This window comes from Phocoena sinus, chromosome 4 (assembly GCF_008692025.1).
Source record: "Phocoena sinus isolate mPhoSin1 chromosome 4, mPhoSin1.pri, whole genome shotgun sequence".
NCBI lineage: Eukaryota > Metazoa > Chordata > Mammalia > Artiodactyla > Phocoenidae > Phocoena > Phocoena sinus.
The window spans coordinates 28,821,556-28,893,644 of record NC_045766.1 but is presented as its reverse complement, the minus strand read 5'-3'; the positions used below and the strand labels follow the sequence as shown (position 1 = coordinate 28,893,644).

The window sequence follows — 72,089 nt, the reverse complement described above, 5'->3', positions numbered from 1 at the left end:
CTGGATGGATGTAGCCCCATCTGGAAGCTCACTGTGGTGTTGCCATTGGAGTGAAGCTCACTTCCTGGGAGAGCTTGAAAGTTGCTCCAGGGGTTGGGAGATAATCTGAACCCACTGACTACTGCTTATCTGGGAATTTCTGTAAGCAGGAGGCCTGCAGGGGTCATCCACTGCAGCAAGGTGAGAAGGGATGGGGGTCGTTTGCTTGGGAAGGGGAAGGGGGCCACCCCATCTGCAGCTCTCCATGCCCTTAAGAAAAATGGAAGATGAATTCACAGAGTACTGGATCTTCATGTAAAAGAGCATGAGGGAGAGAGCTGAGAGCGTAGGCTATGGGGTTGTCCAGGCAGCATCTGGTCCAAGTGGGTATACAGGGTTTGGGGACTGTATTAGTTTGTTAGGGCTGCCATAACAAAATACCACAGACTGGGAGGCTTAAACAACAGAAATTATTTTCTCACAGTTATGAAGGCTAGAAATCCAAGATCAAGGTGTTGGCAGGTTTGGTTTCTTCTGAGGTTTCTCTCCTTGGCTTGAAGACGGTTGTCTTCTCACTGTGTCCTCACATGGTCTTTCCTCTGTGTGTGCAGCCCTGGTGTCTCTTGTATGTCTAAATTACCTCTTCCTAAAGGGACACCCAGTCAGATTGGATTAGGGTCCAACCTAACAGCTTCCTTTTAACTTTTTTTTTTTTTTTTTTGTAACTTAAAACCTTTTTAAAGACCCTATTTACAAATACAGTCACATGCTGAGGTACTGGAGTTTTGGGCTTCAATCCATAAAATCTGGGGGGACACAATTCAGGGACCTAGTCTTTTAGTGGGGCTGGAGGGAGACAGAGCTGCCACTTTCTGAGATGGTTCTCAGCAATGGAGGAAGTCATGGGGAAGCTGAGTACCATTCCAAGAAAACCATCCCACCTGTGGGGAGACCCACCCCCCCCATCAGCAGAGGCTACCAGTAGCAGGTAGAACTAAGCTGAGCCAGAGAAAGACCAGAGAGGCCTCCTAAACACCCATAAGTTGCCAATAATGTAAGACAGTCTTTGCTTCTCTTCTTCCTCCTACCCCCCAACTCAATCCAAAATGCCTGATCCGGGAAAGGAACCAAACTCCCACTTCCTCCATCCAATGAAAGAGCTTGTTCCCAACTCCAAGTCCCTTGAGGCAATGCCAGGTCTGGAGAGAAGAGAGGAGATGAGATTTAAATTGAATATGAAGTGGGGATTTAAAACAAATTAAAATGAAATTTAACTGAAAGTGGCAAGAAAGTTATAGGACCTGCCTAAGCAGTTGTATAGGAGGAGAAAGGAGATTCTTCAGAGCTCAGTTGAATATAGTGCTTGAAAAAAATAAAGCTATCTCAATTTAAACTCCACTGAGTTGATATTTCTCAACAAACTCGCCATCTATCTGTCTATACAAGTAAAGGAGCATGTCTTGGAAAACACAACAAACTGTTTTCAGTAGTTATCTCTGGGAAAGGGGAATTAGAGATGGGAGTTGGTGTGGGAAGAAAACGTACCGTTCACTTTATACCCTTTTGAACTTTAAAAAAAAATACCATGTGCAAGTGTTACTTAAAAAACAAACAATTTAAAACTAATTAGAATCATATGACACTAATAGAGCAAAGACTGAGTTAAGAAATCGTCCACAAAGACACATGTCAAATCCAAATATATTAAAGGAGTTTTTCACCAGTGGGAAAAAATAATTATTGTAAGTTAAACCAGGGAAACTGTAATGGAAAGAAGGTGAGGTTTGCTGGATGTGAGGAGAAAAGCTTTCCTAAGAATTTGGAGAAAGATCTATAGAAGATGGAGTAAGAGAGCCTTGGACCAGAGCTCCAGTGTTAGAAAACAATGTTAACCGCTGATGCTGTCGCTTGAAGGGAGATAAATGTTGTGACAGATGCCTGCAAAGAATTTGGCAAGGAATGGGGTTCCATTTGGTATAATGCGCTTCAAGGTTAAGCTCCTTTGTGTCATGTAGACATGGCATGTTTTTGGCTCAGTGCTGAACCTTGGGGCTTGGGATTGATATAATTGTGGAAGACATTAAGTCAAGCGGCAATGCACAATGATTTGGCCAGTAACATTTGAAATAATATCTCACACATATGTTCAAGCAATAGAAATCACTGCCGAAATACCAGGAAAGGATTCCAGCAAAATAGGAAGGAAACAGAAAGGGGTCACTTATGTTAACACACCATAAGTTTACGCACGGATCATTATTTCCCCTTATATGATTAATTCTATTCTCAATGTGTTGAGCACATAAAAATTGAGAAATCATCACAAAAATTGTGAAATCATCCACATTCTGTGTGCACGGACAGTGGCTTAAGAGTGGGATCATAATCCCGTCATCCTCCTGGAACTGAATTAAGCCTGGATAGGAGTTCTGATGACATGAGGTGCAAAACTGGACATCAGAATGGATGCAACAAATGTGGCTAGTCCACACTGCCTGCCACAGTTCTTTCCCCTCATAGTCAGAGATGAAAGGGGAAAAACTATAAAATAGTAAGATAAATAGTAAAAAATGCGGGTTTCGAAACTGAGCTATTTGTAATGAGGTGGATAGACCTAGAGTCTGTCATACAGAGTGAAGTAAGTCAGAAAGAGAGAGACAAATACTGTATGCTAACACATATATATGGAATTTAAGAAAAAAAAAAACTGTCATGAAGAACCTAGGGGTAAGACAGGAATAAAGACTGTGTCCTACTAGATCTACTAGAGAACGGACTTGAGGATATGCGGAGGGGGAAGGGTGAGCTGTGACAAAGCGAGAGAGAGGCATGGACATATATACACTACCAAATGTAAGGTAGATAGCTAGTGGGAAGCAGCCGCATAGCACAGGGAGATCAGCTCGGTGCTTAGTAACCGCCTGGAGGGGTGGGATAGGGAGGGTGGGAGGGAGGGAGACACAAGAGGGAAGAGATATGGGAACATATGTATATGTATAACCGATTCACTTTGTTATAAAGCAGAAACTAACGCACCATTGTAAAGCAATTATACTCCAATAAAGATGTTAAAAAAAAAATGCAGGTTTCTGCCTTGTTTTAGAAGGAGGCTTTGCCATTGAGGAGCACATTCCAACGACTCTATTGGATCTTAAAAAAATGCAGCTATTGGCTTATCTTGATGCTTGTTACTCATTCAAGCCACCAATCTGATGGGGGTCAGACCAGTTACGTTGCCTAAGAAGTGTCTCCCCAAGGGGGGGCTCGCATACTAACTCCTCTTGGCTCATATATACACTATTTCCATTGGATTTTAAAATGGAAGGTTTTTGTTTGTTTACTTAAAGCCTGGATTATGTGAGATGGCAGGAAGCTACTGTTTCACTAAACTTATCATTTCAGCTTTTTGGTGAGGCTTGCAGTTCTGAAAAGTATTTGTTTCTGAAGAATCATCAATAGAAAGGCTAGAGCGTCCACTGTAGGAAGGTGGAGAAGAGGCAGGCAGGAAAGAGGGAAGAAGCAGGGTCCCCAGCCTGCCCTGATGGGATGTAGGCTCATTTGACCATTCTGAGGTCAAGCATTTTAAAAACAACATAAAACTATGGAGGGTAGATGAAGTAGATACTGGCTAGTTTTTGTCTACACACCATTCTTTTTCTCATTTATGGGCAATGTATTCCCAGTTTCCTTCTGGGAAACCTTCCTCTTCTGCTGTCAGTTAAGGTGCTTTGACTGAGCCTGCGCCCTCTTCAGCTCCAGGAGTGGGCACCCGACATGGGTCTAAGTCAGTTAATAAATTCTCCTGGGTCACAGTGATTGCTTCAGACTCCAGGAAGAGGTACGGGGCTCAAGTGGAGCCAGTCATAGTGAAGTTCTGGTCCTGAACAGAGCTGACTGGTAAGGAGCGGTGCTCTCTCTCCTGAGGGATGTGAATGAGGAGGGATGCGGTAGGCAGAAACTGTTTTGGACATCTTGCCACGCTGTGGGTGGTGGCGGTGAGGCCTGTTTAGAACGTAGCAGCACAGTGGAAGCATGGAGAGAAGTGGGTCCTGATGAAAACTTTTGCATTTTTAAACTTAGTTATGCCTGAACCGAAAACTGCAAATTGATATTTTCAGTAATGTGACTTAACATATTCCACCTTCTTTACCCAAACATTTATTTTGCTCCAGGCATTTTTTTTTTTTTTTTTTTTTGCGGTCCGCGGGCCTCTCACTGTTGTGGTCTCTCCCGTTGCGGAGCACAGGCTCCGGACACGTAGGCTCAGTGGCCATGGCTCACGGGCCCAGGTGCTCCGCGGCATGTGGGATCTTCCCCGGGCCGGGGCACGAACCCGTGGCCCCCGCATCGGCAGGAGGACTCTCAACCACTGCGCCACCAGGGAAGCCCTGCTCCAGGCATTTTGAGTGAGGGCTTCTGTCACATGCAATAGAAGGATCCCTACCGGTTACCGTAAAGTGTTATGAGCTAATGATAAAAATCTGAGATGTAGGAAGAAATTAAAAGGAAAACCAGAATCTAAATATGACAATTAAATCCCAGTAAAGACAAAAGATTGGGAGCTGAAATTATGGATAAATAGGTGATTTAAAATAAAGATACAAAGAATCAAAGTTTAAAAATATAACAGAAGAAGAAGATATGCACATAAAAGACTAAAACTCATGATATAAAGGTTTAGAATATTAAAGTAGAGGGGATTAAGGATTAAGAAAAGGAATTGGAAACAGTAAAGATAAAAATGAAGATTAAAAACCTCAGAAGAATAAAAATAGTTATGAAGAAATATTTTTGTGAGAAAACAAAAACCAAAACCTTAAAGATTGGAGAGAGTGATAGGAAAAAAAAAAAAAAAACCCAGTCCAAAGTAAATCAGTGAGAATTCACACAAAGTTCAAGGTGGTGACTGAAAAAATTCTGTTGATGAGATGTCATTCAGTGGGGCAAAGAGCCAGGAAGGCAGAAAGCCCATAGCTTGAGTGGTATCTGTAAATACACAGGGTTTGTCTGCTTAATACTGACACATGGCAGAGCAGTGGGGAAAAAAAAAAAAGCCTTCTCATCCCTGGAAAACTTGAAAAGCTAGTGACACTCACCTCCCTCCACCACCACGCACGACAGGTCTAGTTCTTTATTGTCTGAAAATTTGGAACCTTATGTGTACAGCCAATAGAACCTAGTTATCGTCCATTAGACAACTGGCAGGAAAAGCAGGGAGTCACTCGATACATTTTTTGAAATGATTTTCTTTTAAAGCAGAAATACTTGGAGAATAGGCCGGAAATAAAGTAGCCCAGCTATAATTAAAAATGAGATTACTCAAAATGAACATTTCATACCCATCAAAAGTCTGAAAATATTAAGTATTATTGAAAACGAGGGGAAGTAAAAACTCATACACTGCTGGTGGCAATATAAACTGGTATACCACACAAGAGCAATTGGACTATATCTAGTATAATCAGAGACCCCTACATGCTTAATATATGCCTTAGAGAATGCTTACAAATATACATAATTAGACATACCACAATTACTTGTAACAGCTAAAATGTATATGAAACAGATTAATAGAGGAATGAATAAAAATTGTGGTATACTGAATATATAGAGCAGTTAAAATGAATAAACTATTGTAATTATCAATGTAAGTACAGAAAACATAATGCTAAATGAAAAAATAAGTTGCAGATTCATAGGATAGGCTACTGTTTACGTAAATTTTTTAAAACACCCCACACTACTATTTTTACTTTGGGACAAATACACATGTAGTGAAAGTATAAACATATGGAAAGAAACAATAGACACCATATTCAGAGCAGAGGAATAAGGAAGGATGAAAGATTTGGGAAGATTACAAAAGGAGTTTCAAATATAACTATAATGTTCTTTTACTTAAAACAAACCTGGTGAGGATGGGATAGAAGTGAGAGAGGAGAGAACAGCACTTGCTGAAAGCATTGCTGTAGGAGTAGAGTGGCTGCTCCAGTTTTTGGTTGGCAGCGTCTTTGCATTTTGGAGCCAGGGCAGACAGTGGGGAGGGGCAAAGCATCTTTCTACCTTCTTTTCAGCCATCGGGTTTTCTGCAGCCCAGTGCCAACACATTCATGGGTCACCAATTTTATTTCTCAATCCAATTCTGAGGGCTCTGCAAGTAGTTGCCATTCTCCCAGATTTTGCCAATTAATTGTCAGTTTTAGTTTTCTCTGCTGTGAGTTTCCAACATTTTCTGGGGTCTTTTAAAGTATCTGTCTGTATTAGTCTGAGTAGGCTAGACTATGCTGTAGTACTAAATAAACACCCAAATCTCAGTGGCTCAATTCAGTGAAGGTTTCTTTAAAGCTCCTGCAATGTCAACGCAGATATTCTTGGTTAGGAGGCTTTCCTGGGTGGTTCTCCTTCAAGCAGTGTATACTAATTTACCTAGACTATGCCACCTTCTTAGCCACAGGGATGGAGGAAAAAGATGGTGGCAAATTGTGAAGGATGTTTAATGGCCAATTCTGCAAGTGGTGTACTTCACTTTTGGCCAGTACCATCAGTCAGAATTCAGTCACATAGTCCCATCTAGATGCAAGGGGATCCAGGGAATGCAGCCTTCCTCCGTGCCTGGGAGGAAAATAAAATAGTTTGGCGAATTCATAGCATGGTCCGGCCACCACATTTCATTAAGAACATAAGACCCTGAGACATAATTTAAAACCACCATGTTTTTTTTTAACTTTTCCTTTTAATTATTTAGTTATTATTAATCATGTGATAAGCACCTACAAACTCACCACCTAAAAGAAGCACAAGGACCTTGACAATAACGTACAACTAACTATATGGTCTTCTTTCCTGCATCCCCTGACTCTATTCACAAGACAACCAGCATCCTGAAACTGCATGGATCATCCCATTTTTTTCCTTTTTTCAAAAAAATTAACCTTTTGAGATAATTCTAGATTCATATGCAGTTGTAAGAAATAACACAGAGTGATGCTGTGTGACCTTTACCCAGATTCTCCCAATGGCAACTTCTTGAAAAATTGTACTGCAGTATCATAGCCAGGATATCAACATTGATATAGTCAAGATACAGAACATTTCCGCCATCACAAGGATCAATTATACGGCCCTTTAACAGTCATATCAACTCCCCTCTGGCCCTCAACCTCTCCTTAGTCCCTGGTAACCACTAAATTGTTCTCCACTCCCACAATTTTGTCAATTCAAGCATGTTATATAAATGAAACCATTTCCTTTTGGGAAAATCAGCATAATTCTTTGGAGATTCATCCAGATTGTTGCACGTACCAACAGTCTATTCCTTTTTCTCTCTCAGTAGTATTCCATGGATGTACTGCAGTTTGTTTAGCCATTTACTCATTGAATAACTGGATTGTTCTTTTTCTTTCTTTCTCTCTCTCTCTCTCTCTCTCGCTCTCTCTCTCTCTGGCTGCATTGTGACTTCATTGCTGTGCGTGGGCTTTCTGCGGTGAGTGGGGGCTACTCTTTGTTGTGGTGCACGGGCTTCTCACTGCGGTGGCTTCTCTTGTTGCAGAGCATGGGCTTTAAGCAAGCAGGCTTCAGTAGTTGTGGCACATGGGCTTCATTAGTTGTGGTTCACGGGCTCTAGAGTGCAGACTCAGTAGTTGTGGTGCATGGGCTTAATTGCTCCGCGGCATGTGGGATCCTCCTGGACCAGGGCTCAAACCGGTGTCCCCTGCAATGGCAGGCGGATTCTTAACAACTGCGCCACCAGGGAAGTCCTGGATTGGTTTTCCTTTGAGCTATACAAATTAAGTTGCTATTAATATTCACATAAACATTTGTGTGTGTGAACACAAATCTTCATTTCTCTGGAATAAATGCCCAGGATTACAATTGGTGAGTTGCATGCTTCAGCTTTTCTAGTTCTCTCAACTTTCCATATAAACTTTAGAATAAACTTGTCTATATCTGCCAAAAATCTTGCTGGGATTTTGATAGTAACTGCATTAAACCTGTGTATCAATTTGGGGAGAATGTTGACTCTTCCAATCCAAGAACTTGGTGTGGCTCTTCTTTTATTTAGATCTTATTTGATTTATTTAATTAGTGTTTTGTAGTTTTCAGCATACAAGTCCAGTACATATTTTGTTAGATTTACACTTACTTTATTTTTTGTGCAATTTTTAATGATGTATTTTAAATTTGAGTGTCCACATTGTTTAAGTATATAGAAATATAATTGATATTTCTATGTTTATCTTATATTTTGCAAACTTACTGAATTTGCTTATTTCTAGGAGTTTTTTTGAAATTCTTTGAGATCCTCTATGTAGATAATCATGTCCTCTGCAATAGGGACACTTTTATATCTTTCTTTCTTATCTGTATGCTTTTATTTCATTTTCTTGCATTATTGCACTGGCTAGACCTTCAAGTACTATCTGGAATAAGAGTGGTGAGAACAGATACCCTTTCCTTGTTCCTAATCTTAAGAGAAAAGCATTAATCTTTCACCATTAAGCATAATATTAGCTGTCAGGTTTTGTTTGTTTGTTTTTGGTTTTATTTCATTTTGCAGATATTCTTTATCAAGTTGAGGAAGTACTCCTCTATTCCTATTTTTCTGAGAGTTCTTGAAATAAATGAGTGTTGAATTTTGTCAAATGCTTTTTTTGCATCCATTGATACAATCCTGGGATTTTTCTTTTGGGAGTTTGTTAAGCTCCACTTGGGCATGGTATGTAAATCTTTTTATATCCTACTGAATTCTATTTGCTAATTTTTTTTTTTTTTTTTTTTGTGCCACGCGGGCCTCTCACTGCTGTGGCCTCTCCCGTTGCAGAGCACAGGCTCTGGATGCGCAGGCTCAGCGGCCATGGCTCACAGACCCAGCTGCTCCATGGCATGTGGGATCTTCCCGGACCGGGGCACGAACCCGTGTCCCCTGCATTGGCAGGCAGACTCTCAACCACTGTGCCACCAGGGAAGCCCTTATTTGCTAATTTTTTATTAAGGATTTTTGCATCTATATTCTTGAGGGATACTGACCTATAGGTTTCTTTCTTCATACTGTCTTTAGTTTCAGTATCAGGGTAATACTGGCTTCATAAATGAACTGGGAATATCTGCTCTTCTTCTATGCCTTTTGTTGGAAGAGGTTTTTAGAATTGGTATTAAATTCTGTTAATTTTTTTCCATTGTTTTAGATTGGGTAATTTCTACTTATTCTATTCTATTGTTTACTTGTCTGTCTACTCTGCTGTTGATCCTATCCACTGAGGTTTTTATTTAGTCAAACATTTTTGTTTGAATTCTAAAATTACCCTTGGTTCTTCTTTTTAATCTTCTGTACCTTTGTGGATACTTTCTATTTTTTGCTGGGACTTTCTATTTTTCATTTGTTTCAAGTGTGCTCCTAATCACTCACTGAAGCATTTTTTTTTATCATGGCTGCTTTACTATCTTTACCAGATAATACATTTCTTTCATCTCTGTCTTTTCAACTATTGTCTTTTTCATTTAGTTCTAGATCTCAGTTTTTGGTATGCTGAGTAATTTTCTTTTTTTTTTATTGTTTTGATGATTTTATTGCTGAGTAATTTTCAAATGAAACCTGGACATTTTGGGTATTACATTATGAGATTCTGTTTAAACCTCCTGTTTTATTTGGCTTCCTCTGACACCTCTCCGGCAGGGTAAGGGAGGGCACTGTCTCATTACTGCCAGGTAGATGTAGAAGTCCAGGTTCCTTACTTGGCCTTTGTTGATACCCAAGGGTGGGGTCCCTAGTTTATGCTGGATAGCATTGGGAGTTCTGGCTGCTCACTAGATCTCCACTGAAACTTCCCAGGCAGAGAGGGGCATGAACACCTCATTACTGCTCCTCATGTGGCCTCCACTGACACAATGGAGTGTCAGGAGTGGCCTCCTTTCTGCTGGGTGGTAGAGGACCTTCCCAAGGCTTCACACATCCCCACTGTGGAGAGAGAAGGGCACCTCTGATAGTGCCTGGCTGGAGGGGAAATCCAGCTTCCCATATTGTCTTCACTGAACCCACTGGGTGACCTCATTACCTCATGGTGGAGATGAAAGTTCTGGTTCCATACTCTGCTGTCTTTGACACCATCCTTGTGGGTATTATGGAGTTCCTTATTACAGCATGATGGGGGTGGGTAGGGTGGGGATGGGGCTGGGTGTGGGGGGTGGAAGTCTAGACTCCCTCCTCAGTCTTTGCTGGCATGGGTTGGGCCACAGTTTTTACACAGTGTTTTGCTGGAATACAGCAGTTATTGCCTACAAGTTTTCTGTCTTGCTAAGCTGCCCCTTTCCTGGTTCCTTGTCTAGGGAGAGTAGGCTTTAGTTGGGCCTTTTATACTCTGTGTCCATTGGTGTTTCTATGTTGATAGCTTCTCCAGCTTTAAGTCTGGTCCATAGAAAGCAAAAAGAAAACCCATGGAATTCACCAGCATATCCGACCTTGAGTCCCAACATCCTTAAATGGTCTGCCTTCTCTCTACCTTTTGGGTCTTCTGATGTTTGCATGTAAGTATGTATGTGTTTAAAACTGAGCTATAATTGACATATATTAATTTCAGGTGTACAACATAATGACTTCATATTTGGATATACTGTGAAAGGATCACCACCATAAGTCTAGTTAACATGCATCATCACACACAGTGACAAAAGAATTCTTTTCTTGTGTTGAGGATTTTTAAGATCTACTCTCTAACCAGCTTGCAAATATGCAATACAGTATTATTAACTATATTCACTATGCTGTACATCACACTGTACAAGTAGACCTCAGCAACCTGTACCTGAACTTTCAGGGTGAGAAGATCTTTGAGAACAAAGACCAAGCTGCTCTGGTATCCCAACATCCTCCCCAAGAGTGAAAGTACTGTACCTGGCGGAGGAGCGGTGATGGCATCAGATGGCCGTGTCTCAGCTCGAGGGGGGAGAAACGGTGAAAAGATGGCAAGCAGGCACCGGGTGAACTGATGAACTGCAATTTCAACGCCGAGGAGGCCGGGTGCGGGCTTCCGAGTGCACCAGAAGCGCTTCCATCCAATCCAGGCCAAGAAGGTGCACAGGCGGCTGGTGGGAGCGAGTCGGGAGTACTACTCCCTGTGCAAGCAGTTGGCGTGCTCAGACTCCTCTGAGCAGATGCGGTTGAGGCGGAGGAAGTACGGACGGCCTTCCAGGAACCACAGCCGCAAAACAGTACCGGGCCGCTAGATCCTCGCCGCCCGCCTCGCCGCCGGGCTGCTGCCGCGGCTGGCAACCCGGAACCGGAACCCCTGACACGCATGCGCACAGTGCACAGCGCGAGGAAGCGCGAGCGGCAGTCTGCGTGGGCCTGGGAAAGCTACGACGGCCTTGCGTCTTTGTCCCTGTCAGTTCCAGCAGCTGGACACGCCCAGATGTGTCCCTGCCCCAGGGGTCCCCAGCCCTGGCTGACCCGGCCGCAGCCGCTCTGGAGCCTGGCGCCAGCCAGAGACCGGCAGTGGATTGGCCCTGCCCGGACCCTCCTGGAGAGCTTAACCACTGCACCCGAGGAGGCCGTGCCCGGTACAGGTAACCTTGTCCGTCATTGAGTTTGGAGTCATTGGCGTTGAGGACGTGAATCCCTTCCTGGCTGCAGACGCAGCGTGCTTGGCCCCTGGGCTGCACTCAGAGAGGCCCTGTTAGACTGAAACTGTTGGCTCCTTGGCCACAGGCGGGCGTGTGTGGCCAAATTGGAGACGGGACTGCCGCGGGGCCTTGCCTCTTCGCGACCCTACTCCTCCTTGTAGGCTTTTCTGCTTCAGCGTACTTCAAGGACTAGGGTGAGTGGTGGCCCGGCCATGGGCCCCGCCCCTCCCTACAGGCGCCACCACCCCGCACCGGGCTGCTGCCCACTCCGTGGGCCCCATCTGGCAGCTGGATACCCATCGGGTACCCGGCAGCCAGCAGAGGAGAAGGAAAGGCGACCTTGCCCAGCATCCCCATTATTGACTGCCTGACTGCTTGTGTAAGTAGATATGATTGAGCAGTGAAGAGAAGATCCTTTGCCAGCCTCTGTGGGTTAAGCAGGTGGACACCATTGAGTGCTGGCATACTGGCAGTGGTCACCAATACACCAGACATATTCAGGAGGGGGGGAGTGGATGAAATGGGTGAGGGGGTCAAAAGGTACAGACTTCTAGTTACAAAATAAATGACACGGGGATGTAATATAGAGCATGATGTTAGTCTTATATTGATATATCCTGTGTTTGTAGTTATACTTAGAGGGAAGATTTGGTAAAAATACATCTATCTTCCTGGAAGTGAAAGCTGCTTTTCTTTTTATATAGATTATTTTTATCTCTACTTATTTAACTTATTTTTAACTTTATGTGTATATATACTGTGGTTTGTTCATCCAGTCACCTGTGGATGGATATTTATGATGTTTCCAGGTTTTTACTAATGTGAATAAGCTGGTGTGAACAGTCTTTTACATGCATCGTGTCTTACATGTGCTAGAGTTTCTCTTAAAATATACCTAGGAGTGGATTGTTAGGCTATAGATTATGTAAATCGTAAACTATAGAAGATAATACTAAATTATTTTTTAAAGTGGTTGCACTAATTTATGTTACTACAAGTAATGTGTTAGAGATACTACAGATCCTTACTGAGCAGCAGCCTGAAAACTTTCCCCAGGCAGTAAGCTGGGGTAAGTAATTATGGGGCTCCCCTCAAATTTTCCCCTCTCAGGCATCACTCACTGTCCGTTGTTGCCTAATGACCAATATGTAAAAGTTACTGTTCTGTATTTTTGGATTTTTTTTTTTTTTTGGTTGTTTTTGGCAGGTGAGTCAATCTGGTCCCAGATTCTCCATCTTGTTTGGAAGTAGATGTCTTTTAAAACCATTTTAGCCCCTACTTTTTCTGTAGTAATTGTCTCAGTTTTTATTTATAAAATCATTTGTGTCGTCTCTTTACTTGATTAATTTTGCTAAAGTTTTATTTTGTTAGTTTTTCCAAATAGCCATTTTTTTCTTTGTAGTCTTCTCTATTTTATGCTTTCTTTTATCCCTTATCTTGTATTTTCTTTAGTTTTTATCCTGTTATTTTTCTAACCTCTTAATTTTGGCAATTAATTTGTTAATTTTGGGGCTTTCATTTTTTTCCCTTAATATTCATGTTTAAGGCTATAAATTTCCCTCAGATCACTACTTTTGTTATGTCACATGAATTTTGATATATAGTTTAAAACCCTTTAAATCAGTTCTAGATATTTTAAAATTTCATTATGACCTCGTTGTAACTCATGAGTTATTTATCAGGGTTTAAAATAGAATTTCAAATAAGTGGGGATCAAGAATTTATATTTGTTTTATTAATGTCTAACTTAGTTGCATACTTATTTTTATAAAATTATTGAGGCTTTCTTTATGACCTAATTCATGGTAAATTTCATTAGTAGTCATATATACTTGAGAACAATATTTTGATTGTAATTGGTGGATGCAGAATTCAATGTATGTTCATTAACTTAAGTTTCTTAGTTCTGTCCTTCAGATCTTGTATATCTTGGCTGATTTTTTAAAATTAATTTTTATTTTTTAAAATTTATTTTTATTTTTTGTCTGTGTTGGGTCTTCATTGCTGCATGCGGGCTTTCTCTAGTTGTGGTGAGCAGGGGCTACTCTTTGTTGTGGTGCGCAGGCTTTTCATTGTGGTGGCTTCTCTTGTTGCAGAGCATGGGCTCTAGGCGTGCAGGCTTCAGTAGTTGTGGTGTGTGGGCTCAGTGGTTGTGGCTTGCAGGCTCCAGAGCACAGGTTCAGTAGTTGTAGTGCATGGGCTTAGTTGCTCTGTGACATGTGGGATCTTCCCAGACCAGGGATTGAACCTGTGTCCCCTGCATTGGCAGGCGGATTCTTAACCACTGCACGACCAGGGAAGTCCCTGCTGATTTTTTTTTTGTCTATTTGACTTCTCAAGAATTGAGAGAGGTGTGCTGAAATCTCTCACTATGATGGTGGATTTATTACTGTGTCCCTGCAGTTCCAATAAAATTAACTTCATATGCTTTAAGGCAATTTTATTAGTAACTGTGTATTTAAAATTACTTCATCTTTTTGGAGAATTGAATTAAGTAGTAAATTGAATTATCTCTCCCTAATAATACATTTTACTTTAATATTTATTTTATCTATTATTAGTATAGCTACAGAAACTTTCTTTTAGTTGTATTTACTTCATATTTCATTTTCTATCCTTTTACTTTTAACCTTTGTGTTTTCTTATGGTTTAGGTATATCTTTTATAAACAGCATATTTTAGATTTTATAAAATCCAAACTGTGACTTTTATCTTTTAAAGTTTTAGTTCATATTTATTTATGCTAATTGCTAATATACTTGGACCAGTTTTAAATATCTTAACTTATTATTTCTGTTTTTTTCTCCCATTTCTATTTCTTTCCCCCATTTCATTTCCTTCCCTCCTTTAAATTGATAGCAGCTGTATCTGCTCAAAATACTGATCTGGGAGTTGTTTGTTACTGATCCACAATGAGGTAAGGACCTCATGCCAGAACTTAAAGCACTGCTCCCTTCATTGAGAAAGTATGTAAAAATCATATCAGCAGTGTGGGTGGTGACGTGGTTGATATACACCCTGGTGCAAAATCCTTCTCTTGTCAAGAACTGATAAATTGTTCACAGACCAGCTCGGTGGACTACACTTTGAGAAATACTATTTAGCGTGTTTTCACATCTCTTGTGAGATCCCAACGTTCAACATACTGATAATATCTCAGCTTTTAAATAAGGGTTGTTATGAATATGTTTCTTTTTTTACTTTGATAATAGAGTTCTTTCTTGTCCTCTCTTTAAAATAGCAACCAACTTTAAGATAACCAATATATTGGGTCTCTTTTATTCATATAACACAGCATCTCTTGTATTTGTTCTCTTATTTAAGAATATCCCTACCCTATTTTCAACATGGATCTTTGCATGGCAAACCTCCTGAGGCCTTATATGCCTGACAGTATGTTTATCAAGCCTTTACATTTGACTGATATTGGGCTGGATATAAAATTCTAATTTCTAAGTTCTTTTCCTTCAATATTTTGGAAATTCTATTCCCATAGTCTTGCAGTCAGTGTTGCTTTTTTTTTTTTTTTTTTGGCGGTACGCGGGCCTCTCACTGCTGTGGCCTCTCCCGTTGCGGAGCACAGGCTCCGGATGCGCATGCTCAGTGGCCATGGCTCACGGGCCCAGCCTCTCTGTGGCATGTGGGATCTTCCTGAACCGGGTCATGAACCTGTGTCCCCTGCATCGGCAGGTGGACTCTCAACCACTGCGCCACCAGGGAAGCCCAGTGTTGCTTTTCTTATTCCTTTGATTGATGTGGATATGCTTTTTCTTTTTGTTAGCTTTTAGAATTTTCTCTTTATCTTTCTTATTCGTAAATTTTAGTATAATGTGTAGATTTTTCTTTCTCCTCTTTGGTACTCTATAGGTTTTTTCAGTCTTAGTCCTGTTATCTTTTTAAAAATCTGGGATGTGTATCTACATTATTTCTTCAAATATTTACTCCTCTTTTAAAATTTTCTTTTCCTTCTGTGATTTATATTATTTGGATTTTAGCACTTCTGTTTCTATTTATACCTATTGACTTTTCTTTTATATTTCTCATTTCTTTGCCTTTTCTTTCTTTTCTCAGAAAATTGTCCTTTTTAAAATATATCTTACCTTTCTGTTCTTTGTTTCAACTATTATAATCATTAAAGTATCTGCTTGACTCTTTATAATGTATTTTTTCTTTTATCATATTGATACATTCTTCCCTTTTTAAAAATATATTTCATTAAGGTGATTTAAAATTATTAGTTTAAACATTTTGCTTCTGATGGAATCTAAAATACAGATAGTTGTACTCCTCAAATATCTTATCCTCTTGGTTTGTGGGCTTGTTTTTCCTGGAGGTGTGTTTGACTCTGTCAAGCCATACACATATGGGAAGGCCAGACCCCTGTCTTTGTCATTACAACCAGCTCAGGGGGTGAAAGTGGCGTGTATGCACGAGTCCTAGTGTGGAGAGGTCCAGGCAGTGAGGTCCAGTCACTCCTCACTCTAAAAAAAGAAAGCAGGGCTTTGCTTGCCCCTCAGCTTTAGAGATCTTCCTTAAACATAACAACTTGCGAAACTCATTACCTTGTTTTTCTACACCATGACACAGTGGCTTCTGCCATTGATTTTCTTTTTTTTTTGAGCTCACTCATACCAAGTCTGAGTTGCTGTAGGTGTGGGGTATACTTTGTCCCAACAGTACCTTTTCTTTTTTTTTTTTTGGTTTTGTTTTGTTTTGACTATGTGCCAAGCATTGCATTAAGTGCTTTATTTTTTTTTTTAACTTTTTATTTTATATTGGAGTATAGCTGATTAACAATGTTGTGATAGTTTCAGGTGCACAGCAAAGGGACTCAGTCATACATATATGTGTATCCTTTCTCCCCCAAACTCCCCTCCCATCTAGGCTGCCACATAACATTGAACAGAGTTCCCTGTGCTATACAGTAGGTCCTTGTTGGTTATCCATTTTAAATACAGCAGTGTGTACATGTCAATTCCAAACTCCCTAACCATCCCATCCCCCTATCCTTCCCCTTGGTAACCATAAGTTCATTTGCTAAGTCCAACAGTACCTTTTCCACTTTATACTGGGCTGCCTCTTGTGCAGGTTGAAGCCACTCTTTCTCTCTTATAATAATTCAGAACAACCTTCTGTCTTTATTTCAAGGATTTCTCATATCTTTCTCAGTGTCTTTGGTTGATCTTGGGTGTGAGAGCCAGTAATAGTGCCTGTTCACCTTCCTAGTAGGATCTGGAAATGGATCCACCACCCTTTGCTACTGTTTTTAGGGACTAGCATTTTTTTTTTTTCAGCACAAATTAACATATAGTTTTGTCTCATGGTTTTATTTTTACAAAGAGTGTTTAGCATGGAAATATAAATGTAGAGTATAAAATACTATCCTGAAGCTCTTAGTGTTCCATTTCCAGTCTTTAGCCATACACAATCACATTTTTTTATGCTGCAAGTTTTTTTCACCTTATTATTTTGAGTATACTTCTTTTGGTTTGCTCTTTTTGTTTATTTTAATGGTTCCAGTGTTTATTCTTAATACATTGCCTAATATTCTAAAAAATTACATACCAAAATTTATTAAAGCTCTCTTATGTTTAGGTTATTTTTACTTCTCACTACTAGAGATGATTATAACATCTTTAAAAATACATATTTTTCTTTTGATTTATTGGTTTAGATTTATTTTAAGAATGAGGTTACAGGGTCCATGGATGTAAAAACTTTATGGCTCTTGATAAGTATTGCCAAATTGCCCTTCAAAGAATTATGTTATTCTTTGAATGGTTTTCCATACACTTATTCTGATGTATACTTAATTGTATATGCACAAACTTGTATATCACTTAAGACAATTCCTCTTCTGTCTTTTTACACTACTCTGATTACATTTTTTAAGGATACATTAAATTTAAATGGCGATGGACCATCTTCCCTTTTTTAAAACCACTATTACTTCCAAATAGCCCTGTAAAATCCTGTTAATTCTAATTCTAATTTAAGTAATTAGGAATATAAATATAAATTGAGACAGTGGGTGACATTTACTCCCTCAGATTCTACCGGTATAGAGAGTATGTATTATTTATATAGTTTGAAGTCTTAGGTGTCCCAGAAAGGTACAAAATATTTTTTGAAATCAGTGTGACCTTCAGAAGTTGTCTGAAAGTGTGACTCTCCCCTTCTGTTTGGAGCCACGTTAGTCCTGGGGTTTTGTTATGTAAGAAAGGGATGGGGATTGAAAAGAACAGCTGTTAGCTTCTTGCCAACCCTAATGCCTGGTATTCAAACTAGATTTAATTTGATCTAGAAAAATTGCAAAAAGGTAACATTGTGTACATATTGAAGGTCTGCTATTCATACCTGCTGTTATCTTTAACGAAGACTCAGAATATATTGCTGACATTTTTATTTTCAGTATAATTTATAAGATTCCTGAAATAATTATGGTCAATATGTGCTAAACACTGTTTTAGATACTATATGTTTAATCCTCTCTTTAATTTTTGCTGCATAACAATGTCAGAATCTTGGGGATTTACAATAATACACATTCATTTTCTCCTTCACAGGTCTGTGGGTTGTCTGTGGCTCAGCTGGGTTCCAGGATTGGCCATCCTTGGCTCCAGGCTGTGGGTTGGATTCCCGTCTGCTTCACCAGTGCCAGCAGCTCTCTGGGGCATGCTCTTCTTATTGCAGACCACAGAAATGTAAGTTGGCAGGCCAAATCACACAACCATATTTAAAACTTCTGCTTGCATCACATCTGCTAAAATTCCATCATCCCACGCAAATCACGTGGCCAAGACCAACTGCAGTAGGCTGGGGTATATACTCTGCCCCCACTGGGAGACACTGAAAAGTCACATGGCAAAGACTGTGGATGTGTAACTTTATTAGGGAGTGAGTGAGGAAGTGAGAATAATAATCCTATATATCGTAATCCTCAAAGCAACAGTGTAGATGATCTATTATTAACTCACCATCATCCCCATCCCTTATATTATATTAAAGGTGCTGATTGCACTGCATTTCATGGGGGATGCCTAGTGTATTAGTCAGCTTCGGTTGCCATAACAAAATACCATAGACTGGGTGGCGTAAACAACAGACATTTATTCCTCACAGTTCTGGAGGCTGGGAACCTGAGATGAGGGTGCCAGCACGGTGGGGTTCTGGTGAGAGCTCTCTGCCTGGCTCGCTGCCTTCTCACAGTGCCCTTATGTGGTGGGTAGCGAGAGGGAACAAGCTCTCTGGTGTCTCCTTATAGGACCACCAATTCCATCACGGGGGGCCCACCCTAATGACCTCACTTAAACCTAATTATATGCTAAAGGCACTGTCTCTAAATACCATCACATTGGGGGTTAGGCTGTCAACATGTGAATTGGGGGACGAACACAATTCAGTCCATAGTACCTAAGAGCAACATTTCCCAGAACCCCTAGCCAGCGGAGTTCCGGCTCAGATTCTGTTGATGAGAAACATTTACTTGACATATGAAAAATGGAAAATTAGGAGAAGGCATTATTTTCTGCCAGCAGGTAGGCAGGTAAAGGGCAAATGGCAGTCATGAAGTTTACTTTGAGTTCTGGGCATGTTTTTGAATCACTTGCTTTGGTGCTGGGGGCAGCTGAGAAGAATCGTTAGCAGAGGTTTTCCATGATTCTTAAGCCTTCTCATCTCTGAAAGCCAGTGATGCTTTCCCTGACTTTTGCTCCCTCAGACCTTTCCATGACTTTGTAAGTACTTATAATATTTTATTGAAGTTAAGATCCTATCAGTTGTGTCACTATGAAAGAAAATAGAGCTACCAAGTAGATTAAAAAATGTTAATCCCTAGGATTTTTATTCCGTACTTTTAAAAAGCGCTCTTTTAGACTTACTTAGACAGGTCTCAAAGATATGTGTGATAAAAAATATATCACAATTGTACATATATAAAAATGCAAATATGAGCACAGTAAATTTGCTGTTATTCCTGAAATAACCTCATATTCAGAATTTTGCTCCTGTGAATAATTTTCCTCCACTTAGAGGCCTCAGTGTCTGTGTTTTTCCACTCAACAGGAGGCATCAGGAGCATTGGTAACAGATCATTTCTGTAGAGTGTTCCGTCATTATCTCCTGTCTTTTTTCTTACAAGCTGCGAACAACTGTTCTGCCAGTTTGGTTGGAGTTATCTTGATTTTATGTCAACTCGTATTCCATTCTCAAGGAGTACTCACACGGTCTGTGGGTTCAATATGTGAGGATTTGCAATGGTTCAGTTAGGCCACCGGGAATGACCATGAGATTCTGCACTTCTCAATGGGCTTATCCTTTACCCATCTTAATACACATTTCTGCATGTATCAAGAGCTAACCTAACTGGTGGGTTGTGTAGGGTTCCTGGATATCTATTCTGAGGACTTTTGAGTTAGCTCAGTGGCAACCCATCTATGTTTTTTGAGCACATACTATAACATTTGGGGGGAAGATCTCATTTTTATATATCATTTTGCAGTTTAAAATTAAATATAAAACCCATGGAATGTACAACAGCAAGAGTGAACCTTATCGTAAATCAGGACTGAGTGACAGGGATGTGTCAGTGTTGGTTCACTGATTGTAATAAATGTACACCGTGATGGAAGATGTCACTGAGGGAGGCTTTGCACATGTGGAGGCTGGAGTTACATGGGAACTGTCTGTGCTTTCTGCTCAGTTTTGCTGTGCACCTAAAACTGCTGTAAAGAATAAATAAAGTCTATTGAAAAGTAAATATAACAACAACAGTTACTGGCAATTACTCATAGCTTTGCCGGTTTCGGCTGCTTTTTATAACCTGTGTCATGATCTCGATCTCTTTAGCACTTTTATCAGTGATGATATCATCACTAGAGTTTCTTTAGCATTTTTTATTTGACTGATAAACAAATAGTTTTATTAATTTCCTCAACTGAATCACATGTTGCTGGAAATTAAGTAACTTCAGTTCACAGTCAGCCAAGAGTTTCTGACAAATTGATACGTAGGGCCTTAAGGATAATCCTGGGTGGTACGTGAATTATTCACATAAGCCTCTCTTTCTTCTCTTCTGGATGATTTGGCCATTTCTCCTGCCTTCATTTCCCTTTTAGTTTGGGTTCCCCTAAAAGCAGAGCCTGAGACAAGGATGTGGGTACATAGAGAACATATTTAGAAAGTGATCTCTGGAGGCAGGTGGCCTTCTAGGGGCATTAATGTCACCCCTGGGGGCATTTACTGTCCCTTGCCCCCCAATTTCCAGGCTTCTCTACGGTAGAAAGCAGAAACACCCTTATTGTTTTGAATAAAGGGAAAGAATGATGATAAAGACAGAGTGATGGCTACTGGGAGGTGCTAAGCGGGTTTTGTTTTTTCCATGATACTTGCTAGGCCAAAGTGCATAAACTTGAGACTTAGCATGATCTTATGACATTTATTCTCCCAGCCTGTTTGCATTTCTGCTTCTTTAACAGCTGCTGGGGATGGATGCTGCTTGTCTATCCCAAGTGTGTCTACTCCGCGTTCTCTAGTTCACTCCAAACCCGTATCAGCCCACCGTAAATTAATAATTTGGCAGTCTCATTGTAGAAGTCAATCCTAGTGAGTCTGGTTGACATGCGTTCATTTAGCAGAGGCTGTTCACTCCTCATCACACTTCTGCACGTCAGATTCTGAACTGTGGTCCCTCCACTTAGGCATTGCCATCCTAGGAGGCCCTGCTGAAGCAGCCTGCCAGCGTTGGTCTTATCTTTTACCATGTCATAGATGTGGTAGGTGCTATGGGGAATAAAAAAGAAGTTTATGCAGTAGTAGCTGATTTCCAGGAGTATAGATGCATGCTCAGGAGTAACCCTACACAAGGGGTAGTTTATCAAAGTCAGTGACTCAAACTCTGGGAAAAAATGCAAGGGAGGAGGCTCCCATAGACTGGAACCTTCTGGAAAGGCCCCATGAAGGGGCTGGTCTGAGCAGTGAATTTGAATTGGGTGAGTAATGTTGATAAAGACTCCTAGGACACGTTCTTTTTAGATTCTGGTCCTCCAGAGCAAATGCCATGTTAAAACTCGATCTTATTCCTCTCTGGTCACCAAATTGTCTAGTAAATTAGCTGAAGTCTGTAGACACTAAGAGCAGGCAACTTGATTGTGGGATTGAGGTTTTAATGTAGGTCCAAATGCTATGTTTGCTGAGGAGGTTGGTGACTGACATTTAGCAATGTCCTTGGAGAGGCTTGGTGGCTTACTTGTGTATGGGAAGTTCAGTTTCTGAGTGCCTGGAAGCTCTGGATAAGAGCCATAGATGCAGTGGGACCCATAAAGGGGAGAACCTGTTAGCTTGCTCTTTGAGACAGCCAGATGTACTACGGTCCACACACTTGGGTCCAAGCCGTCGTGTCACCTGGGCCGGATTGCTGGGGGAATTGCTGTCCCTGGCCTGGTGGGTGACACTGACCAGCTCCTGGGTGGACCTGCACCTTCTGGAGCCATGCTCCCTTCTTCTTCATCACTACGGAAGAGCTGTAGCCATTGCTTTTCCATGGGCTATGGTAGGATGGAGGCAGGGGTCTAAGGTGGCTGGGAGGAACATTAAACCTTCCTTTTGTTTACTCATTCCTTGTGAGCCTATGGTGTCTGTAAAGTCTCACTTGTTAGGAAACGGTTCGCTTTCAGTTCCAGAGGACTTGAATGAAGTACCACAAGAACTTATGGTCACTTTTGGAAGGCACTGTGTTTGGGGCTCAGACGTGGGTTCAAACCTTGATGCTGCCCCTCCAGTGAAAACCACGGGTGATTCTCTTAGATTCTTTGAGTCTTGGTTTCCTCCTTTATATGGTGGTTAATTATACCTAGCTCATAGCATTGTTGGGAGATTAAATAAAATGCTGTAAGTACCTGGCATGGAGCTCCAGAAGTGTCAGCTCCCTTCTACTACAGCCTAATATGTCAGTTGTGATACCTGACGCTAAAGCCTTAAAAGTCCAATTTAAATTTAATGAAAAAGTAAGATATTTATGCATTATTTTAAAAAGATACACTGTGAGGAAAATCTTTAGATTTAAGCTGAGGAACTTTGAAGGTGGAATTATAGTCTTATTTCCTAAATGCAGTTGTTTTCAGTGACTGTTTTATTCACTTTATATGGAAAAAATATGTCATATAGAAGAGATAGCCTTGGTGTATGGGCATCTGATGAAGTGCAGCTAATTAAACACATAATTTGGTACAGACTGTGTACCCAACATATTTTGGCACATAAAATATTTGCTCTGATAGACAGAAGCTGTTACTCTGAACTGGGTCTGAGTTGTTATTGGGACTGAGTGTTTTTAATCTAGCAAACGATAATGACTTCATTACTTCTGACTTTGTGTGTCTGGTTTCAGCCTGGAATGAGATTTTATTGCTGTGCTTTCAGCTTTTGGTAAGATTGCTTGATACACTGTCTCTGCCAAGTTCCTGTTTTTGAACAGAACATTAAATACTTTTAATCTTTTTTAAAATTTTAATTTATTTTTTATTGATGTACAGTTGATATACAATATGATGTAAGTTACAGGTATACAATATAGTAATTCACAATTTTTTGATTAAACTCCATTTATAGTTATAAAATATTGGCTATGTTCCCTGTGTTCTACAATATATCCTTGTAGCTTATTTTATTTTTTTAATTTTTTATTAATATTTTGAATTTTATTTTATTTATTTGTTTATACAGCAGGTTCTTATTAGTCATCCATTTTACACACATCAGTGTATACATATCAATCCCAATCTCCCAATTCATCACACCAACACCCCCACGCCACTTTCCCCCGTTGGTGTCCATATGTTTGTTCTCTACGTCTGTGTCTCAATTTCTGCCCTGCAAACCGGTTCATCTGTACCATTTTTCTAGGTTCCACATATATGCATTAATATGATATTTGTTTTTCTCTTTCTGACTTACTTCACTCTGTATGACAGTCTCTAGATTCATCCATGTCTCTACAAATGACCCAATTTCATTCCTTTTTATGGCTGAGTAATATTCCATTGTATATATGTGCCACATCTTCTTTATCCATTCATCTATCGATGGACTTTTAGATTGCTTCCATGACCTGGCTATTGTAAATAGTGCTGCAGTGAACATTGATTGCGGTGCATGTGTCTTTTTGAATTATGGTTTTCTCTGGGTATATGCCCAGTAGTGGGGTTGCTGGGTTGTATGGTAGTTCTATTTTTAGTTTTTTGAGGAACCTCCATACTGTTCTCCATAGTGGCTGTATCAATTTACATTCCCACCAGCAGTGCAAGAAGGTTCCCTTTTCTCCACACCCTCTCCAGCATTTGCTGTTTGTAGACTTTCTGATGATGCCCATTCTAATTGATGTGAGGTGATACCTCGTTGTAGTTTTGATTTGCATTTCTCTGATATTTAGTGATGTTGAGCAGCTTTTCATGTGCTTCTTGGCCACCTGTATGTCTTCTTTGGAGAAATGTCTATTTAGGTCTTCTGTCCATTTGTGGATTGGGTTGTTTGTTGTTTTAATATTGAGCTGCATGAACTGTTTATATATTTTGGAGATTAATTCTTTGTCCATTGATTTGTTTGCAAATATTTTCTCCCATTCTGAGAGTTGTCTTTTTGTCTTGTTTGTAGTTTCCTTTGCTTTGCAAAAGTTTTCAAGTTTCATTAGGTCCCATTTGTTTATTTTTGTTTTTATTTCCGTTACTCTAGGAGGTGGATCAAAAAAGATCTTGCTGTGATTTATGTCAAAGAGTGTTCTGCCTGTGTTTTCCTCTAAGAGTTTTATAGTGTCTGGTCTTACATTTAGGTCTCTAATCCATTTTTAGTTTATTTTTGTGTATGGTGTTAGGGAGTGTTCTAATTTCATTCTTTTACATGTAGCTGTCCAGTTTTCCCAGCACCACTTATTGAAGAGACTGTCTTTTCTCCATTGTATATCCTTGCCTCCTTTGTCATAGATTAATTGACCATAGGTGCGTTGGTTTATCTCTGGGCTTTCTATCCTGTTCCATTGATCTATATTTCTGGTTTTGTGCCAGTACCATATTGTCTTGATTACTGTAGCTTTGTAGTATACTCTGAAGTCAGGGAGTCTGATTCCTCCAGCTCCGTTTTTTTCCCTCAAGACTGCTTTGGCTATTTGGGGTCTTGTGTCTCCATACAAATTTTAAGATTTTTTGTTCTAGTTCTGTAAAAAAAAAATGCCACTGGTAATTTGATAGGGATTGCATTGAATCTGTAGATTGCTTTGAGTAGTATAGTCCTTTTCACAGTATTGATTCTTTCAATCAAAGAACATGGTTATATCTCTCCATCTGTTGTTGGTATCATCTTTAATTTCTTTCATCAGTGTCTTACAGTTTTCTGCACAGAGGTCTTTTGTCTCCCTAGGTAGGTTTATTCCTAGGTATTTTATTCTTTTTTTTTTTTTTTTCTTGTGGTACATGGGCCTCTCACTGTTATGGCCTCTCCCGTTGCGGAGTACAGGCTCCGGACATGCAGGCTCAGCGGCCATGGCTCACTCTGTGGCATGTGGGATCTTCCCAGACCGGGGCACGAACCTGTGTCCCCTGCATTGGCAGGCAGACTCTCAACCACTGCGCCACCAGGGAAGCCCGGTATTTTATTCTTTTTGTTGCAGTGGTGAATGGGATTGTTTCCCTAATTTCTCCTTCTGATCTTTCATTGTTAGTGTATAGGAGTGCAAGAGATTTCTGTGCATTAATTTTGTATCCTGCAGTTTTACCAAATGCATTGATTAGCTCTAGTAGTTTTCTGGTGGCATCTATAGGATTCTCTACGTATAGTATCATGTTATCTGCAAACAGTGACAGTTTTACTTCTTCTTTTCCAATTTGTATTCCTTTAATTTCTTTTTCTTCTCTGTTTGCCGTGGCTAGGACTTCCAAAGCTATGTTGAATAATAGTGGTGAGAGTGAACATCCTTGTCTTGTTCCTGATTTTAGAGGAAATGCCTTCAGTTTTTCACCATTGAGAACAATGTTTGCTGTGGGTTTGTCATATGTGGCCTTTATTATGTTGAGGTAGGTTCCCTCTGTACCCACTTTCTGGAGAGCTTTTATCATAAATGGATGTTGAATTTTGACAAAAGCTTTTTCTGCATCTATTGAGATGATCATATGGTTTTTATTCTTCAGTCTGTTAATATGGTGTATCACATTGATTTGCGTATATTAAAGAATCCTTGCATCCCTGGGATAAATACCACTTGTTCATAGTGTATGATCCTTTTAATGTGTTGTTGGATTCTGTTTGCTAGTATTTTGTTGAGGATCTTTGCATCTATATTCATCAGTGATATTGATCTGTAATTTTCTTTTTTTGTAGTATCTTTGTCTGGTTTTGGTGTCAGGGTGATGGTGGCCTCATAGAATGAGTTTGGGAGTGTTCCTTCCTCTACAGTTTTTTGGAAGAGTGTGAGAAGGATAGGTGTTAGCTCTTCTTTAAACGTTTGATAGAATTCACCTGTGAAGCCATCTGGTCCTGGGCTTTTGTTTGTTGGAAGATTTTTAATCACAGTTTCAATTTCAGTGCTTGTGATTGGTCTGTTTATATTTTCTATTTCTTCCTGGTTCAGTCTCAGAACATTGTGCTTTTCTAAGCATTTGTCCATTTCCTCCAGGTTGTCCATTTTATTGACATAGAATTGCTTGTAGTAGTCTCTTAGGATGCTTTGTATTTCTGTGGTGTCTGTTGTAACCTCTCCTTTTTCATTTCTAGTTTTATTGATTTGAGTCCTCTCTGTCTTTTTCTTGATGAGTCTGGCTAATGGTTTATCAATTTTGTTTATCTTCTCAAAGAACTATCTTTTATTTTTATTGATCTTTGCTATTGTTTTCTTTGTTTCTATTTCATTTATTTCTGCTCTGATCTTTATGATTTCTTTCCTTCTGCTAACTTTGGGTTTTGTTTGTTCTTCTTTCTCTAGTTCCTTTAGGTGTAAGGTTAGATTGTTTATCTGAGATTTTTGTTGTTTTTTTGAGGTAGGCTTGTATAGCTGTAAACTTCCCTCTTAGAACTGCTTTTGCTGCATCCCATAGGTTGTGGATTGTCATGTTTTCATTGTCCTTTGTCTCTAGGTATTTTTTGGTTTCCTCTTTGATTTCTTCAGTGATCTCTTGGTTATTTAGTATCGTATTGTTTAGCCTCCATGTGTTAGTGTTTTTTACGTTTTTTTCCCCTGTAATTGATTTCTAATCTCATAGTGCTGTGGTCAGAAAAGATGCTTGATATGATTTCAATATTCTTAAGTTTACTGAGGCTTGATTTGTGACCTAAGATGTGATCTATCCTGGAGAATGTCCTGTGTGCACTTGAGAAGAAAGTGTAATCTGCTGTTTTTGGGTGGAATGTCCTGTAAATATCAATTAAATCTGTCTGGTCTGTTGTGTCATTTAAAGGTTGTGTTCCCTTATTAATTTTCTGTTTGGATGATCTGTCCATTTTTGTAAGTGAGATGTTAAATTCCCCCACTATTATTGTGTTACTGTTGATTTCCTCTTTTATAGCTCTTAGCAGTTGCCTTATGTATTGAGGCACTCTTATGTTGGGTGCATATATATTAATAATTGTTATATCTTATTCTTGGATTGATCCCTTGGTCATTATGTAGTGTCCTTCCTTGTCTCTTGTAACATTGTTTATTTTAAAGTCTATTTTATCTGACATGAGTATTGCTACTCCAGCTTTCTTTTGACTTCCATTTGCATGGCATACCTTTTTCCAACCCCTCACTTTCAGTCTGTACGTGTCCCTAGGTCTGAAGTGGGTCTGTTGTAGACAGCATAAATATGGGTCTTGTTTTTGTATCCATTCAGTGAGCCTGTGTCTTTTGGTTGGAGCATTTAATGCATTCACGTTTAAGCTAATTATCGATATGTGTGTTCCTATGATCATTTTCTTAATTGTTTTGGGTTTGTTTTTGTAGGTCCTTTTCTTCTCTTGTGTTTCCCACTTAGAGAAGTTCCTTTAGCATTTGTTGTAGAGCTGGTTTGGTGGTGCTGAATTCTCTTAGCTTTTCCTTGTCTGTAAAGCTTTTGATTTTCCATCGAATCTGGATGGGATCCTTGCTGGGTAGAGTAATCTTGGTTGTAGGTTCTTCCCTTTCATCACTTTAAGTATATCATGCTACTCCCTTCTGGCTTGTACAGTTTCTGCTGAGATGTCAGCTGTTAGCCTCCTTGGAGTTCCCTTGTATGTTATTTGTCATTTTTTCTCTGCTGCTTTCAGTAATTTATCTTTAATTTTTGCCAGTTTGATTACTGTGTGTCTCAGCATGTTTCTCCTTGGGTTTATCCTATATGGGATGCTCTGCACTTCCTGGACTTGGGTGGCTATTTCCTTTCCTATGGTAGGGAAGTTTTCGACTTTGATCTCTTCACGTATTTTCTCGGGTCCTTTCTCTCTCTCATCTCCTTCTGGGACCCCTATAATGCGAATGTTGTTGTGTTTAATATTGTCCCAGAGGTCTCTTAGGCTGTCTTCATTTCTTTTCATTCTTTTTTTTTTTTTTTTTTTTAAATTTATTTATTTATTTTTGGCTGTGTTGGGTCTTCGTTTCTGTGCGAGGGCTTTCTCCAATTGCGGCGAGTGGGGGCCACTCTTCATCGCGGTGCGTGGGCCTCTCACTGTCGCGGCCTCTCTTGTTGAGGAGCACAGGCTCCAGATGCGCAGGCTCAGTAGTTGTGGCTCACGGGCCTAGTTGCTCCGCGGCATGTGGGATCTTCCCAGACCAGGACTCGAACCCGTGTCCCCCGCATCGGCAGGCAGATTCTCAACCACTGCGCCACCAGGGAAGCCCCTCATTCTTTTATCTTTATTCTGTTCCATGGCAGTGAATTCCACCATTCTGTCTTCCAGGTCACTTATCCGTTCTTCTGCCTCAGTTATTCTGCTGTTGATTCCTTCTAGTGTAGTTTTCATTTCAGTTATTGTATTGTTCATCTCTGTTTGTTTGTTCTTTAATTCTTCTAGGTCTTTGTTAACCATTTCTTGCATCTTCTCGATCTTTGCCTCCATTCTTTTTCCGAGGTCCTGGACCATCTTCACTATCATTATTCTGAATTCTTTTTCTGGAAGGTTGCCTATCTCCACTTCATTTAGTTGTTTTTCTGGGGTTTTATCTTGTTCCTTCATCTGGTACATAGCCCTCTGCCTTTTCATCTTGTCTGTCTTTCTGTGAATGTGTTTTTTATTCCACAGCTACAGGATTGTAGTTCTTCTTGCTTCTGCTGTCTGCCCTCTGGTGGATGAGGCTATCAATACTTAATTTATATGTATATTCAAAACTCTAAATCCATGCTAAACATAAGCATGTCTCCTAATTATGAATTTCCTTCCTATTTTCAGTTTTATGTGAAAGCCAAGAACTTGCACAGCACAAAAAGTAGCTCAGCGGAAAGTTTCTTTTCAAAATGCTTTGATGTTTTGTCTCGACTGTCCGCACTTCCTGATGCATTTGTATTATAAGAAAGGTATAGTTTTGGTCATGTTCAAAGTAGATGTATTTGCAGGGAAACCCCCTCAAACCTGTGCTTTAAGAAAGTACTGCTTGGGTTTATTTCAATTCAAGAGTGCTTAGTATTTTTGTCTACTTCCAGAGATGCAAGGTCTACTTTAGCTCAACTTTAGTTTCCTTCACTAAGTCTCTGTGGGGCTTTTAGAAATTCTAGACTTCAGATTTGTGACCTCTCAAATTAGGGGCATGGTCTGAGAATTTGCTCATGTTATCTAAAGCTCACGATTTAAAATTCTTTCCAGCTATAAATATCTCAGGCACTATAGCATAGTGTTTTAGTACAGATTGTGGGTCAGTTAGTTTAGGGTAGGTGTGGTGCTGAGAGTCTGCATTTCTATCAGGCTCCCAGGTGATGCTGAGTAGAAGGAGTTCAGTGTGCACATTTAAAATTTTAACTGCTAGAAGTTGAATGCCTGTTGTTTCACTTATTAGCTCTGTGACCCTGAGTAGGGCATTCCGCTGCTCCGTGCCTCCATTTTGCATCTGTCAAAATGGGAGTGATTAAAATGGCATTTAGCTCTAAGGGTAATTTAAAGAATAACTGGTATAATTCATGTAAAGTATTTAACATCTAATAACAATGATAACTACTAATAAATATTGATATATATTTTATCTGGTGAAGTAGTCTCTCAAGAATTGGAAGGGGAGGCGTCCTAATGTTTATTTTTGCTTGAGAAGCATTTCAGTAGAAGTCAGTGAGCAACTGTCCCAGTTTTCCCAGGACTGTCTTGGTTTTAGCACTGAAAGGCTCATATCCTGGGAAACCTTTCACTTCTGAGCAAACTAGAACAATTAGTCACCCTTATGTTTTATATAGTTATTTAAAATTTTTCACAGTAACCTCGTGACATAGGTATTTCACAGATGGACTGAATTTCACAGATGGACTGAATTTCACAGATGGACCATAGCTAGTAAGTGGTGAAGCCTCTCTTCAGACCTGTGTTTGAGTGACTTCAGAGTCCTTGTGTGTTCCTTTACATCTGCTGTACATTCAAATGTTGTTCCTGTATTATTAGTCTTTCAAAATGTATATCAGAAGCATAGTTGGTTTAGAATAAGGTAAGGGAATAAAAAATCTTTAACTTCTACAATGTTATTTTAATAAAAAAATCAATAAGCAGTAAATAGGAATATACTAGACACACCAGAATCCTGAGGCTACCCTGGTCCGCAGTCTGAGGAAAGTTGACTCATCTCAAAGCCTTGCTTTTTGTAGACCAAATGAAATGGACAGTTGGGTTAAGATGAAGCTTAGAGGCAGAATATTTAAATAATTCTGGGAGAAGGTGGTGTTCGGGGAAGTGGCTAGGGAAGAATCTGATCTTATTACTTTTTTCTTCTTGACCCTTTTTTCCTAGTCTTCTGCAAAAATGACTAGACATGTGTTCTTTACCTTTCTTCATTCCTCTGTCTTTGAAAAAGATTAATTGCAGCAGATTCAATTGAGCTTTGTCCAGTGGCAACATCAAGGGTTGCCAGAACATAAGAAAGCCCTCAGATTATCCCATCACCCTGTCTGAGCTTTTTATGTGACAGCCAAAGAACCGTATCAGCTGGAATCCTCCCCTTAAGTCTTCACTGAAACAAATGCTGTTAACTCCAGAAAAACTTTTGCAGATACTTCTCATAAAATTTGCTTAGTTTTACTATTAAGAAAGCTACTGCTCATTGCTGAAGAATTTTTTAGTCCAAAACAAACCAGAGTTTCCTCATTTGGATATAGCCATAGTGAACCTGGGCCTTGGCAGAAGTGTTATTTATTTATTTATTTTTTGCGGTACGTGGGCCTCTCACTGTCGTGGCCTCTCCTGTCACGGAGCACAGGCTCCGGACATGCAGGCTCAGCGGCCATGGCTCACGGGCTAGCCACTCTGCGGCATGTGGGATCCTCTCGGACCGGGGCACGAACCCGTGTTCCCTGCATCAGCAGGCGGACTCTCAACCACTGTGCCACCAGGGAAGCCCAGAAGTGTTATTTTTATGTTCTAAAAATGGATTTGGATATGACTTTAACTTAAAAACTTTAAACATTTAAAAATTCAATAAATTGATAAATAAAAATATGTTATAAATATAAATAGTAAAAAATAAATTAATGCCAGTTAAAATCTGTAGAATCAACAGAATTTCAAAGGAGGGACCCTTTCTTATTTATTTATGTATATTTTAAGCTGTTTTAATATGTAATGGATTTGAAATGTATAAATCTTTGTTCAAATACTTACTTACAAACATTTTTATGGAAAGATAGAAATTGAAATGGAAATATTATCCCCATTTCATCTATTTGATATGTCTACAATTTTAATTGAAGATAAAACCTATGAGTAAATTACTTTTGCAAATAAACTGCATACTTCAATAAAGATCACCATAATTATTGAGAAAAACAATCACTGAAAGATAGTTATTTTTATTTTAGAACATTTAGAATTATTCTATATCAGTGTTTCTCAAAGTGTGATTCCTGGACCAGCAGCATCAGCATTATCTGAAAACTTGTTAAAAGTGAAAATTATTGTGCTCACCCCAAATCTAATGTTTCAGAAACTCTGGGGAAGGGGCCCAGCAATCTGTACTGTAGTAAGCTTCCCAGGTGATTCCAATACATGTTCAAGTCTAAACCATTTAGAAGAGTGTCTGATGGGTTGTTAAGAAGATATATTGATACCTTTGGCAGGGTTGGAGAATTAGAACCCACAAATTTATATAACCTCTTTGGCTCTCTCCTTCTAGGAGAGTGATGACCATTGGACAGTGTGGTGTAAGGAAAAGAATTTGAATTTTTAATTGTGAAGGTCTAGTTTCAAGTTGCAACTTTATATATGCAAGTCACTTAAGAGCCATGGTTTCTAATACATAAAGTGGAGATAATACTAGCCTCCCCCCAACTCAGTCTCAGAGTTGTTGTGATCAAAGGCAGACATGCAAGTGAGGGTAATTTTTAAATTATCCAGTGCTATGCAAATGTTACTTTTCATATGATCATTACTGCCAGTATGATTACAATTCCCCCAATTTTTCCTTCTCACCTCCCCTCTCTTTGTCCCATGAAATTTGATTTCCTCTTGAAATTTGTTTTGCAAAGCAGAGATTAAAAAAAAGAAATTGGAGACTTTTTAAATAAGAAGAGAAACCAGTGTTCTTGCAATTTCTTTTATATATGAAATGATACATATAGGGATTTTTTCTTTGTTTCATGAATAGTCTTTTAAGTCTCTAATCCACGATGTAAAATGAATCAATAGCACATTTCAGTGATACCATGGCAATAATAATGCATTTGGAACATTAAGTGTCAAATTTCCCTCACATATTTCAAAAATTGTTTTACATTTTGCTGGTTTAACCTCTCTTGACACCAGTGAACTTAAGGCTTGTAATTGAAGGATAAGTGAGCAAAAAAGCAGTTCAAGTGATAATACATCCATTTCAATTCCTATTTTCTGGACGGAGACCTTTTATGCTAAGTTCATGTGAGAGTAAATTTTTATGACAAAATTATAACCCTCGGATAGATGCTACTCAGGCAGGCTGAGATCTCTCCTGGTATAATGGATTTTGTGACAATGAAATGCAAGAGAGTGTCCCAAAAGCTTTGCCTAAGGAATTTCTGACAGTAGCCTATATGCTGCCGAAAATTTCAAGATGCTATTATGACTCATTTCTACTCATTATAGAAAGATGGCTTGGTATTTTAATTGTGAAATACCATTGTGTTGAAAGGAGAAAGAAGTATAAAGCATAGTCTGAAAAACTGCCATGTATTCATTAGTTGCACTATTTAGTAAATTTTGTTGTTTTTGCTGTGATTTTACATAATAAAACCTTCTAATTTAGAAGGTTGAATATATTTGTTACTCCTAATTTGAGTTTCACAAATAATTTTCTCTTTGTCACTAGTTGAATGAAAAGGAGGTGCCCTCTGCCACCAGAGGTAATCTGAACTTCCTATAATTCTGTATAAATTCTCTCTTCCCTGAGTGGTAGAATACTGCTTCTTCTCTCATTTCAATGGGTTCTTTTTTTTTTTGAGGGTAAGTTTGTAAAGTTGTCTCATAGTATTGTAACATGTGCAGTTAAAAATATTACAGCATCATAAGGGCCAAATATTTTTTCTTTTTCTCCCCCTAGTTTTATTGAGATACAATTGACATACACTGTGTACGTTTAAGGTGTACAACCTGCTGATTTGATATGTGTATATATTGTGAAATGACTACCACAATAGGTTAGTTAACACTTTCATCACCTCACATAATTATATGTTATTTTTGTGATGAGAACATTTAAGATTTACTTTCTTAGCAGCTTTCAAGTATGTGATATAATATTGTTAACTGTAGTCACCATGCTGTACATTAGATCCCTAGAAATTATTCATATTATAGCTGGAAGTTTGTACTCTTTGATCAGTATTTTCCCATTCCCCCAACTCCCAGTGGCCGGCAGCCCCTCACTATTCTACTCTGTTTCTATGAGTTTGGCTTTTTATATTCCCCATATAAGTGATATACAGTATTTGTCTTTCTCTATCTGACTTCATTTCACTTAGCATAATGCCCTCAGGGACCATCCATGTTGTTACAAATGGCAGGATTTTCTTCTTTCTCATGGATGAATAATATTCTTCTTTATCCATTCATCTATAGCTGGGCACTTAGGTTGTTTCCATTTCTTGGCTACTGTGAATAATGCTGCAGTGAATATGGGAGTGCAGATATCTCTTTGAGATCCTGATTTCTTTTTCTTTGGATATGTACAGAGAAGGGGGATCATATGGTAGTTCTATTTTTAATACAGTGAGGAGCCTCCATACTGCTTTCCATAGTTGCTGTACTGATTACATTCCTACCAACAGTGCCCAAGGGTTCCCTTTTATTCACATCCTCACCAACACTTGTTATCTCTTGTCTTTTTTGTAATGGCCATTATAACAGGTGTGAGGTGATATCTCATTGTGGTTTTGATTTGCATTTCCCTTGATGATTAATGATGCTAAGCATTTTTTTCATGTACCTGTTGGCCATTTGTATGTGTTCTTTGGCAATGTCTATTCAGGTCCTCTGCCCATTTTTTAATTCGATTTTTTGAGGTTTTTTTGTTTTTTTTTTCTTGCTATTGAGTTGTGTAATTCCTTATATATTTTGGATATTAACCCATTATCATATAGATGGTTTGCAAATATTTTCTCCATTTCCACAGGTTGCCTTTTCATTTTGTTGATTGTTTCTTTTACTATGCAGAAGCTTTTTAATTTGATGTAGTCCCACTTATTTATTTTTGCTTTTATTGTTTGTGTTTTTAGTGTCATATCCCAAAAATCATTGCCAAGACCAATGTCAAGAAGCCTTTTCTCTAAGTTTTCTTCTAGGAGTTTCATGGTTTTACATCTTATGTTTCAATCTTTAATCCATTTTGAGTTAAATGGTTTCCATCTGAGTGGAATATCTTTTTCCCTTCCTTCACTTTGAGCCTGTGGATGATCTTAAAGCTGAAATGAATCTCTTATAGGCAGCATGTAGTTGGGTCTTGGTTTATTATCCATTCTGTCTTTTGATTGTAGAATTTAATTCATTTACATTTAGAGTAATTATTAATAGATAAGTGCTTACAATGCCAAATTATTGTTTTCTGGCTGTGTTGTACTTCCCTTGTTCCTTTTTACTCTCTGTCTTCCTTTGTGAACTGGTGATTTTCCATAGTGGTATGGTTTAATTCCCTTTTCTTTATCCTTTGTGTATCTACTGTAGGTTTTTGCTTCGTGGTTACCATGAGGCTTACATAAACTACCTTACAGTCTGTTTTACATTGATGACAACTTCAGTTGCATACAGAAACTCTACCCTTTTATTCCCTACATTTTATGTTTTTGATGTCAAAATTTACCTCTTTTATATTGTGTATTTATTAACAAATTACTGTAGCTGTAGTTATTTTTAATACTTTTGTTCTTTAATCTTTTTTTTACTAGAGTTACGTAGGTTAATATGCCACCATATCAGAGAGTATTATGAATTTGACTATATACTTACCTTTGCTAGTGTGTTGTATATTTTCATATGTTTTCATGTCACTAATAGTTTCCTTTTATTTCAACTTGAAAAATTCACCATTTCTTGTAAGTCAAGTCCAGTGGTGATGAACTCCCTCAGCTTTTGTTTGTCTGGGGAAGTCTTTATCTCTCCTTCATTTCTGAAGGAAAACTTCTCTGGACAAAGTATGTGTGGTTGGCAGTTTTTTTCTTTCAGCACATTGATTGTATCATTCTGATCTCTCCGGGATTGTAAGTTTTCTGGGAAGAAATTCACTAATAGACTTATGGGGATTCCCTTGTAAATTACAAGCTTCTTTCCTGTTGCTGCTTTTAAGATTCTATGTTTGTCTTTGATATTTGACAGTTTTATTATCAATATATTGTGTCTTGGAGAAGATCTTTTTCAGTTGAATTTTTGGGGGGACCTGTGAGCTTCATGAACTTGGGTGAGCAAATCTCTCCCCAGATTTCAAAGTTTTCAGCCATTATTTCTTTAAATAAGCTTTCTGGCTCTTTCTCCCTCTCTTCTCCTTCTGTGACTCTGTAATTTGCAGATTGCTTCTCTTGATGGTATTTCATAATTCATGTAGGCATTCATTTTTTCTTCTTAATTCTTCTCTGGCTGGAGAATTTCAAAGTTCTCATCTTCTGCTTCACAGATTCTTTCTTCTCCTTGATCTATTTGATGTTGATGCTGTCTAATGCATTTTTTTCATTTCATTCATTGTATTCTTCAGCTCCAGAATTTCTGTTGGGTTCTTTTTTTTTTTTACAATTTCTGTCTCTATTAAACTTCTCATGTTTTGTGTATATTGTTTTCCTAATTTCATTGCATTATTTTTTCTGTGTTTTCTTGTAGCTTATTGAGCTTCCTTTAAACAGCTGTTTTGAGTTCTTTATCAGGTAAATTCCAGATCTCTATGTCTTTGGGGTGAGTTACTGGAATATTATTGTTTTCCTTTGGTGGTGTCATGTTTCCTTGATTTTCCATGTTCCTTGTAGTTTTGTGTTGCTGTCTTCACATTTGAAGTAGCAATCACTTCCTCCAGTCCTTACTGACTGACAGTAGGAGAGGAATAACCTTCCTTCAGCCGTTCTAGAAATCCTGAGACTTTCTCAGACTTTCTGTAGATATGCCAGCCCCACACTTTTTACTCCATCTTGTGGCAGAATTCTTAAGCTTGTATGCCTTCTCTTGATCCTGCAATATACCAGGCTGGGTGCTGACAGCCTCCTTTTTTACTTTCCCAGGGGAAGTGCTAAAAGTTCAAGTTTGTGGTTTCTCTTTGGCCCACAGATTCAGGCCTGCTTTGAGCATGTGCTCACTATCTGTCTGCCAAAGGTTGCTCTCACAACTATTGGAAGCACACACAGGGAGCTGGCCATGGGGTGTGGGTATGTGTGTGTGTGTGTGTGTTTGTGAAGAGCTCGGAGTGACTGGGCTGGTTGGGGGGAATCTGCAGGCAGGGCATCCCAGTGACCCTTAGGCAGGTCTCTATGATGGACTCTGTGATATGGTTAGTATCATTCTTGTCCCTTTGATATGTTCCAAGCCCTGGCTCCTGTTCTCCTAGCTGCTCACTGCTCGCAGTCATGCAGCTCATGACTCAGTGCTCTGGATGAGATGAGAGAGAAATGGGCCTCTTTGCTAGTGTCCCACATAGCTGGGGAAGCCAGGTGCTCACTCACATGCTCTCCTTTTCCTCTGTGGGAGAAATTGCAGGCCAAGAAGGGCTCTCTTAGGCTGAGTTGTGCCACCTTGGGGGAGAGGTGATGAGAGTAAAGTCAAACTATTCCTCTTACCCTCTCCAATGTGTCTAGTCTTGGATTTTTTTGCTCCAGTGGTTCAATGGCTAGAACTTCTCCATCGAACTCCTGGATTTTCACAAGGTAAGAGGCTGATTTTTTAAAAAAATAAGTTTATTTATTTATTTATTTTTGGCTGCATTGGATGTTCGTTGCTGCCGTCAGGCTTTCTCTAGTCACGGCAAGCAGGAGCTACTCTTCCTTGTGGTGTGCAGGCTTCTCATTGTGGTGGCTTCTCTTGTTGCAGAGCATGGGCTCTAGGTGCACAGGCTTCAGTAGTAGTGGCACATGGGCTCAGTAATTGTGGCTTGCGGTCTCTAGAGCATAGGCTCAGTAGTTGTGGCACATGGGCTTAGTTGCTCTGTGGCATGTAGGATCTTCCCAGACCAGGGCTCAAACCCGTGTCCCCTGCCTTGGCAGGTAGATTCTTAACCACTCTGCCACCAGGGAAGTCCAAGGCTGATTGTTTAAGTCATTATTCTCCAGGGACTCCCAGACTGTGGCCAAGAGGGGCTAGAGCCAGTTCATGGGCCACTTCAGGGTCCATAGACAGGGTTGAGGTCTGTATGTTTATTACCCTTGGCATATGGGGCTGGATTCTGTTGCTCCCACAGAGGCACCTTTGTCCATGGATGGATGCCAAATTGTTGTTGTTGAGGGGGGGATATTAGTGAGGGACATCTTATTTGGCCATCTTGGTGATGTCACTCTCCATATACTACATTTGGACAAGCACCAGCTCAGGGTCAGAACGACTGGGGAAACTGTAGGTGGCAGTACAGAGCAGGGAAACATTCAGGCCACATACTGTAACAAATACGTTGTCATGCTTTAATTATTTTATAAAATTTTAGGGCGTCTAATTTACTTGTTTTTGATAATCGGAAATGACATTTTATTATGTATTTCTTCTGAATATTGTTAAAAAAACAAAGAAAAAAATCAGTATTAATAAACAACAACAAAAAAGAAACAAACTTCTCTACAAACTCTGAGTTCCCAGGGTTAGAGTTCATTTTTATGTGTGCAGATATTTTTCAAATTATGTTGGATTTTGTTTTCAGTTGTGCTTGTAAACTTTTGAGCGTCAATAACCCTTAGATTGTAATAATCTGATGAAAACTTTGCATGCAGGGAAATGTCATATGCACACATCCCTTTGTACCTCATTATAGCAGAGCCCTGGGGGGGAAAAAATCACACCTGAGGGCAGCCATGGTGCCATGTTTCTGTACCACCTGACACCTACCTCAATTAGGAGCCACCTGAGCTAACTCTCTTGAGGATAAGTGTTCTTTGTCTCAAATATAAACAAAATGGAAATAAGTAGCTTACCTTGTTGAGCATCTATTATCTCAAATCCCAACAAAAATCTAGGAGATAAGGAGGGCAGGCAAAGGGTGATTGTGTCTTGCTGAATATCATTCAGTGGATTCAGGAGTCTAAGCCAACCTCCTGATTTCTAGTCCTGTGATTTTGTATAACACCCTCTGGGGATTTTCATCCAGATCACTTCTGGAACTGTTATGGTAGCTCCTACTATCATATTTTTAGCTTCAGTTCTCAAGAACATTTTATGGTCCAAGCTGATTGCTCAGCCTCAGTCATCACAGTTGTATTCCAGCCAAAAGAAAGAGAAAAGAACAGAAAGGAAGGACCAAAGTGTATATGCCAGAGGTCTATGAAGTTAGCTTTCTAGACTTTGCCACATGGTGTTTCCTCTTGCAACTCACTGTCCAGAACAGTCCAAGAGCCACTCTGTTTGAAAGGGAAGTTTGGAAATTGAGCCTTTGAGTAGCCATGTGCCCAGTTCAAAATTGGGAGGCCTATTACTAGGGAAGAGGGGAGAATAGATTTTAGGGGACAACTAGCAGTTTATAAGCTTGGGCACAGTTTCTAGGTGCCATTGCTTCATATAAATGAGTGTTCAACTCATTGCTTTCTGCTACTGCTTCTTATAATTTGTATCCTGGGAAATCAACATCAGTTTAATACTACCATATTTTATTGTAGGTTTTGGAACCAATGCACGTTCTCTTTTAGAAAAACTCCCATTTACATTTTGTATGTTAAAGGTAAAAAGTTAGAAGTTCTCTGTCTTTGATCTTTTCCCATGTCCACAAAAGCCCAACATTCATCTATTTGAAACGACCAAAATAATTTAAACACTTTGTGAGAACAAGTTGGTAGAACCTGAGAATAGAGAGAACTTGAGTATTTTCAGTGATTTCTTGCACATTTCTCTGGGAATTACTTGTTTGTTTTTTCATCTAAAGAAAATGAGGCATAAATGTTTGTTTCAAATGAGAAACCGGAAACTCTTGTCAATAAGCCTAATGTTTACTTAGGCAGTGAGCACTTATGTAGTTATAGAACGTATCCGATGTGTAGGGTATGGGGAGGGTACTTCTGATATGACATTTTAAAATCAATTTGGAGTCATAATGCCCATTGGAAACTCAAATTTATTTGCATTGCTAAAACTAATCAGTAAGATGTTTCATTTTCTCATATAATGGAGGTCTGTGTCTCAGCTACTAGATCATGGCCATAAAAATTTTCAAAACATGCAGCAATGTTTCTTGAGTGAATTTGGTGGTATGAAAACTAGAAGAGGAATGATGACTTAGAAGATTTTTTTTGTGAGACATTGTCAAGAATATTTTAAGAGACAGCACTACTTGTAACTTGGGCACCAAGTCATTTTACTGATAAATGAGAAATATGACCAGGGAAGAATCAAGCACTGACACTACTTAAACTTTTCCATAAATAAAATGAAGCTTTATAGTTTTTAAATTTTAATATATTGATAGATATTTTTCCTCACGTTTATTTTCACAATTCATATGAAGTCAAGCGAAATACCCTGAGATGTCATGCAAAAGGTATTCAGTTAAGATAAGGAATGATCTTGTTAGGATTTTTGATTTTTAGTCACTCAAATGCTTTCTCTCTGAGAAAAGAAATATTAAGCTACATAAAGTCTCAAATAAAATGGTGAGTAGAACTTTTGTGTCTTATAAACTAGGTGAGCACTGGATGATATTCAATAATTGGGATTATCTCTTTTACCTCCGCCACCTAAAGACCTAACAGAATTAGAAATATTTATGTAAATGTTAAGATTACAGTTTCTTTCAGTCCTTTATCAGTTGAGTAAGTGTGAATGAGTGTATAATTCCCATATGGCACGTTTAATGGAACAAATTTGCGTTCCTGGGTTCAGAGCCAGTTTTGAATGCTAAATATTTAGGTATAGATATTATATTTTTTATAAGGGACAGTTTAACCTCATAATCAGAGTTTTATGTTTTACTTTCTTGCCATTGTCACCTTTCCCTCCTCTACCTGTAAAGCAGTTTTGTTAGTTTATATTGGTTTCCCCCAGACAATTCTGCACGGGAAACTTTTACCTGCCTTCTAACTATCAGAAATACCATCACCTTGTAGATTTGATGGCACTCTTTCTTTTATGGGCCCTTAAAGGAGTCATGAGGAATGTCCTAGATTATTTGTTAACCTGGTTTCTCAGGATCTTTTAAGATCCTCAAAAATTTTATCCAGATTGTTCCGAGAAGTAAGTTTATAGGAAGTCAAGGAACTCTCTACTTGTCCCTCAAATTCTGGTCAGGCATCTATGTTCTGGATTTTTACAGTGTGGATGCCACTGTTGTCACATGATGCAGTATTGAAGAATAAAGTCAGGGAAAAGGTATTTTGTGACACTATCTTAAGCAACACTATTATAGACAGTATAAAGGTAATAAGTTACTCCGATTGCCCTTGGTCGACATGACTTTCTCTTTTCCTTTTCAACTTTATTTCCAGGCTTTTTTTCTATCCATCATTAGGCAGGGCTCACAGCTGACCAGATGTTCTGGCTGTGTCTGTAACTGCCAAGAGGTGTTTTGGCAGGTAATTTCCTCTGATTATGGCAGTTTAAACTCTTTTGAATTTTATGTACATTATGTTGATGAGAACTGGATTGGTTGTTTAAGGCACTGAGATTCATCTCTAAATAAACCACTTTATTTCCTGCTAGAAAATCCTTTTGCTAGTGTGAAGATATAAACATTATCAACTTGTATTAAAAAAAATATGTAGGCAAAATATGTTTTGAAAAATTGAAGGTGTTCTTTCTTATTAACAGAATGCATAAGAAGCATTAATGCATGATTATTAATGCTAATGTAGAGAACATAATTTATAAAAAACAGAAGGTGCACTTTGGAATATGTTTTATTTTTATTATATTGGCACATGAAATGATGAAGCCACATGGTGAAAGTCTGGTTCTGGAGAAAGTGAAGGTTCTCATTTCCTTCCCGTGACCCACTGTATATCACCTTTCAAAATACTCAAAATAATACTTTGTGCTGGGTTCTAACTTAACTTGGTTAAACTTTCACCTAAGGCTATTTGTTGAGATACTGTTGAGAGTAAATAAAAGCAAAAAGAAATAACATAGGACTTAAGTGAACAAGAGAGGACCTATTCAGGTGATGTGGAAACCACATTTAGGGATAAGCAAAGATTGACTTTCTAGTGAAAGGCACGGGAAGAATTAACTGGCTTATTCCAAACAGAGGGCAGTTCTTTAGGAAGTATGCTTGAGGATATACTTGACAATAACTTCGACAGCTAGCATGGTCTCTTTACAAGTTGACTTTATCTGAGATTCTGGAAGGAGAAAACCAAATTTGCCTTTATCTCGGAGCTCAAAGGCAAATGTGTGTTTGATGCCCAGGTTGTAAGCCCAGTCTAAAGAAGAACCTGATGTCGGGTCTGCAAAACATAAGGAATAAATATTTAATTAGAAACAAATGTTAATGTTTTTCTTGAAATGGAAATTCACTGGTGTAAAATCAGCAATAAAAATAATTTCATGTACAGTTAATTGCAGTAAGGAATGGGGGTAGTGGTCTGCATAGTATAGTGTCGAGTAAAAAATAATCATGGCTTTGGAATCCATCACACGTTTTAAATATGTGCTGCATTTTCAAAATTACATTTTGCTTGGATCATTTTGAGTCTAAATTGAGTTTGTCTTCTGGGTGCACATTGTCGTAGATGGAGGTGGTCTGAGTAAGTGCAAGCAGTTGAGGAGACCAGCTGAGGAGGGGTCACTGGTCACTGAAAACCACCAAGGAAAACTACACATACAAGCTATGCAAAGTTACATTCTTTCTAGTAGTTCAGGTCTCTTTCCATTCATGTTGCTAGGATAAACTATTTTGTAGTTAAAAGACCAAGAAAGTTTAAATCAATTATTTTAAGGATATATTTAATCCCCTAATCCAACTTTTCCATGTCAATTTTTGTGAAATTTTACTAAGAATGTTATTTGTTAAAAAGACTGAGAATATAAACATCTAGAGGTTATATACATATAAGGTTTATACAACATACCTTACATACAGTGTATGTACATACTGTAAAAGCATTTATGTATATTTTGATTTACATAATTGAAAAACTAATTTTTTTGTACATAAAATTACTTATGTTTTAGGAAAAGTAATGAGTTTGATACAAACATTTTAGATTTGAAAGATAAAAATTCAAAGCTGTGATGAAGAAAGAGAGAAGGAATATTTTGGTAGAGAGAGACAGGGTTGGCTTTCAAATTATTCAACAAATATTTATTAAAACCTTTCATATGTGCAGTGCACTTTACTTGGCACTGTGGAGGGTGGGTGGTGCAAGGGTACAAAGATGAAGAAGATGCTACTGGTGTCTTTGGAACTTACAGTTGGGAGAGAAGTCAACTATGCAAATCAACAGAGATAGGGCAGAATATAAAAGTACCGTAGGAAAGGTACAGTATCTTGTGAAGATTTAAAGGAAGAAAGCAATTATGCTTGGTGAAGAGGATGGCATTTCATGCTCAATACCTGCTCACATACCACCTTCATGATGGAGGTTGTATTTGGGGAGAGCCTTGAAGAAAGGCTAGTATTTTTCCAGATGGAGATTGAAGAAAAGCATTCTGGCCAGTGAACTACAAAGATGGAAAGCATGGAGGCATTTTTAGGGACCAGTGAGATATAGTTGGACTGGAAAATGGGGCAGTAAGAGTTTGTGGGCAAAGCTCAGAAAACCTACTAAAAAAGGAAAGATGTTTTGTTTGGCAGCACAGGAGAGAGACCAGTTAGGAGGTATTGTGAAGTGAAAGCCTGAACTAGTGTAGAGTCACCACACTGGGGAGAGAATAGGTGGGACTCTATGTAAGAAACGTTGGAATGGAAGAGTCACAGAATTTGATGAAAATGATTGAGATTTCAATCTGGGAAAAAATTTCAATCTTGGAAAAAATCCACATGTTATTAACAGAAACAGGAACTCAGAGAGAGTAGTGATGGGGAAAAGAAAGGGTAAAGGAAGGAAGAAAAAAGATGTTTAGCATCATTCAGGCAGGGGATGGGTGCTTCCTGCTAGGGATCTGGGGACTGGCGGCAGAACATTGCAGAGCTGTTTGGGCTGGAGCAGTCAGATGAGTATGGTCAGATGTCCAGCCTTGGCAGAATGGAAGAGTCATGTCCAGCCCTGGGATAGAAGGCAGGGGGGACTCCATGGGCGGGGCTTGTGCAGGGTCCTTGAGGCAATAGTTGGTCTCTGTGTGCCTTTTCCCCTTAGTCCTGTGCACAACACCTACCAAATACATAGTGTTCGACGCAGAAGGATATGTGAAGCCTGGGTCCTGCATTGAAACGTGAGTTTGGAGGGTGGGGAGGCTGGTGAAAGCCAGGGGTCGCTGCCACCTTTCTCTGATTTACTGTGCCATGGAGGAAGGAGCCTGGGAAAATGGATTTGAAAATTATTGGCAGAAGCATCATAGGTGAAACTGCCTTGCACACATTCAGGATTATTATGTCTTCTTGGTGGATTGATCCTTTTATCATTAATGTTCCTGTTTGTTTCTGGTAAATTTCTTTGTTATGAAATTTACTTTATCTGATGTTTAATATAGCCACTCCTACTTTGATTAATGTTTGCATGGTGTATCTTTTTCCCAGCCTTTCAATTTCAACCTGTGTTATATGTGAAGTGAGTTTCTTGTAGCCAGTGTATTGTTGAATCATATTTTTCTTAATCCACTCTGCCAATATCTGTCTTTTAATTAATATATTTAGATAAATTATTGATATACCTTAAATCTGCCATCTTACTATCTGATTTTTGTTTGTTCCCTCTGTTTTTCATTCCTCCATTTCTCTTTTATTGCCTTATTGTTGGTTACATGAACATTTTTAGGATTCCATTTTGATTTATTTATAATAATGTTTTTGAGTTTATCAGTTTGTTTAGTTTTCTTAGTGGTTGCTCTATGTATTATAATATACATACATGACTTATCACAGTCTACTGGTATCAGTGTTTTATCATGTCAAGTAAGATATAGAAATCTTACTTGCATTTAGATTTTTTTCCCCTTCCCACTTTTTTTTTTTTTTTTTTTTGCGGTACGCGGGCCTCTCACTGTTGTGGCCTCTCCCGTTGCCGAGCACAGGCTCCGGACGCGCAGGCCCAGTGGCCATGGCTCACAGGCCCAGCCCCTCCACGGCATGTGGGATCTTCCCGGACCGGGGCATGAATCCGTGTGTCTTGAATCGGCAGGCGGACTCTCAACCACTGTGCCACGAGGGAAGCCCCCCCCTTCCCACTTTTAAAATACAGTTGTTTTGATTACTTCGCTACATATATTAAACGTCACATCAGACGGAATTATACTTTTTGATTCAATCATCATGAGGAGAAAGATAGTCTATTTATCCTTCATTCATCCACCCATCCATTCATTATTCATTCATTCATTCCCTAATCTATTGTTTTTCCTTCCTTTCCACAGTTTCAAGCCTCTGTTACCATGTCTTTCTTATTTGGAGAGCTTTCCTTATCCATCTTTAAAGGGTAGGTCTGTAGGTGACAGATTCTCTTAGTTTTCCTTTGTCTGAGAATATCTTTATTTCCTCTTCATTTCTGAAGGATATTTTTTGCTGAATGTAGAATTAATGATTGATAGTTCTTTTAGCACTTGAAAAATGTTATCCCTTCCTTTTGGCCTTCCACATTTTCAAATGAGAAATCTGCTGTCATTTGAATTGTTTTGCCCCTTCTAGATTGTTTCTCTCTCGTTGCTTTCAAGAGTTTTTACTTTGTCTTTAGTTTTCAGAACTTTAATTATGGTGTGGCTTGATGTGAGTTTCTTTGAACTTATTCTGTTTGTGGTTCACTTGGTTTCTTGAATATGTTGGTTTATGTCTTTAGGAAATTTGGGTAATTTCAGTCTTTATTTCTTCAAATTTTTTTTCCAGCACTATTCTCTTTCTCCTCTCCTTCTGAGACTTTGATGATATGAATGTTTGATCATTTGTTATTATGCCACAGGTCCCTTAGGCTTTGTTTATATATTTTTTCAATTTGTTTTCTCTCTTCAGACTGGATAAGTTCTATTGTTCTATCTTCAAGTTAACTGATTCTTCCCTCCATCATATTCATTCTGCTATTGATCCTCTCCAGTGAGTTTTTAAAATTTAAGTACTGTGTTTTTCAGTTCTATAATTTCCATTTGCTTCCTTTTGATACCTTGCATTTCTTTTTTTTTTTTTTTTTTTTGTGGTAAGTGGGCCTCTCACTGTTGTGGCCTCTCCCGTTGCAGAGCACAGGCTCCGGACGCGCAGTCTCAGCAGCCATGGCTCACGGGCCCAGCCGCTCTGCGGCATGTGGGATCCTCCCGGACCGGGGCACGAACCCATGTCCCCTGCATCGGCAGGCGGACTCTCAACCACTGCGCCACCAGGGAAGCCCAGTCCCTTGCATTTCTTTGATGAGATTTTCTGTGTTATTATTTGTTTCAAGGCTATCTGTAATTGCTTGTTGAAGCATTTTTATGATGACGATTTTGGAATTTTGGAATTCTTGTCAGATAATTCCAACACCTAAATCATCTCAGTGTTGGCATCTGTCAATGTCTTTTCTCATTCGAGCTGTGCCTTTCTTTACTTTTGGCATAAGTGATTTTTGATTGTATCCTAGACACTTTGGCTATTATGTTAAATCTTAAATTTTAACGGAAATCTACTTTAGCAGGCAGTCACCCTGTTTAGGTTTAGCATGCAGGCCCTGGTCTTCTTTAGTGACTTCTGGTTCCAGTGTCAATGTAGTTTTCAGAGCCTTTGCATTGCTGTTTTCGTCTAGTTGGTTCCCGTGGTGCTGCTGGGCTCCCACTGATCCCTGCAGGTAACCGCTGTATGGGTGAAAGGTGATTTCCTAGCTGGGCCACCCCGGCGCCTCTAGGTGGCAAATGCAGGCTCCAGCCTGTGAGGATAGTGAGTACTTCCCTGATGAGGAAAGAAGCAGAAGGAAGAGGAGGGGCCCGAAGAGACAACCTTGTGGAATATCTGCGTGATACCTATTTTTGGGAAAATATCTGCTTTTAGAGGCAGTCAGCAGAGAGGAAGTGGAAAAGAAGGAGGAGGAGGCAAACCAGGTGAGTCTGGTGTCAAGGAAGCCAAGGGAATGGCAAGAAGAAGGTATATCAACAAGGGCCAATGTTGCAGGGAGTTTGTGGAGCATGTGAGCTGAGATAAATATTCTGGCTTCAGTGATCAAGATGGCTGCCATTTTTAGCAAGAGTTGAGTTTAAGTTCATTAGTAAAAAAGAACATAAGAGGTCTGTAGCAGTGGAGGTAGGATAAATAGGAATTGTGTCTTGCATGATGGTTTAAAGTGTGCTAGACATTTCAGTAAATGTGGCCAGTTTCTAGCTGTACCAGCCCTCCATTTGCAGTTAAGTAAACTGCTGTAATTTCAAAGAGTTAAAGAATATTGATACTTCATTTTGAAAAATTTACTTTATGAGAAATTTCTCATTAAGATTAATAGTGGTGATTGAGAATTTATGTAATTTGTGATTTTTCATAATTGATGTTATTGAGTGTAATACATTTTCTTTTATGATACCACTTTCTATATCTTTAAAACCTTAAATTTGCAAACAAAAACTATATTAAGACATAAAATAAATACAACATTGAAAGACTTTTACTTGTAAGAATATATTATTAAACAACTTAATTTGTTGAACATGCTGCTTAGCCTTTTATTTATCTCCATCTATACCCACTAAAATATGTGTATATATTTGTAGAATGTAATAACAATCACTTGCTAAATACCAGACACCCTTCTAAGTGCTTTATGTACGCTAACTCATTTCATTAATTCTTATCACAACCTTATGATTTAAGTACCAATTGCTGTTTTACAGAAGAGCAAATCTTGGCACAGAGAGATGAAGCAATTTACTCAAAGACAACATAGCTAGATGTGTAAAATAGATAGGTGACAAGGATATACTGTATAGCACAGGGAATTGTAGCCATTATCTTATAATAGCCTAAAATAAACTATAATCTGCAAAAATACCGAATCACTATGTTGTACACCTGAAACTAATATAATATTGTAAATCAACTACACATCAATTAAAAAAAAAAGATACATAGCTAGTAAGTGGTTGAGTCAGGAATCAAACCCAAGCTGCATGTCTTCAGAGTTTGCGTGACTAACCATTGTACTGTATTACCTACCATATATGTCAATCTATAGTCCTGTCAATAAAAAGTCTTAATTGAGTTCTACAAGATAATTTTTTTTGTTGTTAACATTTTCTTAAAATGTGGACAATGAGAAAAAAATTTCCTACTCCTTTCAAGGCACATTAAGTGCAAGGAACTGACTGTAATACAGTCAAAACAAGTCAAGATAAAACCGAACTGAGCTAACACTCTTGTTTCATCCCAAAGAAATCCATGTAAAGTGACACTGGTGACTTAACTTCTATGTTTTTAAAAAAATATTATTGATAGGCATTGAACATAATAACACACACTTTTATGTCAACAAGAGTGGAAATTCTATTTGAAGCAAGAGCTGAAGCTAGAGATGCATGGGCATGAACTGAAATATTTACTTTGCACTTCTTTGCCCTTAGTATAATTTCAGCTTGAATGTCTTAGGGGATAGATAGTGGGTGTTGAGCTACAAATTCGGGGTCTTGATTTTCTCCTTTTCAAAATGTAGAGTAGTAAAGAGTATAGAAAACAGTACAGAGTTGAGAAACAAGAGCAGCTCTAGCGATTTTGATGCGTGGGGAAGGCAACAAGAAAGGCACTTTGAAATTAACTTTTTTCTTTTTTTACAGCTTTATTGGAGTACAACTGCTTTACAATGATGTGTTAGTTTCTACTTTATAACAAAGTGAATCAGTTATACATATACATATGTTCCCATATCTCTTCCCTCTTGCGTCTCCCTCCCTCCCACCCTCCCTATTCCACCCCTCCAGGTGGTCACAAAGCACCGAGCTGATCTCCCTGTGCTATGCGGCTGCTTCCTACTAGCTATCTATTTTACGTTTGGTAGTGTATATATGTACATGCCGCTCTCTCACTTTGTCCCAGCTTACCCTTCCCCCTCTCCATATCCTCAAGTCCATGCTCTAGTAGGTCTGTGTCTTTATTCCTGTCTTACCCCTAAGTTCTTCATGACATTTTCTTTTCTTAAATTCCATATATATGTGTTAGCATACGGTATTTGTCTTTCTCTTTCTGACTTACTTCACTCTGTATGACAGACTCTGGGTCCATCCACCTCATTACAAATAGTTCAGTTTCATTTCTTTTTATGGCTGAGTAATATTCCATTGTATATATGTGCCACATCTTCTTTATCCATTCATCCGATGATGGACATTTAGGTTGTTTCCATCTCCTGGCTATTGTAAGTAGAGCTGCAATAAATATTTTGGTACATGACTCTTTTTGAATTATGTTTTTCTCAGGGTATATGCCCAGTAGTGGGATTGCTGGGTCATATGGTAGTTCTATTTGTAGTTTTTTAAGGAACCTCCATACTGTTCTCCATAGTGGCTGTACCAATTCACATTCCCACCAGCAGTGCAAGAGTGTTCCCTTTTCTCCACACCCTCTCCAGCATTTATTGTTTCTAGATTTTTTGATGATGGCCATTCTGACTTGTGTGAGATGATATCTCATTGTAGTTTTGATTTGCATTTCTCTAATGATTGATGATGTTGAGCATTCTTTCATGTGTTTGTTGGCAATCTGTATATCTTCTTTGGAGAAATGTCTCTTTAGGTCTTCTGCCCATTTTTGGATTGGGTTGTTTGTTTTTTTGTTATTGAGCTGCATGAGCTGCTTGTAAATTTTGGAGATTAATTCTTTTTCAGTTGCTTCATTTGCAAATATTTTCTCCCATTCTGAGGATTGTCTTTTGGTCTTGATTATGGTTTCCTTTGCTGTGCAAAAGCTTTGAAGTTTCATTAGGTCCCATTTGTTTATTTTTGTTTTTATTTCCATTTCTCTAGGAGGTGGGTCAAAAAGGATCTTGCTGTGATTTATGTCATAGAGTGTTCCTCCTGTTTTCCTCTAAGAGTTTGATAGTTTCTGGCCTTACATTTAGGTCTTTAATCCATTTTGAGCTTATTTTTGTGTATGGTGTTAGGGAGTGATCTAATCTCATACTTTTACATGTACCTGTCCAGTTTTCCCAGCACCACTTATTGAAGAGGCTGTCCTTTCTCCACTGTACATTCCTGCCTCCTTTATCAAAGATAAGGTGACCATATGTGCGTGGGTTTATCTCTGGGCTTTCTGTCCTGTTCCATTGATCTGTCTTTCTGTTTTTGTGCCAGTACCATACTGTCTTGATTACTGTAGCTTTGTAGTATAGTCTGAAGTCAGGGAGCCTAATTCCTCCAGCTCCATGACTCATAGATGGATGATATTAATGATACAAGCTACTTGATTCCTATCAATTCAGTGAACTATTCTTGCTAACTGGGAACTTTCTTCAATTATTTCTAAGATGGTAAAGGATTGGCTATGCTGTCAATATGCAAATATAAGTATTTCACAATCTTTCAATATCAATTTTTGTGCCATCTAAATATTGCTGCTTCGTGGCAAAATAGTTGGTATACAATTTGACTGTGGTCTGGAATGCTGATTTTTGACCCTATACTGCCCCTAAGTGGTGAAATCTTTCTGTATCTCAATTTCATAGTCTGTAAATGAGGGATTTAGCTTATATCAGTGGTTCTCAACCCTCGTTTCATCTTAGAATCACTTTGACCACTTAAAAAAATTCAGGTGCCTGGGCCCCACCAGGGACTAATGGAATCTGAATCTCTGGGTATAAGACCTGATCATCTGCATATTTTAAAAGCTCCTCAGATAATGCTAATTGGAAGTCAGGCTTGAGAACCATGAATTAGATAATTTCCTAGGTTTCCTCCTGGGTTCAAGTTTTATGGTTTTAACTTATTTTTTATTTGGTTCAAAGTGCAAACATATTTTTCTGGAGGTCAGAGATCTCTCCACAATTTGGGTTTTAAAAATGCTCCCTCAGTCCTTTTCTTCTGTCTCCATCAAATCAAAGAGAGAAAAATACTGGTAAATGTTAGATGCGTCCCCCAAATCCTGGAACTTGTTAAATGAGAATTAGGATATTGGAATGACTAAACTTTAATTGTGGGGTGCTCCTATTTTCTTTTCTTACCAAGTGCTTTGTTACTGCCTGCTTCTTGTGAATGTTTGATTAACATTTAATCAGGTGCTTTATTAAAGCAGTCACTCCTAAAAGTTTTGAACATCTATCAAGCTGCTGTAGCCCCATGTGGAAGAGGCAATTCTTTCTAAATCTGAATTGCTTAAAAAAACTTATAATAAAATAAAAGAGTTAAAAATACTACTACATAGTTGTATAGAATAGTAATTCCTCTTTATCCTCCCATATTGAAAGTGACACATGATAGCATGGAACTATGTTATCTTTAGTGATCTCCTGCTCCCAGTTAGAATGTAACTCTTTGAAAGTAGTCATTGTGTCTTCACTCTTTTCACCTATCTCTCAAAGCTCCAAGTGCTGGGCTATTAGGTGGGTGCTCCATAAATTCTTGCTTATTAAATGATTGTGATTCAGTGCAAATGCATAGCTGTAATATGCTCATAATTTGCATGTATATGCAAATATACATCATGTATATACATGTGCACATGTGTGTGTGTGTGTGTGTGTGTGTATATATATATATATATTTATATATATATAGAAAGTGAGAGTAATAATCCTTTGATGCCCTAGCTGCCATTTGCAAAGTTTTCTCCTGTTTGGAACCCTTTGTTCTTTGCTGCCAAGAAAATCTGTGTGTTTTTCCTCCTTACGATGTAGAAATTCCTCTTACATCATATCTGGGTGGCTTATCTGGCCCTGCTATTTCTCAGTATCCACTAAGTAGGCCGCCATTTTAAACTGTTGTCCTAGTCTGTCCTTTGGTCCTTTACTTTGCTTACTTTTGTCCACTTATGTAGCTGGGTATATCACCTGTTTTGAAATCTTGTTGTCATCCACTTGTATGTGGAATGAATCCCTGGCCTGGCTATGTTGCAGCAGATCTATCTGGATGCTGGTGATCGGCTGTGTCACTGTATTTTCTCTTCTGCCCTTTAAAGCACACAACTGGTTGATATGTGATTGCTGATGAATGTTCTCTACGAATGGATTTTTTTTTTTTTTTTTTGTGGTACGCGGGCCTCTCACTGCTGTGGCCTCTCCCATTGCGGAGCACAGGCTCCAGGCGCGCAGGCTCAGCGGCCATGGCTCACGGGCCCAGCCGCTTCGCGGCACGTGGGATCTTCCCGCACTGGGGCACGAACCTGTGTCCCCTGCATCGGCAGGCGGACTCCCAACTACTGTACCACTAGGGAAGCCCACTTGTCTGTTTTTTTAAGTCATTTTTCTAATTGCACCAAAGGAACCTCCAGTAAGTAGGCTCTAGAAGTTGTTTGTGATGACTAAAGCATTTTCAAATTCCATAGCAATTGTTGAGGGTGTGGACTTCTAGTTACAGTTTATTTTTTCAGCTTGGATTAGGGAAGTGGTTTATGAGGTATGGCCAGGTAGAGTTATTGAGTGGAATCCACAGATGCACATATTTATTTTTTTAATCCACACATTCTAAAAGTATCATGGAAATAATCAGTTGTATTTGGTGGTGGTGAGTTGTTCCATGAAATGTTTAAAAGTTAGACAGCAGTCTTCATGCTAAAAATGTTGGATATCTTGGCTCTAGAGAGTGATACAGGCTACATCAAGTCTAATTTTGTGGTGGTTTCAATCCACATTCACACCTTTTTGACAAGTCAGGACACCACTTTCTTTGGCCAAGTTTATGAGAATTAATTCTGTTATTGTTCCCTGCCCCATACTAGATATTGTATGATCTGAGAGGAGATCTGAAGTGTAATCCTTGCTTTTGAGGAATTAAATTTTGTTAGGAAGTTAAGGTTTTGTGAGCAGTTTCATTGGAATTTCCTGTAAAGTTTGGCACTAAGAACTTAAACTTGGAAACAGTTTGGAGAAAAGGCGAGTTTTACTAAAGAATTTCCAAACTAAGATCAGTGGGATCTGAGGAGAAACAGTCTCACTTCCCAGGGTCTGAATTAATGGTCTTTGGTGAAAACTAAATGAATTTATTTCTATTGCTTGAAAACAGAAATCCCTAGTTATTTTAGCTGCAAAAACCAAATGGGAAAGCAGTATGCGCAGTGGTCAAGATCACGGACTCGGTTTTGTTAAAACCTGGGATTGAATCCCAGTTAAGCTAGTTGCAAGTACTGCACACCTCATCGAACATTGTGAGGAGTAACTGAGATTGTGAAAATCAAGGGCTGAGCACAGTGCCTGACTTGTAAGAAAATATGTCAATAATTAAAAAAATGCAAAGACAAAGAAAGTTTAAAAATAGTGAAGATTAAGAAGTGGTGCTCAGACACTAAAGCAAAAGCAGCAGAGCTAGGACCTTGTGACCTCCTTTCTTAATCCACCATATAGATTTCGGTTGAACACAGTAGGAAGGGGCTGGTGAGAGGGACAGGAGACTGGCTTTACACGAGCAGAGTGGCTGAAACTGTGGGCCTACCCATTTTACCCCTAGGAGCTAGGGAAAAGACTGTGCTTGCATAGGGACAAGGCCAAGGAAGAAAGAGTCCAGTCAGAGTTAAATGGTTAAAAAAAAAAGAATTGACTCTGCCCCAGTTAATTCTTGTTAGTTCCTGTGAGGATAAAATGGTGGTGGTAGTGGTGGTAGAGAACAGGATGATGAAAGAATTAAACTGTAAATTTGTCTTGATGTAATTACTTCTGTCGACCTTGTAGCCTTGTAAAAGTTCAGTATAATTTGTTTCTAGAAAAATCTTATCCCCCCCCAAAAGGGTGGAATCTGTCTCCTAGATTCACGTATAATTCAGAATCTCCTGTTAAAACCAAAGTTTAAATTAGCAGTTCCAAGATGTTCTAATCCTAACTTACAAATTGTATAACTTTCTTTAATGTCTCTAAAAGAGAATTAGGGGAAGTGACACAATAAATAATAGGAAAAGTGTACAAATGGTCGATGCTGTTGGACCACAGGTGTGGAGTGGGTTCATACTGAGTTGATAGGACATCAGTGCCAATCTTTGCAACTTTGGCCTGGAGAGAAAGGGAAGTAGGAGTGGGATAACTGGATACCATGTGAATGCCGTTAATTCGCTGGAGATTAAAAAAAGTCGATTTTACTGGTTATTTGTCATTTGAAGATCAAAATAAAATAAATGATTGAGTGAGAAGTTTATTTTCAGTAAGATAAACATATTGTCATCGTGAGGCCTTCTAAACGTGAAATCAGTTATGTACAGTAATATCATAGCTCGTGTTTCTATCCTTTCTTCATACTCACTCTTCTTTCCTCTCTCCCTCCCTCCTTGTCTTCCTTTTGACTTCTGACCTTCCTTCTAAAAAAACATATTCTTTCTTTTTCCTCTCAGATTTTTTTTTGGCTTCAGATATTTGTCTCTCTCAAAGTCAGTTTCTCCCATGTTCCTCCTTCCTCGGTCTTCATAGGTTCCGTACCACGATATGTCTTTCTCCACATATGATTTTAGTATGCCAAGGGAAGAAAGGTGCTTGACTCCTTTTTAAAGTACTTCGGTTTAAACTAGAGTTTTTCTTCTTGAGTGGCAGCTTATGACCTTTAATACACAATAGTGTTTTGTGCTATGGGAATGATTATTGGAATTCATTTTAATGGAGTATAGTCACTAACGTTTTTGTACTCTAGTGAAGATTTTGTTTAGTCTACATGTATAATGTATATAACCAAAAAGTAAGTTTTTTTCTTAATCAATTTCGTTGCTGTGTAAGAGCACTTAACTTTACTCAGAATGGTTTGTTTTGTATATTTGTATTTTTTTAATCCATAATACCATTTTCCTAAGGGTAGATTGAATTGCATTGCTGTACCTTTGCATAAATTAATAAAACTCATGGGTTCAGATTCTCAACTAGATTGATTAAATAAATGGCTCTTTGGGCCACATATTGCTTGTATATTTGTTGTATATAAACAGAAGGTTTTAATGACTGGTTCAAATCTTTGCTCCCACTCAGAATTGAATGCTGAAAACAATTGACTCAAGTCAGAAAGGCAATTGTAACCTCTAAAAAATTAAAAAAAAATTTTGTGAGGCAGTATTTGAATCACAGCTTTTATTTTTTCTAGAGCAATTAAAGATATTTATCCCTCATACGCAGAATTTTTTTTTTTAAAGCTAACATGATCAAATAGTTTTCACAGAAAGGAAAAGAATGCTTAATGGATCATAGTTTTGGAGAGAGTATGTTTTTAGCGCAGAAGCTTCACAATCATTCAAAATTTCTTTCCTTGGTTAATAAAAGAATGAATGTAATTTCTAAGTTGATCAGGAGGATAAAAATACAATTGCTCTCCTTAAATCTGGTGTCTCGGTGACAGGAATAGCAGATGTTTTTGCTATTGTCTTAGGCTTTTGCTGTGTATGGTTTTATGTTATGATCCATGGTAAATGTTTAACTAGGCAACATCTGTGTAGTAATGGAATTCTACTCTGGTAGCCTAGACCTTTCTTCGTACTGGCTTTATCTTAGAATCATATCAAAAGATTCTATTACCTATGTACTTTTATCACATGAAAAAATTAACCTAAGGCTATGGTTTTAACTCTAAGGTAGACTTCATTAGTTCTCTTCTTTGGTATTCAAATGTGAAATTTTTTCAAGATAACCCAAGTTGTTAATGATGAACAGACTGAAAGTCAATGGTGGTGTCAGTGCATAAACCACAGCCTTTTCCTACATACCAGTTCCTCGTGGTTAGGTGGCAGTTCTGATGTATATCCGTAGGGAGACAATAGCATCTGGGAGTAGGAATGGAAGGTAAGGGTAAGCCTTGATTGATTTTCGGTGGCTTCGAATGAAGTCAGTGACAGCTTTGGTCTTTTTCTCAGACTCTGGTGCAGGGCCCCCATAGATCTCCCGACATGGGTCCTTGGTGTGAGGGAAAGCTGCAGAGGACATGGAGGGATGAGATCAGAATCTGCCCCCCATCAGTACAGCCCTTACTTCGTTTGACAGGGATTCACAAAATGTTTTTAACATTTTAGTCTCCCAGGTTTACAGGGCTGCCTCAGTGTCCCAGCAGACTAACTCTGTACGCATAACTCAAGAGTATAACAGAGTTAGCACACTTGAATATTCTTATTCTTAGCCTTGTTTATTTTCCCTCCGTTTCCCAGGGTCACAGGAATAATGCATCAGAAGCAGCCCAGGGCCTGGAGTCAGTTCCAATTCAGCCTCAGCTCTAACTCATTGGAGACTGCTGTACATTACCTTCTCTGAGCCTGAGTTTCTTTAACCTGTTTCAGTAGGCAGCTTTCACTTAGGGATATGTGCTATTATCATATTCATTATGGTAGAATAGAATTAGATGCTGAGGTGGTATTTTCAACAAAGTTAGATGAAGAAGAAATTTATGAGTTGGGATAGCGGCAATTTCTCTTTGAACGTATGTAATGATAGAGTAATAGTTGTGTTGCAGCTGTAGCATCATCTGATGTAGCAGGCCTCTGCTTATCATGGCTTTTTCCTGCAGCCTTTTCACTTTCTTTGCCCCAGATGTTTCTTTTCACTACACATCTGAAGAACTACCTATATGTTGCTTCTAACCACTGGTATTTCTCAAATTTTATCAGATCAGGAAGAGGAGGGACCTGAGGTCTCTGTTCAGATTATCAGAATTTCTGGATTGTGCCTGATTTTTAGCAAGCTAGATACATTGAGTAAGAGATTGTTTGATAAACAGCCCTACCTCCTACTTCCACCCATTCAGCAAAACATTCATAATACTTCTATGGTAGTGATGATTATCTTTCATTTTTTAGATTAGAAAATTAACACTTAGGGAATACCTATCTTTACTGAATAAGTAGGTAGTTTAACTAAATTTGGTGTCTAAACACTCTTTAGAGCTATTTCCCTTGAGATCTTGTCTGCTACTCACAGTTCCATGAGACATTAAAGTTCCTATTGAGGTCAGTTCCAATGCATTTGGAACGTTGGTTCTTGGAACGATTTTTTCTCCACATGCGGTCCTGCAGTATTGAATGATGAAAGTGTTTACACAAGCTCAGTTAGCATTTTTCAATTTGATCATTTCAGATTCTCCCTGCAGGTGTCTACAGCTTTATTTGAAATTTATCTAGTTAACCTGAGACCCATTATATAAAGAAAAAAAAAATTTTCTTACAACTTGTAATATTTTCAGAAATGTTTTTTATATTAACAGTTTAAGGCCTTGATAAAAAATTCAGCTAGTTTTAAAAACTGTTGATTAGTTCTGAGTATTAAAAAATGATCAGTTTTGTTCTGAAATTACCTATACGTTGAATTTTACCTCCGTTACATCTTTCACCATTTATAGATTCAGATATAATACAGGCCAAATTGTGATTGTTGGAGCATAATTTTCAGAAAATAACTTTTTGTGATAGTTTCTGTCTGAAATCTCAAAATCAGTCTTATTTAGCAGCAGCAGGGTGTAAAGAGTTCTCTTAAAAGACAGATGTCTGTGGCACTCTTTTATTTATTTATTTATTTATTTTTAAAACATCTTTATTGGGGTATAATTGCTTTACAATGGTGTGTCAGTTTCTGCTTTATAACAAAGTGAATCAGTTATACATATACATACGTTCCCATATGTCTTCCCTCTTGTGTCTCCCTCCCTCCCACTTATTTATTTTTTGATACTATTATTCCACTGCAGATTCTGTCCCAGATTGATGGAATACAATGATTTTGTTTTGAAATCATTATGTTCAGAATGTCTCTAAATGCCTTTTACTCTTAGCTAGAAATACTTTTGCCATATTGTATAATATACATTTCCTTTATAATTAGTGCTTTATTTCATTTTTCTGCATTACTAGCTTCAGCAGCGGAAATTTCACATTATTTTAAGAACTCCTGCGTAACCAGGAAATCATGCTTTCCTTAGTTGAAACTGAGTTTTTAAAAATATACTTTTCTGAACTGGAATTGATTAACCAAACCTTAAACTTAATGCATAACACTCAATGTGCATGAAAGTCGGTAAAGAATATATTACCTAAATGCAAACAAGAGACTACAGAGCAGGACCTGTCTCCATGACCAAATATATCCATCAACATTGAACACAGGAAGAACATAAAAATTCATTCGGTCCAGGAGTTTGGTCATAATTTTGTTTTTACCATAAGTGTTGGTTGCCTGTAGGGGTAGGAAAAAATTAAGCTATTGGTACAAAGTTTAGCTACCGTGTGGAAAGCTGTGGTTATAATTGTAATGACTACCACTCCTTAAGTCCATTTGCCCATCACATGATTTCAAACGTATTTCCCCTAAACTGCATAAAGATAAATAACCCATATATATGACAGAAAAAAATGACACTTATTCAGACTAGTGAAATTAATTGAACTAAATATTCTTTGAAGGATCATTTAATTATCAAGACTTGTAGCATTCCAAATGTAGCATGCAAGATATGTTTTATGGAAAGAAGAGAGGCCAAGTGAAAAATTAGCAATGCAACTTGTTTTAAATAGATTCTTTTCCTCACATCTTTCGGTAAATATATATTGAATTTGTAAGCATAAGAATATGTAAATATTGGGGAGGATTCATGAATTAATTATAAGTAGGATTAAAGGAAAAACACCTTGTTAATAAAAAAATTAGAGCATTTAGATTGACCAATCAACTTGTTTTCTCACATCAGATGGAAATTTCTCTAATTATCTGGACTTTCTATGGCTACCTAAAATCTCTCATTATTCTTGGAAAATCTCTTCCAGGTATATCTGTACTGGAGCCAAGACATTTCTTGTAGCCCTATCTTGTGTGTTCCTTTATGGCTTATGTAAGCGAGCTTATTACTTAAGTAAGCTGAGCTCTCGGCCCTCAGCTGGAAGAACTAAAACAACTGCAGGGATAAAAGTTCTACTGGCAGATTCATTCCTAGTGAAAAGTATCCTTGCCCTGAAAGCAGTTGTGATGCCATATTCCAGCAGCATGATGTATGCAAAAGCTGGCAGAGAAGAGAAAGTTAAAAGATAGTAGGAGTTGGAATACAATAGAAATAGAGTGAGAAGAACAACAAGCTTATAAAGTGGATTTACTCTTTTTACAAAATGAGTCATTTTTCACTTGGAAAGGAAATTTAAGCATGAAAATTCCAAATGTGTGCATAGCCAATTCAGTATCTAAACAGGAGCTAATGTTCTGTGCTTTGAACTCACTGAAGAAAGGCCAAGTTTGTAGGTTGTAATATAAAGATAGTTTCAGATTTCCCATACTTAACTATAGGAAAAACCATATTGTAGCCAAAAGTTGTTTTTTTAGTTTTATAAACTGTCAGCTGGAGTTCAAGAAGTTTAAAGGAAGGTGTCAATTTTATAAAAACCTCAATGATGAGTAAAATCCAGAGCGTTTATTTCCTGACAGCACCAAATGTGGGCTCTTCTTGTTAAGAGGAACTGCACTCATTTGTAAAGGGGTGTTGCCACTCAGTGAAGTGATGGAGACTTGACAATCAAAGGAGAATTGTGTGACTGTTGCAATTGATTTACCTGATAGAGAAACCACTGGCAGAATGCTGGGGAGATCCATTCTCGTGCATGAATGCCACAATCCATAAAAATAGCCTTTCTTCTTTCATCCTTTTCCCCAATCTTTTAAAAAATAAATTTGATATATTATTTTACATGAACTTACACACTGATCTCTTGTTGTCCAAATACTCATTCATAGTATCAGAGCAATTCTTTCACCTGTCTTCTGTTGAATGAGTAACTGTGTATGCACATATTTTTCTTAGGGAGGACCATGGCATGTATCCTTAAAATACATAATTCATAATCTGTTTCATAGTATAGTTTTCAAAAAATTTTCTTAGTGTCAGAGTTGCTTTTAGGGTTTAAAAAAATCACAATCTATTGTTATTTTATTGCTAACATCCTTTGGCCTGAGAAGAAGATTATAAAGTTGCTTCTGTTTCTGCCATTTCCTTTTGTTTTTCATACTTCATAAACATGATGTTTAGCCTGGAGTGGAAAAGATTTTGTAGTTGTGTTTGCAGTGGGAAGGAGGGTTAGTGGCTGCATATTTGAAGAACTGTCATTTTAGAGAATTTAGATTTGTTTTGAGTGATTGGAGAGCATGAATGGATGGGAAATCAGGGTAAGGAAGGGCTTCTCAGTTATTAAGGGGATGCTTTAGGGAGCAATGTCTTTGGAGGTACAAAAATCCAGTAGCAGCTGAATGGCAATTGTCAGCTCAGTCATAGAAGGGAATTCCCTATCAACACAGAGTTGAAATGCCTCACTTACTGTACTGGGATCCTATGATTATATGATTCTTCAGTTTATTTTCTTCCTGACATTTAGTCAGCAGTTTCACTGAATTTTAATGGATGGAAAACTGTTTTATACACCAGGGACATCATAAACTCTTGTTATAAAGATATGGGATAAGAAACTTGTCTGGTTTTGTCCACTGTGTCTGTCAGGTGGTTTATTCAGGGACTTTCTTGGTTTTACGTAAAACCACCTGGCACTTCTATTCTTGAATGGATGTCTAGAGCTTATATGTTCTTCAAAGAAATAAGACTTTTTATTGTCTAAAAATTAGCTAGTTGTGTCACAAAGTAACTCTTACATTCATATTTTTCAACAATAGTAAGAATCTGTAGTTCTTAAATTACTTTTACCTTGAGAACATACAGTGGATTATCTTCAACAGTAGTTCCAATTTTAATACGAGAGACCATTTTAGGATGCTTATGTACCATTTTTTCAGTCCAAGCAACAGTCTTAAGAACAAAAACAATTTTGAGAGATTAGAATAAAAGAAAACTAAAAGACAACAAATGTTGAGGGTGACGTTTTTCTTTTTGGAAGTGCAGGCATTTTATACTATACCTTGTCCCAGTTATTGTATTTTGCATAGCTGTGCCTGCCTGGGATATCTTCTTTGACATCAAACTGTTTCTCAACCTCTTCTTGTACATCGTGAATCAAGATTCTGTTCGACAGGGGGAATGATAAAATACACATTTACTGGAGAAAGAAAAACAGTTATCTTTCATTTACAGAAATTTTCTCTTCCTTCATCTCTATCTTAGATCAATTTTACCTTGTTTCTTCTTTATTCTGTAACCATGTCTTTTAGATCTGTCATGTGTCTGGCTTCCAATCTTCCCATTTATCTAGAGTTGTGCTGTTCTTGCTGATTGACTGATTGAGTGTAGAGGAAGAACATAAATGAGGCATACTCTTAATTAGAGTTTATTTAGCACATGAGACCAAGTACTGCTCATGAATATTGATCCCCATTAACATCACTGACAAGCACATTATTATGCATATTATATCTAACTCACTGTATGCTTGGCTTTTGACCTAGGATGAGTCTGGGATTTCTTTGAAAAAAATTATGACGACAAATTTGGAATCAGGTGGGGCATGTTGCACTAAAACTCACATGAAGTCTGAGAAGTTTGGAAGTTATATTCTGGGTTGTCTCTACAGACATAATTAAGTGTCTTAAGCTCTAAAGAGGGTATGTGGCTTTTGCTCCATCTGCATTAATAGAAGTAGAGGAACCAGGGAAAAGAGATTTTATGGTCTCAGGTTGATTTGTAGCATACGGCAGTATTAATTAGTCACAGGAAGCTTGTATCTAAGAATATTTTTAGACTTACACATATCAATTTAGCTCTTGTGATAACAGCAGCAAAAGAAAATCGTGTGAGACCTTTCCACAAATGCAGCTGCATGAAGACATCAGAATGGTAACAGATTGTTGCTGATAAAGACTAGAAATTAAGCCTAAGGCTGGAAATTAAGAACTATGGCCAGATGTTATTTTCATGAGCCCTTCCACTAACCAGCAGCCAGGTTTAAGTAGATGAAACCAAATTACTTCCTCTCAGATATTATTTTAGCTCTCCAAGATTTGTTTAATTTGTTAAAAATTCGTCCTAAATATAGGTGAAAGGATAAATAATTATCCCTGAGGAGTTAATGATAGAAATGGCTGTTTACTGAGTCTTTCTTATGTACCAGGCACTCTGTTCAGCATGTTATTTACATTTTTCCCTTAATCTTTACATCAACACTCTTAATTGGGTACCATTATAACTCCCATTTTTATGGGATTTCCAACATGGATATAACTAAAATACAGAAGTTGGGATTTGAACTTAGAGATGTATGACTTTAGTACTCTAGCTAAACCATATACAGCAGTGCCTCCATCACAAGGAGTGAAATCCCTGGGTACTGCTGTCAGATCTGTAGTCTTCTTAGTCTACTGAGGCTTGTGCAAGGTTTGCCCAGTTGACCAGCTCTCCAGGAAGCCTGAGTCCCAAGATCAGAGAGCTGGTAAGTTCAGAGAAGAGGCAAAATGAATCCTATGTTGACAATTTCAAGACTCCCTCCTCCTGCTGCTTTCAGAGAGTAAAAAAGAAGGAATGGAGATTGCTTTGGCAATATGTGGTCTTTTGTGGGTACATATAAATTTTAGGATTATTCGTTCTAGTTCTGTGAAAAATGTCATGGGTGTTTTGATAGGGATTACATTAAATCTGTAGGTTGATTTGAGTAGTATGGCCATTTTAACAATATTAATTCTTCTAATCCAAGAGCATGGGATTTGTATCATCTTCAGTTTCCTTCATTAGTGTTTTTTTTTTTTTTTTTTGCGGTACGCTGGCCTCTCACTGTTGTGGCCTCTCCCGCTGTGGAGCACAGCCTCCGGACGCGCAGGCTCAGTGGCCATGGCTCACGAGCCCAGCCGCGCCGCGGCATGTGGGATCTTCCCGGGCCAGGGCACGAACCCGTGTCCCCTGCATCGGCAGGCAGACTCTCAACCACTGTGCCACCAGGGAAGCCCTTCATCAGTGTTTTATAGTTTTCATAATATAGGTCTTTCACCTCCTTGGTTAAGTTTATTCTCTGGTATTTTATTCTTTTTGATGCATTTTAAACAGAATTTTTTTTTTTTTACTTTCTCTTTCTGATAGTTCATTATTAGTGTATAGAAAAGCAACAGATTTTTACCTGTTAATCTTGTATCCTGCAACTTTGTTGAATTAATTTATTAGTTCTAATAGTTTTTGGATAGAGACTTTAGGGTTTTCTATGTAAAGTATCTTGTCATCTGCAAATAGTGATAATTTTACCTCTTCCCTTCCACTTTGGATGACTTTTATTTCTTACTCTTGTCTGATTGCTGTGGCTAGGACTTCCAATACTATGTTAAATAGAAGTGGCAAGAGTGGACATCTGTGTCTTGTTCCTCAATTTAGAGGAAGGGCTTTCAGCTTTTCACCTAGCTCGAACCCAAGCTTGGATTTGTAATAAATGGCTTTTATGTTGAGATATATTCCCTTTATACCTACTTTGGTGAGAGGTTTTGTTGTGAATGGATGTTGAATTTTGTCAGATGCTTTTTCTGCATCTATTGAGATGATCATGTGATTTTTTATTCTTCCTTTTGTTAATGTGGTATATCATATTGATTGATTTGTGAATATTGAACCATCCTTGCATCCCTGGAATAAATCCCACTTGATCATGGTGTATGATCCTTTTTATATATTGTTGGATTCGGTTAGCTGGAGGTATCACTCTTTCTGACTTCAGACTATACTACAAAGCTACAGTAATCAAAACAGTAGAGTACTGGCAGAAAAACAGACACATAGATCAATAGAACAGAATAGAGACCCCAGGAATAAATATATGTACCTATGGTCATTAATCTGTGACAAAGGAGGGAAGAATATATGATAGAGAAAAGACATTCTCGTCTCTTCAATAAGTGGTTTTGGGAAAACAGGACAGCTACATCTAAAATAGTGAGATTAGAACACTTCCTCACTCTATATACAAAAATAAACTCAAAATGGATTAATGATCTAAATATAAGACCTGAAACCATAAAACTCCTACAAGAGAACATAGGAAGAACAGTCGTTGACATAACTTGTAGCAATATTTTTTTGGATCTGTCTCCTTAGGTAAAAGAAGCAAAAATAAACAAATGGGACCTAATTAAACTTAAAAACTTTTGCACAGCAAAGGAAACCATCGAGAAAACAAAAAGGCAACCTACTGAATGGGAGAAAATATTTGCAAATTATACGACCAACAGGGGGTTAATACCCAAAATGTATAAACAGCTCATACAACTCAATTATAAAAAAAAAAACAACCCAATCAGAAATTGGACAGAAGACCTGAAAAGACATTTTTTCAAAGAAGACATATGGATGGCTAACAGGCACATGAAAAAGATGCTCATCATTGCTAGTTATTAGAGAAATGCAAATCACAACGAGATATCACCTCACACTTGTCAGAATGGCCATCATCAGAAAGTCTACAAATAACAAATGTTGGCGAGGATGTGGAGGAAAGGAAACCCTCCTGAACTGTTGATGGGAATGTAAATTGGTGCAGCCCCACTATGGAAAACAGTATGGAGGTTCCTCAAAAAACTGAAAATAAAACTACCATATGATCCAGCAATTCCACTCCTGGGTATATATCCAAAAAAAACAAAAACACTAATTTGAAAAGATACATGCACCTGAATGTTCATAGCAGCACTATTTACAATAGCCAAGATATGGAAGCAACCCGGGTGTCCGTCAACAGACAAATAGGTAAAGAATACGTGGTGTGTGTGTGTGTGTGTGTGTGTGTGTGTGTGTGTGTGTGTGTGTGTGTGTGTGTATACAATGGAATATTACTCAGCCATAAAAAAGAATGAAATTCTGCCATTTGCAGCAACATGGATGGACTTAGAGAATATTATGCTTAGTGAAATAAGTCAAACAGAGAGAGAGAAATACTGTATGATATCACTTATTTGTGGAATCTAAAAAAATAAAGCAAGCAAATATACATATATAGCAAAACAGAAACAGACTCACAGATTTAGAAAACAAAATAGTGGGGGGAGGGATGTGGAGAGGGAAAAGATAGGGGTATGGGATTAAGAGATGCAAACTACTATACATAAGAATAGATAAGCAGCAAGAATATATTGTACAGAACAGGGAATTATAACCATTATTTTATAGTAACTTTTAATGGAGTGTCTTCTGTAAAAATACTGAATCACTATGGTATCCACCTGAAATGAATATAATATTGTACTCATGTGTACTTCCATAACAAAAAGGAAGGAATGGAGAACTGTGTGCCAGTATATGTGACTGCCATGAGCTTCGGGGTGTGTGTGTGTGTGTGTGTGTGTGTGTGTGTGTGTGTGTGTGTGTAACTGTAGTGGGGAAGGATGTTTCAGGGAGGCAGAGTCATTGTTATGGTGTCTTATAAGCTGGTCTGGACTGCGTTTCCCCCATGCCCACATTCCTACAGGATAGGGTCTACTCACAAAGCATGATTCAGGTTTCTACAGGATCTCATTTGTCTCCAGTAACTCCCTAATTGGGTTACTTTGTATCATACTTGGCACTTATCGACATGGATTTCCCCCAGCATTTGAGGCATACCTCTGTGTTGGATAATCAACTTTAAGGCACGAATTTATTCAGTAGGAGGGGAAAGGTGCAGCTGATGATAGTCTCTAGTTATCCCCTGTTGCAGAGTGTGTGTGCATGTGTGTGCACATGCTCATGTAAGCACATGTATAAGTGGGCTTTCTTCCACTTGCATTAACAAAAGTAGTAAAGGAACCAGCCAAAGAACGTTATATGGTCCCAGCCAATCTTCATGAAACCCCTATGAAACATCATTTTAAAGATGAAGAAAATGAGATGGAGAGAAGTTAAATGCACTGTCAATGTTAAATACCTAATGCATGGCTTAAATGGGACTAGATTCACACACCTTCACTCCAGAATCTGCATTCTTATCTACCACACTCTTCTGCTTTCCACCATGACCAACATCTCTTTGACATTTGTATCGGGTATTAACAATACCCATTTTATTCTTGGGTAAGGAATATATAAAAATGTGGAGCAGAAGAAAAAATGAATAGGATGAAACACTAGAATGATTTATTTGATTGAAATACTTATTTGATAGGACCGTGCATATACTTGGAATATGGATTTGTATCTGACTGAACATTATTAGGTAATTAGACATTAATATGAAGTGTTGATGATCAGTTTGGTATAGATCTCTTCCACATTTCTCACATAATCTTATGTGGGTCTTAATAAGATTTTACTTAATTGTATCATTTGAGTTTTACTATTATATTAGTTGTTTCCGGAATTACCTTTCGTTAACAACTCTTTATTTTCTAATTTTAACTTTTGATCAAAAAAGAGATAATCTAAAATGTATCTAAAATATGAATATCTAAAATGTAGAAAAATTAATAAAAACACTAGGGTTTTCAACTGCTGTTTCTAAATATGGTGTCTGTCCTTTAAGGCTCAGTCCAAGGGATGTGCATTCTTGTAGACATTATTGAACCAGTCTGTTCAGGTTTGTTAATATATACATATTATTTGTTTTTTAGGCTTGGCCTTTTGTGATTTTGTAAGAATGTAAAGGGAAAGAAAGGGAGCAAATATGCTACTTTAAAATAAAATCTGTCTTGGTAATTTAATTTTCTGAAAATTAAAAAAAAATATCACACAGATGCTTTAAACTAAGTAGTGGTTTATATGCACTGTCTAATGAAGGGTGTCTTAGTAAATCATTGTGTCAAGCCAGCCTCTTAATGTTTTATTCTGACTGGTGTCTCGGTCCAACCAGATGTTTCTGTTCTTAGAACCTTCTTCTGTTACTGACTGACACCAAGTAACACATGTAATTAATATGCAGATAAAATTATCTATATAATTAGTACTTGGAGACAAGCTTTTAAATAGTTCTTGTCTGCACAGATCACTTTACATATTTATATTTCTGAGGGAGGTAACTAATTATGTGGCTTTCTCACAACTGTGGCTAATTTGGACCAATTTCTAGAAATCATCTCCTAATTAGATAAAACTAGTTTTTTGGTTTTTTTTTTTGGCGGTACGCGGGCCTCTCACTGCTGTGGCCTCTCCCGTTGCGGAGCGAAGGCTCCGGACACGCAGGCTCAGCGGCCATGGCTCACGTGCCCAGCCGTCCCGTGGCATGTGGGATCCTCCTGGACCGGGGCACGAACTCGTCACCCCTGCATCGGCAGGCAGGCAGACTCTCAACCACCGCGCCACCGGGGAAGCCCCGATAAAACTAGTTTTTATAGGTAGTTAACACTTTGGTTCTTGATGTAGAGAGCAAGGAAGTATTTGGCATAAGGCAAAGTGAAAACCACAGTACTCGCAAGGATCTGGATTTAGACCTCTGTTTGAGTCAGAATTGTTCCAGGCTAGGAGAGGACCAAAGAGGAGAAAGGGCTGATGTGAGTTATTTGATAAAATGGAAAGATGGCAGCCCCTTGCCTGGGTGTCTTCTGTGACAGTGATTTAGTCCACTGTGGACACTCAGTGTTGAGCAACTTGCTGCTTGTCTACATTACCAGGATATTAAGGAAACATACTGCTTCATTTCTACCCTGCTGTTCAAACCAAATTATACAGTTTGCCAACTAAAATATATTTTAGCTTTGTAAGAATTAGTTGATCATAGGAATCTGGGTCAGGTTTATATTAATGAAGTAAAGTGAAGATTGTAATAATTGAGGCACATATTTGAGAAGTCTGGCTGTGAAGTGATTTAAGAGACACGGTCACCAGGGAGTATATAGGGTAGAGGGGTGATTTCTTTTAGATGAAAGAAACAAGACGTCATATTGACCTTAGCAAACGCATACAGTCCATAACACACTACTAATTTCTGTGATTTGAAGGTATATTTATAAACTGTCTATTTCTAATTTTAATGGTACAATTTATAGAATCATAGAAAAACATATATCAGTATATTAGTTAAAAAGGTTTAAATGCTGGTATAAATTAATTTTGAATATGTTCTCCCCATATATTAACTTCTACATTTGTTTTACAGCCCTCTTGAAACAACAACAAAAACAAAGACAGTGATAAAAACAATCACACATAATAGCCTGTGACTTTAAGCCATTAAGCCACAGACAGGAATATTTTTTGTTTACTTGTCTATGTATGTGTTTCCTTCATTTCAATAGTATTTATATTTACTAGGAATATTGAAGCAATGTAATAAATACAATCAAGTCATGATGAGCTGCAGTAAATCCTGCTCTGTAATATGACATTATAGGATCTTGGTCTGAGCCAGAAGTAGAAGGCCTTTTGAGTTACAGCACTAAGTTAGGTCGCAGAGGCATGAAATAGCAAGTCAAAAAGAAAGAACTGGTGTTCAGCAGTTTTGAGTGGTGGGGTTCTTAATAAAGGGGACTACTGGAATGACAAGGGCTGGGGGAGTACAGGATCCCTCAGTACATCAAATTGCTAAATACTTTAAAGTATAAAAAGACATTTTGTTTTCTATACTGTATATTGATTTGTGATATTCATCTCCAGGCTCCCTTCTTATTTGTTGGCCCAGGGCCCAGACTGCGTGTGCATGACCCATGGTTAGTGCCAACTTCCAATTTCCTTTTATTTCTCTGTGGGACCACGGCGACTCATTTCTGCATCTTTGGCCATTCGAGAATTCTCTCCTCTTAGATTTGTCTTATTTTACTGCATTGTTTTTGCTTTCTCTGAGGAAGAATTTCTTGCATAAAGAATTATTTATTTATTATGTATTTTACATTCCTACATCTCTGACTCAAGGATGAACATTGTTAGGGTCTCCTTTTATGTATCAGGAGAATTCAAATACAAGAATGTGGTGCTGGTAGTCGTCGGTAGTGCTGAGCTCTGGGTTGATTACCCGGCAGGGGTGACGAGTGTGACCAAACCATCCATGCCTGATCACGTGTACTCTGTCCTTACCAGGGGCTGAGTTTTAGAGATGGCAGATATCGTAACTGTCGTTCTTGCAGATCATAGTGAACGTAAGATAGACGTTGAGTGGCCAACTTTGAGCTCATCACTTTTATAAGCAGGCCTCCCTAGTCTGTTTGGAAGTAACTATAAATTTTATCTCATAGATAGAGCTTTCATTTTGGGGGGCCCAATTTAAAAATTACACTTGCCTTTCAATTTCAAGACTCCAAGACTTTGAGTCTCTAGCACATTTGAATATTTGCATAGGACTTACTCATAGTGCATTCTGTTTTGATCGAAGGCAGCCTGAATGGACTGGAATTCCTTTTCACTAATTCGGAAATCCACTGTCATGTTAGCAGCTACATGGTGGGTGATGTCTGGATACCAGAAGCCAAGCTGTGCAGATGAGTTCAGTGTTCGTCGCAGTTGTTTATTTGCTCACCTGACACATACTTATTAAGAAATGACTATGTGTCATACACAATGAAAGGAATTTGAGGTTCAGCGTGACTGAAGTATGGACTCTTAATAAACCTATGAGATTTTTGCAAATGTATTTAAGAATTGTTGAATATTAGGGAGTGGGAAAAAAACTATTGTACTGATCACTTTTTTAGGACGTAGTATATACAGTTGCAAAAAGAATGAGCAGCTTTTGGGTAATCCATTTGCTTCTACCGTCTTGGGGCCAATTGGAGTTGTTTCACAATTGATTTAGCCACAGCATCTGTCTCTAATTGGGAATATGGACTAATATATGGCACCACCCTCCCCTGCCCCTCCTCCTGAGTCAGGCCTTAGAACCACATGTCCCAGTAAACTCTGGAATTCTTGGAAGGTTTGTGTCCAATGAAAACATAATCTCTAGTCATGTCATTTTTCTAGCAGTATGTCCTTGGGCAAATTACTAAAACTCTTTGAGTTTCAGTCCTCGCCCCTAAAAAAGGGGCTAACAGTCCTCCATTGGGAGTGTTGTGAAGATTGTGAAACGGCTGTGACGTGTGGGCCATGCAGGCATTTAGCAACTGCTGATTCCCTTCTCTTTATCTTCCTGTAGCTGAGACTTTCAGAAATTCGGTGAATGGGACTATAAAGATGGCATTCAGATGAAAGAAATTTAAGAAGATTCCAATTCGTGTTCTTCAAAATCATACTCAATTGTGAAACCCAACGGAGTATAATTTCCCAGCCTTGGAAATGTAGAGCAAGTGCTCACTTTCTACCCATCATGCCAAGCTTGTGGGCGTGTCTATATCTACCTGGCTGTTTTGTGATTGACTTCCTCTCTACCTCTAGGTCAGTCAGTTATGTGCCAATAGGGGGCTGCATGAACCAACCAATATTTATTGGCTTATTTGGATCAGGAAGCTACAGCCTGAATTAGACATATGAGAGATGTAATGTGTGATGTAAAGGTAGGGCCATCTAATCACAATAACAATCTCTCTGTTCCAACAGGGTAATGTAGTACAAGAGTTAGGGCTCAGTGAACCTTCATGAGCTTTTACTAAGCACCAGGCCCAGAGCTGGGTGCCAGGGTTGTAGAGGTTAATACAAGGGAAGCAAGAAGTTCAGTGTGGGAGACAGAGCCGTATATTCACTTCCAACATGCTGACCAATGCCAGAGGCAAGCACAAGTGTTCTAGGAGCATGACAGGCAACCCGAACTGGGTCATGAGAGTTGATGAACAGAGAAGGACTTCCTCCAGGAGGTACTGCCAGAGCTGGGTCTTGAAGAATAAATAGCAGTGAGCCAAGTAAAGAGGGAAGTGCATTCCTCCTGAGAAAAAGTGTGTAGGGCCAAAGTGGGTGAGTTTTTGGTGTTTATGGTGCTTGAAGGGTGAGAAAGAGGGTGGAGTGCTGAGGTTGGAGATTATGAAGTGCTTGGAACAGCACCCTGATCCCAACAGAAGATGCTTCTACGGTGCTTATTACGGCCAGGCCCACTTCTGAGCATTACCCAAGTATTAGCTCATTTAATCTTTACAACAACGTTAGAAAGTAGGTGTGACCGTTATCCCCACTTTACAGAGGAGGCAGTTGAGTCCCAGAGAGGTTAAGTAACTTGTATAAGGACACAGAGCTAGGGTAGAGCTGGGGTTTGAACCTCTGAAGACCATGCTCTTTCCAGACTAGGCTGCCTCTCACTAAAAAGCTTCAAGTGGAGGAATGCAGTTGTCCGGCTTTAGAGAGAGCAAGCAGGGTGCCATGCGGACTTGGTTTTGTGGGAGGCAGGGCTAGACCCCTGAACACGAGACAAATTGTAATTGTCTATTGAAATTGTCCCTGTAAAAGGTAGGGCAGACGTGAATTTGGCAGGGACAGAGGAAGGAAGAGGAGAGTATGGACTTGAAAACCATTTGGGAATGAGTACAGGCAGAACTTTTGATTGATTTGATGTGGAGATAAGGGGGTATCTGACTAGATCTCAGATCCCATTCTGGCTTTAAATTTGATATGTCATCTTGGTCATTTAATTTACTGTCTTTGAACTTAAGTTATTGTTTTCAACAAGTTACATTTTGACACTGACATTGAAAGTCTGACGGAGAATTTGAAACGACGTATGTAAGGTGGCTGGCACAGTGTGTCTTGTGTATAGGAGCAGCTGAATAACTGGGAAAATGATAACTTCAGCCCACTGGATTTTAAAAGACTGACCTAACTTTAAGAGTTTTCTTTCACCATGGACCTGCTCTTGGAAAGGGTCACATCTTGATATTATCAACCAGTGCATTGCTGTTATCAGGTAACCAGTACCTTGATGTTATCATAATTTTGACAGAAATTATGCCACTGGTACAGATCAGTGTGGGAGTGAGGAGAATGGAGCAGGCAAGGCACTACCAGCAGGGAGGGAGAAGAGGCCGTGATAAAGGTGTCAGGAGCATCTCCCTATTTCACACTTTCACCTAGAAAAAGCTGTTGTTTGTAAAGCTTTTGGGTGGGAAAACAGAAGTGGTAATTTGGGGAAAAATAAATAAAAACAAAGGGAAGTACTGGCAACTGGCTGAATTATCCAAGTAGCTCCTGTCCCTTCCCCCTTTCTTTGTCTTTGGTAGCTCTGTGAGCATTGAAAATAAAAGACAAAAGAAGCAGGTTTTAGGGAACAGAAAGAAAAGATTTTAAAAAGCCCTCTATTTGCTTTACGTGGTTGGTTTTGGCCAAGTCCTTTATGATGTTTGCTTGTTTTTCATCCTGGGCTTCACACGTAACACCTTCTCCCTTTAAGAATACAAAAGATGAAACATGTAAACTGTGAAGAAGCGTTTCATAATCCTCTTCCCACATGGAGTCTGGAACACAGGGCGGCAAGATTCACCTGTCAAAGCGGACAGGAGCAATTGCAAGGGTGATAGCGGTCAAACCAGAGGCAGGATGAACCTCATGGTTCTTCTTTGCCTGTCCCAAGCCCCTCTGCCAGTTTTATGCCTCAGCTCTTATCTGGAGGAGCAGCTCATTTCCTCTTAGGGTTCTGGTGGACAAAATGCCCCCCCCCCCCACCATATTTTCTAGTTGGGGAGGGGAGTAGGGTGGCAACACTAATACTAAATGCCCATTTGGTGACAGGTGAATTCCATGCTACTCATATACCTTTTACAGTTGGGAATACCCATTTTACAGATGAGATGAGAGGCAAATTTCTTGTTTAGCAAATAGCTTGCCCAAGGAAGCAGAGCTAGTACGATGAGATTTGAACCCAGTTC

The 72,089-nt window shown here is 38.6% G+C and overlaps 1 protein-coding gene across 1 annotated transcript; it reads right to left on the bottom strand.

Annotated features, from left to right (window-relative positions):
- Positions 1–41,598: 41,598 nt before the first annotated feature.
- CPA3 (carboxypeptidase A3) lies at positions 41,599–71,771 on the bottom strand. The gene is given in 15 exon segments (XM_032630970.1): positions 41,599–41,786; positions 53,473–53,503; positions 53,505–53,558; positions 55,244–55,324; positions 55,326–55,447; positions 56,443–56,533; positions 57,582–57,692; positions 59,054–59,155; positions 60,193–60,294; positions 60,404–60,506; positions 68,654–68,778; positions 71,533–71,582; positions 71,585–71,607; positions 71,705–71,753; positions 71,756–71,771. Coding segments are annotated over 15 exon segments (1,248 nt in total).
- Between the last annotated feature and the right edge of the window lie 318 nt (positions 71,772–72,089).